The following is a 72,089-nucleotide window of genomic DNA, read 5'->3' as shown; positions in this document are numbered from 1 at the left end:
TGGATAATCGTTTTAATGTACTGTTGGATCCTATTAGCTAGGATCTTGTTGAGAATCTTGGCATCCATATTCATCAGAGATATTGGTCTGACATTCTCCTTTTTGATGGGGTCTTTGACTGGTTTGGGGATCAGGGTAGTGCTGGCTTCATGGACAGAGTCTGGGAGTTTTCCTTCTGTTCCTATTTTTTGAAACAGCTTCTGGAGAATAGGTATTATTTCTTCTTTGAATGTTTGGTAGAATTCCCCAGGGAGTCCGTCAGGTCCTGGGCTCTTGTTTTTTGGGAGGTTTTTGTTCACTGCTTCAATCTCGTTACTAGATATTGGTCTATTTGGGTTGCCAATTTCTTCCTGATTCAGTCTTGGAAGTTTATAGGTTTCCAGAAATGCAACTATTTCTTCTAGGTTGCTTAACTTATTGACATATAACTGTTGATAATAATTTCTGATGTTTGTTTCTATTTTCTTGGTGTTAGTCATGATCTCTCCGCTTTCATTCACAATTTCATTAATTTAGGTCCTCTCTTTCTTCTTTTGGATTAGTTTGGCCTGTGGTTTATCGATCTTATTGATTCTTTCAAAGAACCAGTTTCTAGTTTTGTTGATGTGTTCTACTGTATCTCTCGTTTTTATCTCATTGATCTCTGCTCTAATCTTGATTATTTCCCTTTGTGTGCATGGGTTAGGCTTAACTTTTTGTTCATTCTCCAGTTCTTTAAAGTGTAAAGATAGTTTTTGTACCCAGGATTTTTCTATTAAAAAAATAGAGTGAAGCTTGGATGGCTATGTATTTCTACCTTAGGACTGCCTTTGTCACCCCATAGGTTTTGGACAGATGTGTTTTCATTCTCATTCTTTTTCCTGAATTGTTTAAGTTCTTCTTTGATTTCCTGGTTGATCTAAACATTCTTGAACAGGATTATCTTAGATTTCAAGTGTTTCAATTCCTTCCAAACTTTTTCTGGTGGTTGAGTTCTAGTTTCAAAGCATTGTGGTCTGAGAATATGCAGATAATAATCTAAATCTTTTGGTCCTGGTGGAGACCTGATTTGTGACCCAGTATGGGATCTATTCTGGAGGAAGTTCCATGTGCACTCGAGAAAAATGAGTATTCTCTTGCTTTAGGGTGGAATATTCTTTTTTTTTTTAAGACTTTATTTATTCCCTTCACAGATGGAGATCACAAGCAGGCAGAGAGGCAGGCAGAGAGAGAGGAAGGGAAGCAGGCTCCCTGAGCAGAGAGCCTGATGCGGGGCTCAATCCCAGGACCCTGAGATCATGACCCTAGCTGAAGGCAGAGGCTTTAACCCACTAAGCCACCCAGGCACCCCTGGAATATTCTTTATATATATATGAGGTCCATCTGGCCCAATGTGACATTCAAAGCTCTTGTTTCTTTGTTGATTTTCTGCTTAATTGATCTCTCTATTGCTCAGAGTGGAGTGATATGGTCTCCTGCAATTAACATATTATCAATACGTCTCCTTATTTTGGTTAAAGGTTTGCTTATGTATTTGGCTGCTCTCATGTTAGTGATATAGATATTTACAGTTGTTAGATCTTCTTGTTGGATAGACCCTTTAAGAATGATATAGTGTCCTTCTATATCTATAACCACAGTCTTTAGCTTAAAGTCTAATTTGTCTGTTATGAGAATTGCTATCCCAGCTTTCTTTTGGGGTCTGTTGGTATGAAAGATGGTTCTCTATACCTTCACTTTCAGTCTGGGCGAATCTTTAGGTTCAAAATGAGTCTCCTGTAGACAGCATATGGATGAGTCCTGTCTTTTTATCCAGTCTGCAACCTTGTGCCATTTTATGGGAGCATTTAGGCTGTTCACATTGAGAGTGATTATTGAAGAATATGATTTTATTGGCATCATGTTGCCTGTGAAGACTTTTATCTATAGATTGTCTATGTAAATTTCTGTTCTATATCACTTTTGGGGTCTTTCTCCTTTTGTGGTCACATATTCTTTCAGTTTCTGCCAGTCATGGATGCTCTTTATCTTTCCATTTGTTCTGAATTATAGCCTTGCTGGGTAAAGTATTCTTGGCTACATGTTCTTCTCATTTAGTACCCTTAATATATCTTGCCAGCACTTTCTGGCTTGCCAGTTCTCTGTGGACAGGTCTGATGTTATTCTGATGTTCCTCCCTCTGTATATAAGGAATCTCTTCCCCCAACTGCCCTTAAGGTGGTTTCATTGGTTCTAAGATTTGCAAGTTTTACTATTACATGCTGGGGCATTGGTTTATTCTCTTTGATCTTGTAAATGGTCCTCTCTGCCTCTAGGACACAAATGCTTGTTTCATTCCCCAGATTAGGGAAGTTCTTAGCTATTATTTGCTCAAATATATCTTCTAGTCCTCTCTCTCTTTCCACCCCTTCAGGGATCTCAATAATTCTGACAGTAGAACATTTCATGGTGTCATTTATTTTTCTCTAATTCTGTTTTCATGGATTTTAAACTGTTTGTTCCAGGCCTCCTCCTTTTCCTTCTTTTCTATCAGTTTGTCTTCTAAATCACTAATTAGTTCTTCTGTCTCATTTACTCTAGCTGTTAGAGTATCTATATTAGATTGGATCTCATTGATAGCATTTTTAAGTTATGCTAGATTAGCTCTCACTTCTGACCTTAGAGAATCTATGTTGTCATTGATGGTTTTCTCCATTCTAGCTATTGTCTTCATAACTGTTACTCTGAAGTCTATTTCTAACATCTTGCTTATATCTATATCCATTAGTTCTGTGGCAGAGGTCACAGTCTCTGACTCTTTCCTGTGTTGGAGATTCCTCCTCTTAGTCATTGTGTTGATGGGTGGTTGAGGGAATGTACAGAGTCCAAACCATTGACCACAACCCAAGCAAGATGCACCTGTTTCATAGGGACCTTAGGGTTGTCGGCCTCTTTTCTTCCAGCCTGTCTTCTGTGGGAGCGATCTGCCATCCTGTTACTCAGGCAACTCTGGGCAGAGTAGCCCTGCCCGTGTGTGTGTGTGGGGGGGGGGGGCTCTGTGAAAACTAGTTTTGGGGGGCTTTTTTTTTCTGGTGTCTTTCCCTGGTGGCTTTCAGTGTCTCTTCTGAAAGTCAGAGCAGAAGTAACTGTATCCAAACCTCTGTCTCAGAACTGAGAGATAGCAGTCTGCTCTCCACTGAGCTCTCCAGGCCACATTATCTCTGTTTGTTTCTGTGCTGCTAAAAACTGCAGCAACCTGGGTTGTGTGCCCCATAGCAGCACTCCCAGCCCTCGCTTCCAGGTCCAGACACATCTCTGCCCTTTGTGTTTCTAAAACTGCCAGCCACCCTCAGTTTGCATGTGTACCCCTGCAGCTCCAGGTTTCAGTCTGGGGGCTGCCCTAAAGTCCTTTCCCTGCCACTACCGCTACAGGTCTGTGAGTCTGTGCCTGGTCAGGGCAGGAGGCTTTTGTGCTCTGGTGGCACAGGATCACAGAACCTTCCTCCCCCTTCCATGTATCTTCTGATATCTTCCTGACCACCCACCACAGACATTCTGTTTGTAGAGATCCAGATATATCTTCTTACATCTCAGCTGATTTCGTGGGTGTTCAGAATAGTCTTGTAGATATCCAGTTCAATTCAGGGGACTGGTTGAAATAGGGTTCCTTACTTCTCCACCATCTTTTCCTGTTTCCCAGAGGTAGAATTTTGTCATTCATCAATTGCATATAACACCCAGTGTTCATTACATCAAGTGTCCTCCTTAATACCATCATCCAATTACCCCATCCCCACACCCATCTCCCTCCTGCAACCCCCAGTTTGTTTTCTAGAGTTCAGCACCTCTTATGGTTTGCCACCCTCTCAATATTCATCTTGTTTTATTTCTCCTTCCCTTACATTCATTTGTCTTGTTTCTTAAATTCCACATATGAGTGAAATAATAGGGTATTTTTCTTTCTCTGACTGACTTATTTCACTTAGCATAATTCCTCCAGTTCCATTCAGGATGTTGCAAATGGCAAGATTTCATTCTTTTTGATGGCTGAGTAATATTCCATGGTGTGTATATATACCACATCTTTATCCATTCATCTGGATAATGAGACATCTTGGATATTGTGATCATTGCTGCTATAAACATTGAGATGCACGTGCCCCTTTGAATCACTATATTTGTAAACTTTGGATAAATATCTAGTAGTACAATCACTGGGTCATAAGATAGCTCTATTTTCAACTATTTAAGGAAACTCCATAATGTTTTCCAGAGCGGCTACACCAGTTTGCATTCCCACCAACAGTGTAAGAGGGTTCCTCGGAAAGCACATTTTTTATACATTGCTGGATTTGATTTGCTAGCATGGTGTTTAGGTTGTTTCTGTGTTCATGAGAGAGCTTAGGTTCTAATTTTGTTTCTTATATTGTACTTATTTGGATATACTTTCATGGTTATATTAGCCTTACCAAGGGAGTTGGAAATTAAAAAAAAAAAAACCTAAAAGAGTTTGTGTATGGTTTGAACTTTCTATTCCTTGCATATCTGAGAGAATATGCCTAATTTCTATGTGGGCTATTTTAAATTGCTGATTCCATTTGTAATCATTCAAGTGTTCTATTTCTTTTTCAGGCAATTTTGGTGTATTTCTAGTGAGAGCTTTGCCCATTTCACCTATGTTTTGAACTTAATTGGCATAACATTGTTCATATCTTATCACACTAGCATTTGTAGTTATAGTCTCTCTCTTACTTATAATATTACTTATTTGTGCCCTCTCTTTTTTTTTCTTGATCAAGATTCCTAGAAATTTAAAAATTTTGTTGCTTTTTCCCTACAAGAACTAACTTCTGGCTTCGTTAAATACCTCTGTTGTGTCTGTTTGATATTTTAAAATTTCTCCCATCTTCATTATTTCTTTTGTCCTACTTTTTTTTGAGTGTTTTCTCTTTTTCTTTTTCTAATTAATCATCTTATTAATATTCAACCTTCTTCCCTAATATATGCATTTAAAAGTTTAAATTTTCAAGTATCATACTAGCATGTCCTACAAATTTTGCATATTGTCTTTTTATAATTGTCATCTTGAAATTTTTTTCTGATTTCCACTATAATAACTCTCTGTCCTATGAGTTATTTAGAAACATGTTTTTAAATTTTTGAATTAATTTTTAAAATTAACCTTTTACTTAGTAAATTCTCACTTGATTGCATTGTAGTCTGAGAATGTAATCTCTGTAATACCTATTCTTTGAAATTTTTTGAGACTAGCTTTGCAGCTACTATTTGTAAATTGACCATGGGTATTTGAGAAGAATGTGTGTGTCTAAGTTTTTGAGTGAATAAAATACCCATTAGATCACCCTTGTGATATTAATAAGCTAAAGTGCTGAAAGGAGACCCCACCATAGGTCTAAAGCAAATAGAAGATGTTTGTTTGCAATTTCAGTGATGCAGAATGGGGAGCTCTGCTCCCCATGGTCCATTATCCTAAGACCCAGATTCACTGGGCTCTGTTAACTATCAAATATGCTGTCTAAGACCATCCTCTCAGTAGAGTCTACACTCTGGGAGGGCAGGAATGTGTCTGTTTTCTTTGCCTTTGCTCCTTCAGACAGTGCCCAGCACACAGTAAGCTTTCACTAAGTATTTGTTAAGTACATGAATCAATGAAGAAAAAATGGTCCCTTAATTAACATACCAACAAAATTTAATATATATTTTTTCTTTTTAAACTTTGCTTATTTTTTCAATTAACAATACATAATTGTGGCTTAAATTTTAAAAAGGTATAAAATTATATACAGTGATGGTTTTCCTAGCTACCCAATTCCCCTTCCTGGTAACAGCTTGTTTATATTCCCCAGAGGTATTTTATATATACACAAGCAACCATGCATATGTATAGTTTTTTTTTGAAAGACAGAGAAAGAGAGAGAAAGAAAGTGAGAGAGCATGCACAAACTCGTGTGTGTGTGTGTGTGAGGGGCAGAAGGAGAGAGAAAGAATCCCAAGCAGGCTCCACACCCAGCTTGGAGCCCTACATGGGGCACCATCTCAGGTCTCCGAGATCATGACATGAGCTGAAATTAAGAGTCAGTCGCTTAACAGACTGAGTCACCCAGGTGCCTCTGTATAGAATAGTTTCTGACATATTCTCAATCATAATAAAATGCCTTATTCTTTCTCTTAGGTATTCCATTATTTCTGAATTCACATTTCTGGGAAAGTGTTTGGTTGTCAGTCTGTTGAAGGGACACTAGGTGGCAGCATACAACCAGAAGCTGGAGGCCAGTTGGGGATGGGGGTAGGAGTGGGTTGTGTGTGTGGGGTTTAAACGGGGGTTTCACATGGTTGTCCTCTGCACAACAGGTCTCCTGAGCCCTCCTGGCCATGTTTGTCTGTGTTGGTGTGTGGGTAAATGTCTATCCAATTTTAATAAATGAGTTCTTGGTTGAGTTTTAAATCTATTACAAATTGAGCTATAGAATCTGACACGGAACTTATTTGTTGAAAATAACGGAATTTTAAAGCCACTCCCAATCCAAACTCCCCAATACACCCTCCAAGATTATACATATGCCTAGGCTCATCCCTCAGAATTGTTAGCCTAAAATGATTTAAACCCACACGACACACATAATCTGAGGTGTTAAAGTAACAGTGGAAGCCCCCTTACTTTCTCCATACTTTAAGTTTTCCCTTGCTTTAAGATTTTCCCTTTCCTTGACCATTTTTCTCACATGAATACTTTTCTCACCAAACCCACGGCCACCCCTTCTCTTCTGTCCTGGTGACAATGCCTCCCTCATTTCTCCTACTCCTTTCTAATGAAGTTTGAGGAAACATAAGGATCAAAGTGTGTGTATTTCCGTTATGGAACCCCCTCACCCATCACAGATTGCATTCTATATACATTGTTGTGTATAATTTTTTATTTAACATATACCCTGGATAATTACTCATCAATATATAAAGAGAATAATTTTTTAAAGCTTTAAAAAATTGTGCTGTAACTTACATACAGTAAAGCGCAATCTTATGTGGGGTGCTTGATGCTTTTTTTGCAGGGGTTCACACCTGAGTCACTACCAACCCCTCATGACATAGAACATGTCCCAGCTCCCAGCCTGCCCCTCCTGCCCCCTTCTAGTTGCAACTTCCTCCAAGTTACCACAATTGTGACTTACAGGGAGGAAATCAACTCTTTTTAATGGCTGCATGGTAATCTCATGTATGGATGTGACTTCAGCCACGAATTTCCAATCTTTTGCTATTATAAATGAGGATACTTGCACTATCCTTGAACACAGGCCACCTCTTCTCTTTTTACCTTTACAGGCAAGCCCAAACTCACTTTATAGAAAACACATATAAGGTAATTTTTAAACAGAGCCTGGTCTTGCTATGTCTTCCTTTCATTTCTATCTTTATTCTATACAGATTCCTTTCCCTGCTTTGAATTCCTATTGTTCTTCTTGTCTTCTCAATCAGTACCCTGCATCCTCTTGCTCTTTCTTTAAGGCAATCTTCAGCCTCTCTCACTAGAACAGACACACCCTAAGGGCCTGGACCTGGAACTCATCTCTTTGCATTCCTATACTTGGCCCAGTGGTTGGCAAAACCAGATCAAATTCAGTGTCAGCTTGGTAAACACATTTGTATGCCAATATATTAGATTTTAGGATTGTTAAAAATGTGTAACACTCTCAAGGGTCAAACGTCTGTCTGCTAAACAGATAAACAACAAAATCATATATAATAGACTGTAGAGCAGATTAATTGCTTAATTTAATAGCTATAATTAGTTCTTCTTACTAAGGCTTTTACTACAACACTCTCCTACATAGGCAGTGCACTCACCAAAGTTAGAAACTTAACACTAATGCAATACTACCAGGAATCCACACACCAAGTTTCACCAATTGCACCAATAGAGTCTTTTATAGCAAAAGAAAACAGAACAAAAGTTCTTTCCTTCGCCTTTCTTCCTTTCTGGTCCAGGGTACAATCCTGGATCATGTACTGAAATTAGTTGTCTCTGCCAGTCTTTTTCTTTTCTTTTTAAATTTAAATTCAATTAGCCAACATATAGTGCATCATTAGTTTTTGATGTAGTGTTTGATGATTCATTAGTTGCATATAACATCTATATAACATCTAGTTGCATATAACATCCATCATATCAAATGCCTTCCTTAATGCCCATCACCCAGTTACCCCATCCCCCATCCACCTCCTTTTCCACAACCCTCAGTTTGTTTCCTGGAGTCAAGAGTCTCTCATGGTTTGTCTCCCTCTCTGATTTCTTCCCATTCAGTTTTTCCTCCCTTCCCTTATGATCCTCTGTGCTATTTCTTATATTCCACATATGAGTGATACTATATGATAATTGTCTTTCTCTGATCGGCTTACTTGACTTGGGATAATACCCTCCAGTTCCATCCATGTCAATGAAAATGGTATATATTCATCCCTTCTTGATGGCTGAGTAATATTCCATTGTATATATGAACCACATCTTCTTTATCCATTCGTCTGTTGAAGGGCATCTTGGCTCCTTCCACAGTTTGGCTATTGTGGACATTGGTGCTGTGAACATTGGGGTGCATGTGGCCCTTTTTTCATTGCATCTGTATCTTTGGGATAAATACCCAGTAGTGCAATTGCTGGGTAGTAGGATAGCTCTATTTTTAACTGCCTGAGGAACCTCTCTACTGTTTTCCAGAGTGGCTGTACCAGCTTGCATTCCCACCAACAGTGTAAGAAGGTTCCCCTTTCTCCACATCCTTGCCAATATTTGTTTTTCCTTGTCTTGTTAATTTTAGCCCAACTGGTGTATCTTATTGTGGTTTTGATTTATATTTCCCTGATGACAAGTGATGTGGGGCATTTTCTCATGTGTCTGTTCTGCCACTCTTTTTCAATCTATAATAGTCCCTCAGACTTTCTTTATATTTCATAACATTGCCATTTTTAAAATCCTATTCCATTTTAGTTTATTGATTTTTGTTATGTTCACTTAGCCAACATATTGTACATCATTAGTTTTTTATGTAGTTTTCAGTGATTCAGTAGTGTGTATAAGACACAATGAGATGGAAAACATTCCATGCTCATGGATTGGAAGAATAAACATTGTTAAAATGTCTATGCTGCCCAGAGGAATCTACGTTTTCAATGCCATTCTTTTTAAAATACCATTGGCATTTTTTTTTTTACAGAGCTGGAACACATAATCCTAAAATTTGTTTGGAACCAGAAAAGACCCCAAATCACCAGAGGAATGCTGAAAAATGAAAACAAAGCTGAAGCTGGGGGCATTGCATCACCCAATGTCAAGCTATATTACAAAACTGTGATCATCAAAACAGTATGGTATTGGCACAAAAAGGACACATAGATTAGTGAAAACAGAATGGAGACTCCAGAAATGGACCCTATGGTCAACTAAACTTTGAAAAAGCAGGAAAAAGTATCCAATGGAAAAAAGACAGTTTCTTCAATAAATGGTGCTGGGAAAATTGGACAGCCACATGCAGAAGAATGAAACTGGACTATTCTCTTATACAACACACAAAGATAAGTGTCATTTTTGAAGAGTATGTGCCAGTTACTTTGTAGAGTATCTCTCAATGTGGGTTTGTCCAATGTGTCTTCATGACTCAATTCAGGTTGTATATTTTGGGCAATACCACAGAAGTGATGTTGTGCACTTCTCAGTGCATCGTGTTAGGAGCCTGTGATGGTTCATTATTGGTGATGTTAACTTTAATGACTTGGTTGAGATAGTATCTGCTAGGTTTCTTCACTTTGTTACACACACTGTTTAATTCCTCAGAAAATTATTATAATCTTCGTTCTATGAATGAGCACACTGAGGCACAAAGATGTAGATAACTTGCCCAAAGTCATACTCATAAGCCAGAATCTCAACCCAGCCCTTTTGGCTCCAAAGCAAACACTCTTATCTGCCACACTAAAGGGAGACTTTGGGGGCTGGAAGACTTGAGGTTCTTGGCCTGTGGAGAACTGTTGGAGGGCAGGGAATATGTGGATGGACAGAAACATGAAGTGTAATGGGCTAAGCCTCTTTATTAGTATGTCTGGCTTGGGGCTTGGTGTATTACTCTCTGGATAATTTTGTTAAGGATGCCCTGGGGTATGATTTGTGCTGGCCTGGGCTTTCTCTGGAATGGCAGGGCTGGACTGCTTGAGAATGCCACTACTCCAAATCCCCATTCTGGGGGTAAGTTCCTTGCAGTTGTTCAGAGGTCATGATGTGCCCCCAATCTTGGTTTCTTGGCTACATCCATGATTTGTATTGTAGAAGTATAGTGAAAAAGTTGTCATAATTGAGTCATGAACAAAAAGAGTTGATCTATATTTTGGAATTCTGTGTGGACAAGAGATACAGACCTGTTTCACAGATAACTCCCTGTCTGTTAGTGTCCAAGCTTAGTGAGGGCTAGACTCTCCCAAGCACCAAGGCTTTGAGCATACCTGTGCCTGATCCTTTGTTCTTTTCCTCCAGTTCTTTTGACCTGGCTTCCCCTAAGCCCTTCCTGACCCTTGAAAAGCTCTTGGTCATCTGCTCACTCCCTTGCTTCCCCAACTGCTGACTCACTATGTGCTCACAAGATACACTTTACCATGCACTCCTTCTCCACACCTGGCACAGCTCCAGCTTTCACTCAGTCAAGTTTCTTCTGCTTCACAGCAGTATTTCCAGATTCTCAGTCTTAGTTTGGACCCCCTGGAAGAAAAGTCTGGGGAAGGAGGGAACTCGAGTAGTTATACATCAGCTCCTGTCAGTCATTTGTTAAGCTTTAATTTTTCTGCATATCTGCATATCTTTCATGCATGCTCTGAAAGAGCCCTTAGGCACAGAGTTCAGATAAGGCAGATGGGACTGACTATAGTTGATACTGGAAAAGTAAGGGTCTGAAGGCTACTGATGAGAGCAGTGGCAACCTGGTTCATAAGCTCTTAGGATTTTAGATGGGATAAATTTTAGATTTTTAGATGGGATTTTAGATAGTCAGATGGGACTGACTATAGTTGATACTGGAAAAGTAAGGGTCTGAAGTCTACTGATGAGAGCAGTGGCAACCTGGTTCATAAGCTCTTAGGATTTTAGAGCAGCAAAGGAGTTTAGAGACCATCTAGTCCACTTTCTCCATCTCCCCCAATGGAGTCAGAGATAAACCTTGCATGTATAAAGAGGAAACTCAGATGGGAAAATTTCCTGAATTTTCCGGATTTCTCTAAACTTCACTGTTTTTTTAAAATTTTATTTTAAATTTTGTTTTCATTTTTTTAAAAAATTTAATTCCCGTGTAGATAACACAGTGTTTTATTAGTTTCAGGTATACAATATAGTGATTTGACAGTTCCATATATTACTCAGTGCTCATCAAGATAAGTGTACTCTTGGGATGCCTGGGTGGCTCAGTTGGTTAAGCCGCTGCCTTCGGCTCGGGTCATGATCCCAGGATCTTGGGATCGAGTTCCGCATCAGGCTCCTTGCTTAGCAGGGAGCCTGCTTCTCTCGCTGCCTCTGCCTGCCTCTCTGCCTGCTTGTGTGTACTCTCTCTCTGACAAATAAATAAATAAAATCTTAAAAAAAAAAAAAGATAAGTGTACTCTTAATCCCATTCACCTATTTCACCTGTCCCTCCACCCACCTCCCCATGGTAACCATCTGTTTTTTCTTTGTAGTTAAGAATCTGTTTTTTGGTTGTTTTCTCTTTTTTTCTTTTGTTCATTTGTTTTGTTTCTTAAAGTCCACATATGAATGAAATCATATGGTATTTATCTTTCTGCCTGGCTTATTTCACTTAGCATTATACTCTCTAGATCCATCCATGTTGTTGAAAATGGCAAGATTTCATTCTTTTTTTATGGCCAAATAATATTTCATTGTGTGTGTGTGTGTGTGTGTGTGTGTGTGTGTGTGTGTGATGGGTACTTGGGCTACTTCCATAATTTAGGTTGTAATTAATGCTGCTATAAACATCAGGGTGTATGTATCCCTTTGAATTAGTGTTTTTGTGCTTTTTGGGGGGTTAAATATCCAGTAGTGTATTTACTGGGTCATAGGGTAGCTCTATTTTTAACTTTTTGAGGAAACTTCATACTGGTTTCCTGAGTGGCTGCATCAGTTTACATTCCTGCCAGTGCTCCATGCAATACATGCCCTCCACAATACCCACCACCAGGCTCACCCAACCTCCCACCCCCCTCCCCTTCAAAACACTCAGTTAGTTCCTCAGAGTCCACAGTCTCTTATGGTTCGGATGCTAACTTTTTATTGAATATGTCATTTGCAAATATCTTCTCCCATTCAGTGTGTTGTCTTTTAGTTTTGTTAGTTGTTTCCTTTGCTGTGCAAAAGCTTTTTATTAATTTTAATTTTAATTTTTATATTTATATATATATTTGTTTATTTTTGCAGTTTTTTTATTGTGTTATGTTAGTCACCATAAAATACATCATTAGTTTTTGGTACAATGTTCCAAGATTAATTGTTTAGGTATAACACCCAGTGCTCCATGTAATATGTGCCCTCCTTAATACCCACCACCAGGCTTACCCATCTCCACATTCCCCTTCCCTCAAAAACCCTCAGTTTGTTTCTCAGAGTCCACAGTCTCTCATGGTTCATCTCCCAATCCAATTTCCCCAATTCATTTTCCTTTTCTTCTTCTAATGTCCCCCATGTTATTCCTTATGTTCCACAAGTAAGTGAAACCATATGATAATCGGCTTTCTCTGCTTGACTTATTTCATTCAGCATAATCTCCTCCAGTCCCATCCTTGATGCAAAAGTTGGGTATTCATCCTTTCTGATGGCTGAGTAATATTCCTTTGTATATATGAACCACATCTTCTTTATTTATTCATCTGTTAAAGGGCATCTCAGCTCTTCCCACAATTTGACTGTTGTGGCCATTGCTGCTATGAACATTGGGGTACATATGGCCCTTCTTTTCACTACATCTATATCTTTGGGGTAAATATCCTGTAGTGCAATTGCCAGGTCATGGGGTAGCTCTATTTTTAATTTTTTGAGGAATCTCCATGCTGTTTTCCAAAGTGGTGCACCAACTCGCATTCCTACCAACAATGGTGCTGGGAAAATTGGACAACTATGTAGAGAATGAAATGACCATTCTCTTACACCATACACAAAGATAAACTCAAAATGGATGAAAGACCTCAGTGTGAGACAGGAGTCCATCAAAATCCTGGAAGAGAACATAGGCAGTAACCTCTTCAACATCAGCCACAGCAACTTCTTTCAAGAGACATCTCCGAAGGCAAAGGAAACAAAAGTGAAAATGAACTTTTGGGACTTTATCAAGATTAAAAGCTTCTAGAGTGCCTGGGTGGCTCAGTGGGTTAAGCCTCAGCCTTCAGCTCAGGTCATGATCCCCGAGTCCTGGGATCAAGCCCCACATCGAGCCCCACATCAGGCTCTCTGTTCAGCAGGGAACCTGCTTCCCCCTCTCTCTCTGCCTGCCTCTCTGCCTACTTGTGATATATATCTCTGTCAAACAAACAAAAAAAGATTTAAAAAAAGATAAAAAGCTCCTGCAAAGCAAAGGAAACAATCAACAAAACAAAGAGGCAACCCATGGAATGGGAGAAAATATTCACAAATGACACTATATATTAAAAAAAAAGATTTTATTTATCCATTTGAGGGAAAAAGAGAGAGCGAGCCCGAGGGGGAAGGGACAGAGGGAGAGATTCTCAAGCTGGTGTGGGGCTCAGTCTCACAACCCTGGGATCATGACCTGAGCTGAAATCAAGAGTCAGATGCTCAACTGACTAAGCCAGTCAGGCATCTCAAAGCTTTTTATTTTGATATAGTCCCAATAGTTTGTTTTTGCTTTTTCCCCCCTTTTCTTAGGAGACCTATCTAGAAAAAAGTTGCTATGTCTAATGTCAGAGAAATCACTGCTTGTTGAGCTTCACTTTTATCGTATGTAAAGTGAAGATTAAAAATAGTATCTAACCTGTGGGTAGTGCAGAGTAAACCATAAATGTTAGGTGTCATTTTAGGAGAAAGAGACTTGGATTAGTTAGCTGTTGCCACAAATCATCCCAAAACTTAGTGCCCGCAGTAGGATCATTTCTGAAATGATGTGTGATGAGCTCTGCAGACCTTTTCCCAAGCAAAACAGCCAAAACAGGCAAAGATTATTTAAAAGAAATAGCCACGTAATGTCTGAAAATGCTAAGGGCATACAGCACATGGAAAAATGCTTATTCAAGCAATTCTAGAACTCTTGGTAAGAACAGTGAGAGTCAGTGGCACTGAGATATGATCTCCCCCCTTTCCCTCCCTGAAGCTCTATTCCAGGTGGATACCATCAATGAGATGGACTCTTCCCCTCAACTCTCAATTTTGGTCTATAGATTGACCCTAGAAGGGAAAATCTGCTCACATCTCTCATCTCCCTCCAGCTCCATGTTCACAAGAGCTCTATTTAAGACAAGAGTGGTTAAGAAGCCTGTTGCTATCTTTCTCCACCTATGAGCACCCACACATATGGCAAAAGCAATACTCCAGTTATGACAGGCCAAGAATACGGGGTCCTGATTGCCTGTACCCCAGCTCATTCATAAGATAGACATTCCCATACCAGAAAAGGTAAGTTGAGAAAACCTCTGAAAGCTGAGGGGCTATGTCCCTGCTTAGTGCCATGCTAGTAAAGCAAGGATATCATTCTAGGAGCAGGGGACCCCTGTCCCTTTCCCCAGAATCAAAGCAGTGGTGCAGTTTTTCTGTGAGGGAAAGAGACAGGTCATAAGAATGACATAGGGCTTTGTAGTTCTCCTCAAGGGGACTGACTTACATGAGACAGAGTATGCGAAAGTTGAAGTCTAATCACACTTTCCAAAAGCAATAGAGACTTTGGTGCTCAACAATTAAGAGGAGATGGATAACAATGAGGGAATTGATGGGCCAGCATACTTTCCACAGAACCAGGGAAATAGGTAGCTAGGAAGAGCCCTACTGGAGTCAGAGCAAGTCTCAAAGACTGATTCAAAGACTACTCCTTTAAAGGGACCCCAAGTTTAATTGGATCATCCAGAGCAATTTATGCCCCAGCATATTGTCAAAAACAATAGACAATAAGCTAACAAGCAGTGGAGGTTAAATCTGACTACAGTATCAGTAGAGGTAAGTGATATAGAAACATAAAAGGAAATAGTCCTTTCCACAGAGAAAGAGAAGTCAAAGCAAGTCCAGCTAGGACAATTGTCCTCCCTGGATGGGGAGGGTCAAAGTGATGGTGAAAGAGCTGAACATTGTGCCTTCTAAAGAATGAATAACAGTTTAGGACAGGAAATATATATCAATAAAAAGGTCTAGACAAGTCAGTAAACAAATAAGCAACTATAATGTTGGAATAAGTGTTCAGAGTTGCTACATTATATTACTTAAAATGCACAGTTTTCAATGAAAAAGAATGAGACATGCAAAGAAACAGGAAAGTGTGACCCATTCACAAGGGGAAAAAACTAGTAGTAGTAGAAGTTATTCTTCAGGAAGCCAAGATGTTGGACTTATAAGACAAGTACTTTAAGCTGGCTATTCAAAGAACTAAATGAAAATATATCTAAAGAATTAAAGGAAAGTATGAGAACAATGCCTTGCCAAATAGAGACTGTCAACAAAGAAATAGAAATTATTTTAAAAGAACCAAATAGTAATTCTATAATTGGAAAAGGGCAATATTTAAAGTGAAAAATTACTAGAATGGCTCAATAGCTCTTTGAACTGATGGAATCAAGAATCAGCAATTTGAAGGTAGAGCAATTGAAATTATGCAGTCTGAGGATCAGAAGGAAAAAAATTAGACAAATGAAGAGTATAAGAGACCTCTGAGACATCATTAGGCATACGAACATACACATAGGGGAATTCTTAGACGGAAAGGAGGTAAAAGAGCACAAAGGATATTTGAAGGAACAATAGTAAAAAATTCTCCAAATTTTATGAAAAACATTAATCTGCATATTTCAGAAGCCAAACTATTTCAAGTAGAATCAGCCAAAGAGATCTACACCAACACACATCACAAACAGCTGAAAGCCAAAACAAAGAGAGAATCTTGAAAGCAGTGAAAGAGAAGTGATTCATCACCTAGAATGGATCCTCATTCAGAAACCATGGAGGATCAAAGGACACTGCCTTCCAAGTGTGAAAGAAAAAAACCCATAAAATTTATATTCAACAAAAATGCCCTTCAAAATGCAGAAGAAATTAAGACATTTCCAAATAAAACCCAAGGGCGTTTGTCACTAGTTGACCTAACATACAAGAAGTGCTAAAGTGTCTTCCAGGTTGAATATAAGGACACTAGACAAAAACTTGAATCCACATGAAAAAGCAAATAATACTGAAAAGATTATATATATATGTATATGTATATGTATATACATATACATATACATATATATATATCTCTGTATTTTTGTTTTAAGCATTTTCCTTTCATATATGATTTAAAAGACCACTCTATAAAGCAATCATTATAAAATTGTGTTGATGAACTCCTAATGTATAAAGATGTAATTTGTTTGACAATAATAGGACAAAAGCAGGAGCAGGGAACAGAGCTACATTGTAGCAAAGTTTTTGTGTACTATTGAAATCAATTAGCCTTAGTCAAAACTAGATTATTTTAAATTAGTATGTTCACTGTAATCTCTGGGGCAACCACTAAAAAAGTATCCAAAAGTATAATAAAATAAACAGAGAGAGAATTAAAATGATATATTAGAAAATATTTAAATAGAAAAGGCAGTCATGGAATAATGGAAAAACAAAAAAGATGTAAGAAGTGATTACTGATAAGGTAGGATTTATGGAAGACACGAATCCTACCTTATCAGTAATCACTTGCAGTGTAAATGGACTAAATATTCCAATAAAAAGACAAAGATTGTTGGAATGGGCTAAAAATGATCCAACTATTCTATTAGCCAACCAGGAAGAGTTCTTTTATAAGCTGATTTATTAATACTCTCTCAAGATAGGGCAATGTTATATAATTAAATAATGAGAAGGAAAGGTCTTTCTGAGTCACAGACGCATAAACACTAAGATGGCTTTAATTATACAATTTTAACTGCAGGCAAAAGATACAAGATTTAAAATTCATAGGTCTTGATATCATAGAGTGTTTTCCAGTGGGCTGATGTGTGCTCAGACAAATATGCAAAAAAAAAAATCAATAATGATAAGTCAAATTTTCTGTCATCTCTAATCCCAACAGAGAATATAACTCTATAAATCCATTGACCCATGTATAGATCACCATGTGATCAGACCAAAACACAATCAGACCAAAACATAATCATTGCTGTCACTACTGGGGAATCACTTGTCAGATATAAGTAAGGCAGAAACAAAAACACAAGTCAAAGGAGAAGGGGGAAAGTGTGAGAGAAACAATAAGTCAACAAAATTAAAGTTCCATTTGTGCTTGAAACACACCTGTGGAAGTCAGCAAAAGTGGTTCCTGAGCTTAAGCTGCCCATGTAGTGTGTTTCTTCAGCAACATAGTTTACCTGGCTTTGGGTAAATCCATTGGGCATCTCAGTTAATAACACCCCAAACTGTTAAAGGATTTTTTAAAAATATTTTATTTATTTATTTGACAGAGAGAGATCACAAGTAGGCAGAGAGACAGGCTGGGGGTGGGGGAAGCAGGCTCTCTGCTGAGCAGAGAGCCCAATGTGGTGCTCGATCCCAGGACCCTGAGATCATGACCTGAGCTGAAGCCAGAGGCTTAACCTTCTGAGCCACCCAGGTGCCCCTAAAGGATTTTTAAAGAAGGTAATATTATGACTTCCAAAGCCATATAAGTTGCTCACATGCCAAAGATTATTTGGCTCATTAATTAATGAGGGAAACTGTAAGTAAAATCTTAAAACCAGTTTAAAGGCAAATTTTGAGGAGAATTATGTAGTCAAATATGAAATGCTGAAATAAGTTTTAAAAGAGAGGGAAAAACTTACAGCTTTAAAAAAAAAATCCACAATATCCAAGTTCATTCCAACACACAATTTATATTGTAAAATATCTCAAAGTCAAGGAAATGTGAAAAACCCCTGTAGAAACAGATACACAAAATGGGAAGATCCTCAGTAATCTCTCAGTCCATTTCAGGTCTTCAAAAAAGATCCAATGGTGTGTGTGTGGGGAGGGAGTCTGAGTGGTTCATTTGGTTAAGCATCTGCCTTTGGCTTAGATCATGATAGCAGGGTCCTGGGATCTAGCCCCAGGTGGAGCTTTTATTCTCAGTGGGGAGTCTGCCTCTGCCTCTCTTCCTCTGCCCCTCCCCATGACTTGTTTTCTCTCTTTCAGACAAATAAATAAATAAAATCTTAAAAAAAATCCAATGTGTATAAGAGACACATTAGATTTAAGTCCACAAATAAGTGGAAAGTAAAAGAGTAGAAATAAAATACAGTAACCAAAGGAAAGCTGGAATGGCTATGCTGACATCAGGGAAAATAGACTTTAAGACAAAATTTTACTAGAAACAAAGAAGACATTTTATAATGATAACAGGGACAGTCCACCAAGTAGAGATAACAATTATAAATATGTATGTACCTAACAAGAGTTAAAAATAAGTGAAGCAGGGGTGTCTGTGTGGCTCAGTCAGTTAAATGACTGCCTTAACCTCAGGTCATGATCCTGGAGTCCCTGGATGGAGTCCCACATCGGCCTCTCCACTCTCCAGGGAGTCTGTTCCTCCCACTGACCTCTCTCTCTCTCATTCTCCTCTCTCTCAAATAAATAAATAAATAAAATCTTAAAAAAAAACAAGTGAGGCAAAACTGAATAATTTAATTAAAAGTACATGAAGCAAACGTAAATAATTGAAAGGAGAAACAGACAATTCAACAATAATAGTTGGAGACTTTAATATTCAACTTTCAATAATGAATAGAGACCATGTATGCAAATGGCTGAAAAGGAAATAAAAAATTTGGACATTACAAACCAGCTAGATCCATTAGATATTTATGGAGTATTTCGCTGAAGAGCACACAGAACATATTCATCTCAGGCACAGGATAGACCATTGGTAGGCCATAAAGCAAGCCTCAATGAATTTAAAAGAATTGAAATCATACAAAGTACATTATCTGACTTCGATGGAATGAAATTAGAATCAGTAAACATATGGAAATTGAACAACATACTCAAACAACTCATGAGTCAAAGAAGGACTCCAAAGGGAAATTAGAAATTGTGATGAATGAAAATCAAAATACAACATACCCAAACTTACAGAATGTAGCTAAAGCAGTGTTTAGGAGAAAATTTATGGTTATAAATGCTTATATTAAAAAATAAGATCTCAAATAAATAACTATCCATCTCGAGCAACTCGAGAGAGAAAGAAAATCAAATTCAAAGCAAGCAAAAGGGAAAAATTAGTAAACATTAAATTAGAACTTAATGAAATAGAGATTAGAAAAACAGAAGAGAAAATCAAGAAAACAAAAAGTTGATTTTTTGAAAGCCACAAAATTAATAAACCTTTCACTAGATTAGCCAAGAAAAGAGAGAGAGAGAGAGAGAGAATACTCACATTACTAAAATAAGAAGTTAAATATGTTTATCATGGGGGCACTTGGGTGGTTCAGTAGGTTGAGCATCCAACTCTTGATTTTAACTCAGATCGTGATCTCATGGTTGTGAGATCAAGCCCCACATCAGCACCACGCCCAGCAGGGAGTCCGCTTGATATCCTCCCTCTCCCTGTGCCCCTAGCCCTGTGGGTACATTCTGTCTCTCTCTTTCCGAAATAAATAATAGAAAAAAAGATGTTTATCATGACCAAATTTCAGAAATAGTAAGGATTATAAGAATACAATGAACAACTGTATGCAAACATATTAGATACTCAATGAAATGGTCAAATTCCTAGAAAGACATAATTCACATAAAATTACAAAGACTGACTTAAGAAGAAATAGAGAGGGGCACCTGGGTGGTTCAATCTGTTAAGCAGCTGCCTTTGGCTCAGCTCACGATTCCAGTGTCCTAGGATCAATCCCTATATTGGGCTCCTTGCCCAGTGGGGAGTCTGCTTATCCTTCCCCCTGCACTTGTGCTCTTGCTCTCACTCTCTCTCCCTCTCAAACAGATAAAATCTTTTAAAAAAGAGAGAAGAAATAGAGAATCTGAACATACTATTATAAACCAGAGATTGAATTAATAATCAGAAGTTAAAAACAACAACAAAAACTCCACCCCAAACCAAAAAACAAAACAAACAAAACTTCCTATAAAGAAAAGCTCAGGCCCAGATAATTAAACCTATATATCTATAAGATATATATAGATATCTATATCTATATAAAATTTAGGATATAGATATCTAGATACCTATAAAATATATATATAGATATCAATATATATCAATATATATATCAATATCTATCTATCTATATTTATATATATATTGATATCTATATATATATTTGGGTGTGATTAGAAAGGATATATAGTTATATGTGTAATATAGATAGATAGATCTATCTATATATCTAAATAAATTCAAAAAATATATATATCCAAATAAATCAAAAATTGATCAAAGATCTAAATGTCAGAGCTATCTATCGATCTATCTATCTACATATATCTATATATATACATACATGATATCTATATATCCATCCTTTCTAATCTCACCCCAAAAATAGAAGGGAACATTCCATAACTCATTCTATGAAGCATGTTTTACTCTGATAACAAAATAAAAGACATCACAAGAAGAGAACACTACAGACCAGTATTTCTTATGAATATAAATGCAAACCTCTCAGCAAAATAGTAGCAAGCCAAAACCACCAACATATTAAAAAAAGATTGTGTAGCATGACCAAGTGTAATTTATCCTAGAAATGCAAGATTGGTTGTATGAATACCGAAGTTAAATATCATATTAATAAAATAAAGGACAAAAATCACATTATCATCTCACACTTGACCAAATCCAACACACTTCCTGATGTAAACTAGGAATGAAGGGAACATTCTCAAAGTATTAAATGATATATATAAAATCCACAGCTATACTAGCATAAGGACAGACATGAAGACCAGTGGAAGAGAACAAAGAGCCCAGAAATAAGCCTGTACCTTTACATCAAACGATTTTCAACAAAAGCGCCTGATCATTCAGTGAAGGAAAGAACAGTCTTTTCAACAAATATTGTTAAGAATACTGGATATCCACATGCAGAAAAATGAAGTTGGATCCTTACTTTACAATGTGTACAAAATGTAATTCAAAATAGATCAAAGAGGGGGGCCTGGGTGGCTCAGTGGGTTAAAGCCTCTGCCTTCGGCTTGGTCTTGATCTCAGGGTCCTGGGATGGAGCCCCACATTGGGCTCTCTGCTCAGCAGGGAGCCTGCTTCCCCTCCTCTCTCTCTCTGCCTGCCTCTCTGCCTACCTGTGATCTCCATCTGTAAAACAACAACAACAACAACAATAACAAAATCCAAAATAGATCAAAGATCTAAATGTAAGAGCTAAAATAAAATCCTTGGAAGAAAACAGAAAACAGGAAAAAAACGTCATGACATTAGATATGATGGTGATATCTTGGATATGACACCACAGGTACAGAAACAGATAATAAATAGATAAATACATAGGACTACATAAAAATTAAAAACTCTCATGTGCATCAAAGATAGAGTGAAAAGAATCCACAGAATGGAAGAACATATTCACAAATCATATGTCTGCTAAGGGATTACTATATAGAATATATAAAGAACACCTATAAGTCTACAACAAAAACAACCTGATTTTGAAAGGGGAAAAGACTTGACTAGACATTTCTTTAAAGATATAGAAATTAACAATAAACACACAAAAAGATGCTCAACATCACTAATTATTAGGGAAATGCAAATCAAAACCACAATGAGATACCTCTTCACATCCATTAGAATGGCTATTATTAGCAAACAAAACAAAACAGAAAATTACAACTGTTAACAAATATGTGGAGAAACTAAAACACTTGTGCATTTCTGGTGAGAATGTGAAATGATGCAACTGCTATGGGGAAGAATATGACAGTTCTTCAAAAAATTATGGAATTACCATATAGTCCGGCAATTCCAATTCTGGGTATATAACTGTAAGAATTGAAAGTAAAATATTTGTGAAGCCATGTTTATAGCCGCATTATTCACAATAGCCAAAAGGTGGAAGCAACTCAACTTTCTGTCAATGGATAAATGGATAAACATAATTTAGTACATCCACACAGTGGAATATTATTCAACTTAAAAAAGGAATAAAATACTGACACATGCTGCAACATGAATGAACCTTGAAGACATTATGCTAAGTGAAATGAGTTATGCACAAAAGGTTATGATGCCATTTCCTTTAATATGAAATACCTAGAGTAGTCACACTCACAGAGAAAAGAGTAAAATGGTTATCAGGGAGTAAACGGTTATCAGTAGGAAAGAATGGGAGTTAGAGATTAATGGGGACAGAGCTTCTTCAGTGTAGGGACATATCTCATTCTATGAAGCCAGCGTTGCCTTGATCCCAAAACCAGGCAAAAATCCCATCAAAAGAATTACAGACCCATATCTTTGATGAACATGGGTGCCAAAATACTCAACAAAATGCTAGCCAATAGGATCCAACAGTACATTAAAAGGACTATTTACCATGACCAAGTGGGATTTATTCCTGGGCTACAAGTGTGGTTCAACATTTGCAAATCAATCAACACGATAGATCACATTAATAGAAAAACCAAGAATGATATTATGCTTTTAATTGATGCAGAAAAAGCATTTGACAAAATGCAACATCCTTTCCTGATTAAAACTTTTCAGTATGTAGGGATAGGGGGAACATACCTAGGTCTCATAAAAGCCATGTATGAAAAGCCCACAACAAATAGAATTCTCAATGGGGAAAAACTTGAGAGCTTTTCCCCCAAGGTCAGGAATATTACAGGGATGTCCACTCTCACCACTGTTCAAATAATACTAGAAGTCCTAGCCTCAGCAATCAGACAACAAAAATAAATAAAAAGCATTCACATTGTCAGAGAAGAAGTCAAATTCTCACTCTTTGCCAATACATGATTCTTTATGTGAAAAACCCAAAAGATTCCACCCCTAAATTGCTAGAACTCATATAGCAATTGAGCAATGTGGCAGAATATAAAATCAATACACAGGAATGTTACATTTCCATACATGAGCAATGATACAGAAGAAAGAGAAATTAAGGAGTTGATCCCATTTATAATTGCACCAAAAACCATACTTTACCTAGGAATAAACCTAACCAAAGAGGTAAAAATCTGTACTCTAAAAACTACAGAACACTCATGAAAGAAATTGAAGAACACACAAAGAGATAGAAAAACATCCCATGTTCATGAATTGGAAGAATAAATATTGTTTAATGTCCATGCTACCCAGAGCAATCTACATTCAATGTAATCCCTATAAAAATACCGTTGACATTTTTCAGAGCTGAAACAAACAATCCTAAAATTTGTATGGAACCAGAAAAGACTTCAAACAGCCAGAGGAATGTTGAAAAAGAAAACCAAAGCTGGTACATCACAATACTGGCCTTCAGACTCTACTACAAAGCTGTGATCATCAAGACGTATGGTAATGGCACAAACACAGATACATATTGATCGATGGAAGAGAACAGAGAACCCAGAAATGGATCCTCAACTCTGTGGTCAACTAATCTTCCACAAAACAAAAAAAAAAGAATATCCAAATGAAAAAAGACACTCTCTTCAATAAATAGTGCTTCTGCCACATGCAGAAGAATGAAACTGGGCCATGCACAAAGATAAACTCAAAATGGATGAAAGACCTGAATGTGAGAAAATAATCCATTAAAATCCTAGGGGAGAATACAGGCAGGAACCTCTTTGAGCTCAGCTGCAGCATCTTCTTGCAAGACACATCTCTAAAGGCAAGGAAACAAAAGCAAAATTGAACTATCGGCATTTCATCATGATAAAAAGCTTTTCCACAGCAGAAGAAACTGTCAACAAGACAAAAAGGCAACCTAAAGAATGGGAGAAGATATTTGCAAATGACATATCAGATGAGGGGCTAGTATCCAAGATCTATAAAGAATTTCTCAAACTCAACACCCAGAAAAACAAAAAATCCAATCAGGAAGTGGGCAGAAGATATGAACAGACATTTCTTCAAAGAAGACAGGCAAATGACCAACAGAGTCATGAAAAAATACTCCATGTCACTTGCCATCAGGGAAATACAAATCAAAACCACAATGAGATACCACCTCACACTGGTCAGAATGGGTAAAATTAACAAGTCTCTGGAAACAACAGATGTTGGCAAGGATGTGGAGAAAGGGGAACCCTCTTACACTGTTGGTGAGAATGCAAACTGGTGCAGACATTCTGGAAAACAGTATGGAGGTTCCTCAGGAAGTTAAAAATAGAACTATCCTATGACCCAGGAATTATACTACTAGGTATTAACTTCAAAGATTCAAATGCAGTGACCCAAAGGGGCACCTGATCCTCAGTGTTCACAAGAATGAAACTCGGGAAAGAGCTGAGATGTCCATCAACAGATGAATCGATAAAGAAGATGAGGCACACACACACACACACACACACACACACACGCACACAAACACTGGGATATTACTCAGCCATCAGAAAGGATGAATACTTCACATTTACATTGATGTGGATAGAACTGGAGGGTATTATGCTGAATGAAATAAGTCAATCAGAGGAAGACAATTATCATAACGTTTCACTTATATGTGGAATATAAGAAACAGTGCAGAGGATCATAGGGGAAGGGAGGGAAAACTGAATGTAAGTCATCAGAGATGGAGAAAAACCATGAGAGTCTATTAATGATAGGAAACAAACTGAGGGCTACTGGAAGGGAGGTTGGTGGTGGGATGGGGTAACTGGGTGATGGTTATTAAAGAGGGCACGTGATGTGATGAACACTGGGTGTTATATGCAACTGATGAATTATTGAACTCTACATCTGAAACTAGTGATGTACTCTATGTTGGATTATTGAATTTAAATAAAAAGAAAAAGAAGAAAAAACCCGTATGAGGTATTGCTTCACTTCCACTAGGATGGCAACAATAAAAAAGAGAAAAAGAAATATTGATGAGGATATGGAGAAATAGAACCCTTGAACATTGTTGTTTTGAATGTAAAATGATGTAGCTGCTGTGGAAGACAAACTGGTAGCTCCTCTAAAATTTAAAAATATATCTTCAATATGATCTAAGAATTCCACTTCTGGGTAGGAATCCCAAAGAACTGAAAACACATGCTTAAAACAATTATTTGTGAATGTTCATAGCAACAGTATTCACAGTAGCCAAAATGTGAATGTCCACCAATTGATAAATGTATCCATTTATAATGTGACATATTACCCAGCCCTAAAGAAGAATGAAGTTCTAGTACATGATGTGACATGGAACCTTGAACACATTGTGATAAGTGAAAGAAGACACAAAAGGCTACATATTGTATCAGAAGTTTCCAATTTTATGGAATGTGCAGAATAGGCAAAGTCACGTAGACACAAGTAGATTTAATGATTGCAGAGGCTGGTGTGAGGGAGGAATGGGGTGTGATTGCTAATGCCTTTCTTTTTGGAGTAAGGTAAATGTTCTAAAACTGGATAACAATAATGGTTTCAAGGCTCTCTGAATATACTAGAAATCACAGAACTGTACACTTCAATAGGGAGAATTGTATGGTTTGTGAATTACCGCTCAATAAACCTTTTATAGAATAACAAGTATCTTCTCTGTTATAACCACGGTGCAATAATTAAAATTACAAAGTTAACACACTAATGTAATACTGTAATATAATTCATATATCTTAATTTGAATTTGTCATTTGTTCTATTAATGCCCCTTATAGCAAAAGAAAGTCTTTGATCTTGTGTTGTAATTAGTTTTCATGTCTCATCTCATTTAATCTGGAGCAGTTTCTCAGTTTCCCTGCCCTTCCCATCCCCTGACCACTTAAAAAAAAGATTTTATTTATTTTTGTCAGAGAGAAAGAAAGCACAAGCAGGGAGAGCAGCAGTCTCCCTGCTGAGCAAGGAGCCTGATGTGGGACTCAATCCCAGGACCCTGGGATCACGACCTGAGCCGAAGGCAGGAGTTTAACCCACTGAGCCATCTAGGCATCCCTTGTCCATTTTTAAGAGTAAATTATTTTGTACAATGCTTCTCACTTTGCTTCTTCTGATATTTTCTTATGATTAGTTTCAGATTATGCATTTTTTTGTCAGGAGTACCACAGAAGTGGTAATGTGTCTTCTCTTTGCTGTGTATCCTAGCAAAGGGCAGGTGGAGGTTCGTTGTTCAGTCACTGATGATGTAAGGTGGTGTCTGCTTGGTTTTTCCATTGTCAAGGTGTTATATTTTCTTATGAAATTAATATGTACCTTGTGGAGAAATACATGTATGACTATGTCAATGTCCTCAAATTTCCATCCCTTTGAGTGGAATTGAAGATTTTTGCCTGAAAAATTCAGACTCATATCAGTTCCTATTTTTGTTTTGGTGGGTTTTATTTTGATTTAAAAGACTCAAAGAGCTTTGAGTTTTCTAAAAGATGTAGAGTCAAGCATTGGCCTGCCTATTTTTTAAAAAAGATTTTATTTATTTTTTTGACAGACAGAGATCACAGGTAGGCAGAGAGGCAGGCAGAGAGAGAGAGGAAGGGAAGCAGGCTCTCTGCTGAGCAGAGACCCCGATGCAGGGCTTGATCCCACGACCCTGGGACCATGACCCAAGCCGAAGGCAGAGAATTTAACCCACTGAGCCACCCAGGTGCCCCTGACTTGCCTATTTTGAAGGGAACATAGAAATAGTCAAATTACCCAGGTTTAATCATCCCTATTTGCAGAGAAGATGACGACATCTTGACTCAGGGGCTTAACACCAGCTAATTTTTGGGAGTTTGCCCTCTGTTTTCTTAGACTTGGAGTGGTGTTTTGGTGATTTGGTAATTATTGTAAATAACACTAAGGTAGTTCTTTATACTTCACAGAGGTTGAGAGGGTCCTGGACAACTTTTATTTGTTGAGATTTCAGGAATAGTAAAATATAAGTAACAAAAGTGGGTTGTGACTCTGGTAGAAAAAAATACCGATACTTACTGTCTGTGGGGGTGAGGGTGAGCTGGGGTTGCCTGGAAAAGGCCAGATAACTTTTTAAAGTAATGGAATTTTGTGTATCTTAATTGGAATGAAATACCATGGTGTCAAGTGTTACATTATAATATGTTTTACCTAAAAATCCCCACCAACACATACTGAGCTCTGGTTAATGATGCACATGCTGAGACATTTAGGGAAGGACACTGATGTCAGCTTAACTTAGATGCTGACATCATTGGATGGATAGGTAAACAGAGGGATAAATTTGTGATAAGACAGGTTTCCAAAACTTTAACAATTGTAGAATGTAAGTGGGGGATAAATGAGTTTTCACTTTCAACTTTTCTGTATATTTGAAAATATTCATAATAAAATATTGAAGGAAGGAGGAGGAGCAAGATGGCAGAGGAGCAGGAGACCTAAATTTCCTCTGGTTCAGGAATCCATCTAGATAGTTTTCAAACCATTCTGAACACCTACAAACTCAACAGGAGATTGAAGAAAAGAATAGCAGTAATTCTATGAACAGAAACGTAACCACTTTCTGAAAGGTAGGATGTATGAAGGAGTGAATCCAAGGTGACATTTGGTATTAGGCAGCAGAAGGGTTGGGGGAAGGAGCCTCTGTCAGCCAGTACCAGCAAGTGATAGAACAGAGGAGCACAAAATCAGAACTTTTAGAGGTCTGCTCTGCTGAGGGATGTTGCTCCACTGGCTAAGCAGGGGGTGGAACACTTGCTGGCACAGTATGGTCTTGGGACCCTCAGGGTCACAGAAAGACCAGGGGTACCTGAGTGTGGCAAAACTCCCAGGTATCAGAGAGAGGAATCCGGCTGCAAAGACAGAGCTGACAGAGCTCTCAGCTTGGAGTTTACATAAACCATGATCCATGGCACAGTGGGGCCACTACTCTTCTAGCAGGGACCCCACAAGTGGCAGATCCAGGGATACTCCCCTTCCTCCTGCCAGCAGGAGCAGCACAGGAGCACACCACAGGAATCTGCTGGGTTTGGAAACTCCAAACGGGGTCATGTGCTAGAGATAGAAACACTTGGTCACAGGCTGGGTGAGAATGGAGCATGGCTAGAGAGCAGGGGGACAAGAGAGATTGACTTCTTTTCTCTGAGAGTGCACTGAAGAGTGGGGCCCTGAGCTCTTGGCTCCTCTGGGTCTGAGATTGGGAGGCCACCATTTTCATTATTGTTCTTCAAACCTGTACAGAAAGCTTTCAGGGAACAAAAGCTACTGAGACCAAACCCAAGCAGATTACTTAGCCTGGTCCCTGGCAATGGTGGTGTAATTCCACCTCAGGCAAAGGCATTTGAGAATCACTACAGCAGGCCCTTCCCCCAGAAGATCAGCAAGAACATCCAGCCAAGACCAAGTCTACCGATCAATGAGAACTGCAAAACTCCAGTGCTAGGGGAATACAGCACCTAGAATTCATGGGTTTTCCCCCACAATTCTTTAGTCTTTCAAAGTTAATTTTTAAAACTTAAAAATTTAAAAATTTAAAAATTTTCTTTTTCTATTTTTTTGAAATTTTCTTCTTTCCTTTTTCAACCATCTTATCAATTCTTTTAAAAATTTTTTTTTCATTTTTATACTCATATTCTGTCCCTTCATTGTATTTTTTGTATATATATATCATATATATATATACATATATTATATATATATTATAGATGTATTTTTTAGTATATATATATGGATATATCCATATATATATACATACATATATATGTATATTCTATCCACCAGCCTGATCATATTCTGTTTTCTCCCCTCCCCCCTTCTTTCCCCCCTGGTTTCAGGTCTCTCCTGATTTGTTTAGTGTATATTTTTTCTGAGGTCATTGTTACACTTTTAGTATTTTGTTCTATATATATTCTTTCTTTCTTTCTTTAAAATTTTGGGATACAGTTTCTTCTAGCAGCCCAAAATACCTAAATTTAGGGTATGGCTTTGTTCTAGTGTCCTGCCTGATCACATTCTCTCCTTTTTTCTTTTTTTAAATTTTTTTTTCTTTCTTCTTTTCAACCAACTTCTTATCAATTCCTTTTTAAAAATGTTTTTAAACTTTCATCTTTATAGTCATAGTCCATCCCTTCAACATATTTACCCTTATTTTTGTGTATATATATAGATTTTTCTTTCTTTAAAATGTTGGGAGGCAGTTTCTTCTAAAAGACCAAAATACATGCAAAATCTAGTATGTGCCTCTGTTCTATCCACCAGCCTGATCATATTCTGGTTTCTTCCCCCACCCCTTCTTTCCCCCTGCTTTCAGGTCTCTCATGATTTGTTTAGTGTATATTTTTCTGATGTCATTGTTACACTTTTAGTATTTTTTTTCTCTCATTCATCTATTCTTCTCTGGACAAAATGACAAAACAGAAAAACTCACCTCAAAAAAAAGAACAAGAGGCAGTTCTGATTGTCGGGGGCCTAATCAATAAGGACATTAGTAAGATGTCAGAACTAGAGTTCAGAATGATGATTATAAAGATACTAACTGGGCTTGAAAGCAAGCATAGAAGATACTAGAGAATCCCCTTCTGGAGAAGTAAAAGAACTAAAATCTAATCAAGTTGAAATAAAAAAGGCTATTAATGAAGTGCAATGAAAAATGGAGGCTCTTACTGCTGGCATAAATGAGACAGAAGAGAGAATTAGTGATATGGAAGACCAAATTATGGAGAATAAGGAAGCTGGGAAAAAGAGATAAACAACTACTGGATCATGAGGGGAGAATTCAAGACATAGGTGATACCATAAGATGAAACAATATTAGAATAATTGGGATCCCAGGAGAGGAAGAAAGAGAGAGAGGGGCAGAAGGAATATTGGAGCAAATTATAGCAGACAACTTCCCTAATTTGGGAAGGAAATTGGCATCAAAATCCAGGAGGCACAGCGAACCCTCTGCAAAATCAATAAAAAATAGGTCAATACCCCATCATCTAATAATAAAACTTACAAGTCTCAGTGACAAAGAAAAAATCCTGAAAGCAGCTTGTGACAAGAGGTTTGTAGCCTAATGGTAGAAATATTCTATTGGCAGCAGGCCTATCCACAGAGACCTGACAGGCCAGAAAGGACTGGCATGATATATTCAGAGCACTAAATGAGAAAAATATGCAGCCAAGAATACTATATCCAAACAAAGATGGCCGAGAAGTAGGAGACATTATTTCAACTGGTCTCCTAAGTGAGCTAGATATCTACCAGAACACTCTGAACACTCATGAAATCAGCCTGAGATGTAAGATTATACACTTCTGGATCTCTACAGGAGCAGAAGACATCAGTGGAGAGGTAAAGCAGAGTGGGGACGCTCAGACTGATATCAGAGGATAAGCAGAAGGGGGGAGGGAGTTATCCAAAGTGACCCATTGGAAAGTAATACCCCAATATGTAAGTGCCCTGTGGTTGGGGAACAGCATTAACTTGGAGTCTGGTTGATTGCACTCAAAAAGAGCAAAAGAACTTAAGGGGCAAATGGAGGAGTCAGGCTGTCATGGGCACCAGTCTAAGCCCACGGACCCAGGACAGCCACAACCAGTGACCACCTGTGCCAGAGAGAGTGTGGCGGAGCCTCCAGTCTGTGGTCCCTGAGCCCCTGCCTTTGCACTGCTTGCACCACTGCTTGGCTGGGCACACTCCTGCCCACATGTGAGAGAATCTGGTGTGGGCGCCAGCCGGTGCTTTCTAGGTCCACAGCCTTCTGTGCTCTGTGTGCCCTGTGCAACCATGGAGTGTGAGTACTCTCCTGCCCATGCCTGAGAGAGCTTGGTGTGGGTACCAGCCAGCACTCTTTAGGACCCTGGCCTTCTGGCACCGGTGGAGGGTCTGGATGCTCCCAGCCTGCACCTGGAAGAACCTGGCATGATCTATCATCAGGATACCTCGGTGGCAGCCTTCTGCGACTTGTGCAACCAGGGGGTCTGAGCACACCCTGCATGGGCCTGGATCCCAGACAGCAGACCCAGCAAAGGCAGCCACCAGAAGGGGGCTCCTTGGACGAATATTGCTTGTCGTTTTAGTAGCAGAGGGTGCAGAGACAAGTGGGCACCTCAGGTGACCACTAAGAAAATGGCTAGGGATGCACACCACCTGTAGAAGGTTGTGCTGTTTAGCGGAGTTTGCAGAGGGGGAGTCTGTATGTTCTGGACCATCCAGAGGGGAGAAGACTGAAGCTTCTCTCTGAGGTGGAGGTCTGGGTGCAGTTTACTTTTCACTAAACCTCCAAAAAGCTGCAAAAAGCCTCCAAAGGAAAAAAACCTCCAGAGAAAAAAAGCCTGAAAAACCGGTTTCCGCAGAGCCCAGCCCCTTGAAAGAGGGCAGGATGACTCAACCCAAGCCAGACTGACTGAAAAACAACATGGCAGGCCCCTTCCCCAGAAGGCAAGCCAAAAAAACGAGGGGACAACAACCACAGGGTCCACATAAAATGTAAAACCTCAACATCAAGGGAAAAGAATATATTAAGTTCCTGGTATTGCCCTAAAACCTGTATATTTCATAGACACGACTTTAAAAAAAAAATTCATTCTCATGATTCTTGTTCTTTTAATTTTTTTAACCTATTTACCATTACAACTAGAGTTTTAATACAACATATTCCATAATAACCTTTTAACTTGAACTTTTTTCATACATACACCTGTGTTTTTCTTTTTCTTTTCTTCTTTCTAAAAATATACATATAGGGTGCCTGGGTGGCTCAGTGGGTTAAACCTCTGCCTTCGGCTCAGATCATGATCCTGGGGTCCTGGGATCGAGCCCTGCATCAGGCTCTCTGCTCAGCAGGGAGCCTGCTTCCCCCCTCCCCCTCTCTCTGTCTGCCTCTCTGCCTACTTGTGATCTCTGTCTGTCAAATAAATAAATAAAATCTTTAAAAAATAAAAAAATAAAAATAAAAATATACATATAGATATAAGCTTCAAGGTAATCCTTTTTCCCTAATCAATACTACCCCTATATGTAAACCAGTTTTAATCTCCCTTTATCTCTGGAAAGTTGAGTCCTTTAACAAAGTTACCAAGATACACCCAGAAAGAATAAAATAACCTTCTTTGTCCACATCAAGGATTTATAACCACCCTCCCATCTTCTGTCAGCATTTCTGTGTACCTGTTTTTGTTCTGGTATTATATAAATCTTATTCATGGGGTTTATTTTGGCTGGGTTCATTGTTATTTTTTTTTGTCATTTACTTTTGTTGGTCTTTTTGTTTGTCCATTTTTGTTTATATACCTTATAAATCTTATTTTTGGGGCTCATTCTGGCTGGGTTTTCTCTTTTTCTTTCTTTCTCTCTTCCTTTTCTTAACTTCTTCTTTTCTCTTAACTCTCTTCCTTTTCTTAACTCTCTTCCTTTTCTTAACTTCTTTCTTTCTCTCTTCCTTTTCTTAACTTCCGATTGCTCCAAAACATTCCAGGGTGCACCTTGCGTGGATAGTGGTTGATATATTCAGCTATATATACCCTCAACCACCTCTCACCAAAATGACTAGGAGGAAGAACACCCAACAGAGGAAAAATTCAGAGGCTGTGCCCTCTCCATCAGAACTATTGGATATGGACATAAACAGTATGTTGGAAAGGGATCAGAGTAAAAATTATCCAGGCAATGGCTAGGTTAGAGAAAACCATTAGTGACAACATAGAATCTCTAAGGACAGAAGTGAAAGACCACCTGGCAGAAGTTAAAAATGCTATCAATGATATCAATCTATCTAAATACTCTGACAGCTAGGGTAACTAAGGCAGAAGATAGAATTAGTGATCTCAAGGACAAACTGATATGAAAAAGGATCAGGAGGAGGTCTGGAGCAAACAGCTTAGAAGCCATGAAAACAGAATTAGGGAAATAAATGATGCCAGGAAATGTTCCAACGTCAGAATTATTGGGATCCTTGAGGGTGTGGAGAAAGAGAGAAGACTAGAAGATAGAGTTGAACAAATTCTCCATGAAAATTTTCCCAATCTGGGGAATGGAACAAGCATTCCTATCCTAGAGGCAGAAAGAACACCCACCAAGATCAACGAATCTAGAAAGACCTCAAGGCACTTGACTGTGCAACTTACAAATCATAATTTTTTTAAAAAAGATTTTATTTATTTATTTGACAGAGATCACAAGTAGGCAGAGAGAGAGAGAGGAAGGGAAGCAGGCTCCCTGCTGAGCAGAGAGCCCGACGTGGGGCTTGATCCCAGGACCCTGGGATCATAACCTGAGCCGAAGGCAGAGGCTTTAACCCACTGAGCCACCCAGGCGCCCCTACAAATCATAATTTTAGACAAGTGCTTCTAAAGGCAGCTAGGGGGAAGAGATTCCTTATGTACAGAGGAAGGCCTATCAGAATAATGTCAGACCTGTCCACAGAAACCTGGCAAGCCAGAAAGGGCTGGCAAGACATATTCAGGGACTAAATGAGAATAACATGCAGCCAAGAATACTTTATCTAGCAAGTTTGACATTCAAAATGGGTGGAGAGATAAAGAGCTTCCAAGACTGGCAAGGTTTAAAAGAGTATGTGACCACCAACCCGGCAGTACAAAAAAAATTAAGGAAAGCTCTATAAAAGAAGAAAGAACCCAAGAGTGACATAGAACAGAAATTTACAGAGACAATCTATAGAAGCAAGGACTTCACAGGCAACATGATGTCAATAAAAACGTATCTTTCAATAATCACTCTCAACATGAACAGCCTAAATGCTCCCATAAAATGGCACAGGGTTGAAGACTGGTTAAAATGACAGAACCCGTCCATATGCTGTCTACGAGACACATTTGGAACCTAATGATATATCCAGACTGAAAGTGATGGGTTGGAGAAGCATGTTTCATGCTAACAGGCCTCAAAAGAAAGTTGGGATAATGATTCTCATAAGAGATAAATTAGATTTTAAGCTAAAGACTATAGTCAGAGACACAGAAGGACACTACATGATTCTTAAAGGGTCTATCCACCAAGAAGGTCTAACAATTGAAAATATTTATGTCCCCAATGTGATGCAGGCAATTACATAATCCAACTGTTAATCAAAACAGTCATACTGATATGAATACATTAATAGTAGGGGATCTTAACATGCCATTCTCAGTAATAGACAGATCATCTAAGCAGAAAATCAATAAAGAAACAAGAGCTTCGAATGACCCATTGGACCAGAAGGACCTCATAGATATATACAGAACATTCCACCTTAAAACAACAGAATACTCATTCTTCTCGAGTGCACATGGAACTTTCTCCAGAATAGTTGACATACTGGGTCACAAATCAGGGCTCGAAGAATACCAAAAGATTTAGATTATTCCCTGCATACTCTCAGACCACAATACTTTGAAACTGGAACTCAACCACAAGAAAAAGTTTGGAAGGAATTGAAACACTTGGAAGCTAAAGACGACCTTGCTTAAGAATGTTTGGATCAACCAGGAAATCAAAGAACTTAAACATTTCATGGAAATCAGTGAGAGTGAAGACACATCGGTCCAAAACCTATGGGATACCGAAAGGGCAGTCCTAAGGGGGAAATATATAGCCATCCAAGCCTCACTCAAAAACAAAAACAAAAAACCAGAATACACAAGCACTCTTTGCCACCTTAAGGAACTGGAAAATGAACAACAAATGAAGCCAACCCCACGCACAAGAAGGGAAATAATCAGGATTAGAGCAGAGATCAATGAGATAAAAACGAGAGATACAGTAGAACACATCAATGAAACTAGAAGCTGGTTCTTGGAAAGAATCAATAAGATTGATTGGCCAAACCAATCCAAAGAAACCAATCCAATCCAAAGAAAAGAGAGAGAACCCAAATTAATAAAATTATGAATGAAAGGGGAGAGGTCATGACTAACACCAAGGAAATAGAAACAAACATCAGAAATTATTATCAACAGTTATATGTCAATAAGTTAAGCAACCTAGAAGAAATAGTTGCATTTCTGGAAACCTATAAACTTCCAAGACTGAATCAGGAAGAAATTGGCAACCCAAATAGACCAATATCTAGTAACGAGATTGAAGCAGTGAACAAAAACCTCCCAAAAAACAAGAGCCCAGGACCTGACGGACTCCCTGGGGAATTCTACCAAACATTCAAAGAAGAAATAATACCTATTCTCCAGAAGCTGTTTCAAAAAATAGGAACAGAAGGAAAACTCCCAGACTCTGTCCATGAAGCCAGCACTACCCTGATCCCCAAACCAGTCAAAGACCCCATCAAAAAGGAGAATGTCAGACCAATATCTCTGATGAATATGGATGCCAAGATTCTCAACAAGATCCTAGCTAATAGGATCCAACAGTACATTAAAACGATTATCCATCATGACCAGGTGAGATTTATCCCTGGGATGCAAGAGTGGTTCAACATTTGCCAGTCAATCAATGTGATAGAGCAAATCAATAAGACAAGAGAGAAGAACCATAAGGTCCTCTCAGTTGATGCAGAAAAGGCATTTGACAAGATACAGCATCCATTCCTGATTAAAACTCCTCAAAGTATAGGGATAGAGGGAACATTCCTCAACTTCATAAAATCTATCTATGAAAAACCCACAGCGAATATCATCCTCAATGGGGAAAAGCTGACAGCCTTCCCTTTGAGATCAGGAACACGACAAGGATGCCCACTCTTGCCACTGTTGTTCAACATAGTACTAGAAGTCCTAGCAACGGCAATCAGACAACAAAAAGAAATAAAAGGTATTCAAATGGGCAATGAAGAAGTCAAACTCTCTCTCTTCGCAGATGACACGATACTTTATATGGAAGACCCAAAAGACTCCACCCCCAAACTACTAGAACTCATATAGCAATTCAGTAATGTGGCAGGATACAAAATCAATGCACAGAAATCAGTTGCTTTCTTACACGCTAACAATGAAAATATAGAAAGGGAAATGAGAGAATTGATTCCATTTACTCTAGCACCAAGAACCATAAGATACCTGGGAATAAACCTAACCAAAGAGGTAAGGGATCTGTACTCGAGGAACTACAGAACACTCATGAAAGAAATTGAAGAAGACACAAAAAGATGGAAAAGCATTCCATGCTCATGGATCGGAAGAATAAACATTGTTAAAATGTCTATACTGCCTAGAGCAATCTATACTTTCCATGCCATCCTGATCAAAATTTCACCAGAATTTTTCATAGGTCTAGAACAAACAATCCTAAAATTTGTATGGAACCAGAAGGGACCCCGAATTGCTAAGGAAATGCTGAAAAAGAGAAACAAAACTGGGGGCATCACGTTGCCTGATTTCAAGCTTTACTACAAAGCCGTGATCACCAAGACAGCATGGTACTGGCACAAAAACAGACACATAGACCAGTGGCACAGAGTAGAGAGCCCAGATATGGACCCGCAACTTTATGGTCAAATAATCTTCAGCAAAGCAGGAAAAAATATCCAATGGATAAAAGACAGTCTCTTCAATAAATGGTGTTGGGAAAATTGGACAGCTATGCATAGAACAATGGAACTTGACCATTCTCTTACACCATACACAAAGATAAACTCGAAATGGATAAAAGACCTCAACATGAGGCAGGAATCTATCAAAATCCTACAGGAAAACATAGGGAGTAACGTCTTCCATATCACCCATAGCAACTTCTTTCAAGACATGTCTACAAAGGCAAAGGAAACAAAAGTGAAAATGAACTTTTGGGATTTCGTCAAGATCAAAAGCTTCTGCACAGCAAAGGAAGAGTCAACAAAACAAAGAGGCAACCCATGGAAAAGAAGATATGAGAAAATGGCATTACAGACAAAGGGCTAATATCCAAGATCTATAAAGAACTCCTCAAATTTAACACTCAAAAAACAGATAATCACATCAAAAAAATGGGCAGAAGACATGAACAAATACTTCGCCAAAGAGGACATACAACTGGCTAACAGACACATGAAAAAATGTTCATCATTATTAGCCATCAGGGAGATTCAAATCAAAACCACATTGAGATACCAACTTACACCAGTTAGAATGGCCAAAATTAAGAAGACAGTAAGCAGCAAGTGTTGGAGAGGATGTGGAGAAAGGGGAACTCTCTTATACTGTTGGCGGGAATGCAAGCTAGTGCAGCCACTTTGGAAAATAGAGTGGAGATTCCTTAAGAAATTAAAAATAGAGCTACCCTATGACCCTGCTATTGCACTACTGGGTTTTTACCCCAAAGATACAGATGTAGTGAAAAGAAGGGCCATCTGTACCCCCCTGTTCATAGCAGCAATGGCCACAGTCACCAAATTGTGGAAAGAACCAAGATGCCCTTCAACAGATGAATGGATAAAGAAGATATGGTCCACATATACAACAGAGTATTATGCCTCCATCAGAAAGGATGAATATCCAATTTTTGTACCAACATAGATGGGACTGGAGGAGATTATGCTGAGTGAAATAAGTCAATCAGAGAGTCAATTATCATATGGTTTCACTTACTTGTGGAGCATAAGGAATAACACAGAGGACACTGGGAGAAGGAGGGGAAATGTGAGTTGGGGAAAATTGGAGGGGGATACAAAGCATGAGAGACTGTGGACTCTAAGAAACAAACTGAGGGTTTTAGAGGGGAGGAGGTGGGTGGTTGGGTGAGCCTGGTGGTGGGTAGTAAGGAGGGCATGCATTGCATGGAGCACTGGGTGTGGTGCATAAACAATGAAACTTTGAACTATATCTAGCTAGGCTGTCATTGAAAATAGAAGGAGAGATAAAAAGCTTTGAGGACAAACAAAAACTAAAGAATTTGCAAACACCAAACCAGCCCTGCAGGAAATATTGAAAAGGGTTCTCTAAGCAAAGCGAGATCCTAAAAGTAACAGACCAGAAAGGAACAGAGACAATATACAGTAGCAGTCACCTTATAGGCAATACAATGGCACTAAATTCATATCTTTCAATAGTTATCATGAGTGTAAATGGGTTTAAAGTGCCCCAATCAAAAGACACAGGGTATCAGATTGGATTAAAAAAAAAAAAAGACCCATCGATATGCTGTCTGCAAGAGACTCATTTTAGACTCAAAGACACCTCTGGATTTAAAGTGAGGAGGTGGAAAACTATTTACCATGTTAATGGACATCAGTAGAAAGGTGGGTGGTAATCCTTATATCAGACAAATTAGATTTTAAGCCAAAGACTGTATAAGAGATGAGGAAGAACACTATATCATATTTAAAGTGTCTATCCAACAAGAAGATCTAACAATTTTGAATATCTATGCCCCTAACATGGTAGCATCCAATTATATAAGCCAATTAATAACAAAACCAAAGAAACACACTGACAATAATCCAATAATAGTAGGGGACTTTAACACTCCCCTCTCCCAAAGTGGACAGGTCATCTAAGCAAAAGGTCAAGATCAACAAAGAAATAAAGGCTCTTAAGTGACACAATGGACGAGAGGGACTTTGCGGATATATTCCATCCCAAAGCAACAGAATGCACATTCTTCTCTAGTGCACATAGAACATTCTCCAAATTAATAAAATTATGAATGAAAGAGGAGAGATCAAAACCAATACCAAAGAAATACAAAAAAATATAAGAACATTTTGTGAGCAACTACATGCCAGAAAATTAGACTATCTGGAAGAAATGAATGCATTCCTAGAGAAGCATAAACTACTATAACTGAACCAGGAAAAAGTAGAAAACCTGAATAGACTCACAACCAGTAAGGAGATTGTAGCAGTCATCAAAAATCTCCTAACAAACAAGAGCCCAGGGCCAGATGGCTTTCCAAGTAAGTAGACTTCCCAAGGCAATTCTAGCAAATATTTAAAGAAAAATTAATGCCTATGCTCCTGAAACTGTTCCAAAAAAGAGAAATGGAGGGAAAACTTCCAAGCTCATTTTATGAAGCCAGCATTACCTTGATCTCAAGACAGTACTGGCACAAAGACTCCATAAAAAAGGAGACTATCCATGATGGACATGGATGCAAATATTCTCACCAAAATTCTAGCTAATACGATCCAACAGTACCTTAAGAGGATTATTCACCACGACCAAGTAGGATTTATTCCTAGGATGCAAGTTTGGTTCAACATCTGCAAATCAATCAGTGTGATACAGTGCATTAATAAAATAAAGAACAAGTACCATATGATACTCTCAATAGATGCTGGAAAAGCATTTGACAAAGTACAGCATCCTTTCATGATCAATACTCTTCACAGTGTAGGGATAGAGGATATATACCTCAATATCATCAAAGCCCTCAATGAAAAACCCATAGTGAATATTATTCTCAATGGGGAAAAACTGAGAGCTTTTCCCCTAAGGTCAGGGCCATGGCAGGGATGTCCACTATCACCACTGCTATTCACCATAGTAATAAAAGTCTTAGCCTCATCAATCAGACAATTAAAAGAAATTAAAGGCATCTGAATCAGCAAAGAAGAAGTCAAACTCTCACTCTTTGCAGATGATCTGATACTTCATGTGGAAAACACAAAAAACTTCACTCCAAAACTGCTAGTAAAGTGTCAGGATATAAAATCAATGAACAGAAATCAGTTGCATTTCTAAGCACCAACAACATGACAGAAGAAAGAGAAATTAAGGAGTCAATCTCATTTACAATTGCACCCCAAAGCTTAAGATATCTAGGAATAAATCTAATCAAAGAGACAAAGGATCTGTACTCAGAAAACTAGAGAATACTCATGAAAGAAATTGAGGAAGGCATGGAAATGGGAAAAAGTTCCATGCTCATGGCATGGAAGAACAAATGTTGTTACAATGTCTATGCTACTAGAGCAATCTACACATTCAATGCAATCTCTATCAAAATACCATCAACTTTTTTTCACAGTAATGGAACATATAATCCTAAAATTTATATAGAACCATAAAAAAACCCTGAATAGCCAGAGGAATGTTGAAAAAGGAAACAAAACCTGGGGGTATCACAATTCCAGACTTTAAGCTCTATTACAAAGCTGTAATCAAGACAGTATGGTACTTGGACAAATATAGACACATAGATCAATGGAACAGAATAGAGAGCCCAGAAATGGACCCCCAATTTTATGGTCAACTAATCTTTGACAAAACAGGAAATAATGTCCAATAGAAAAAAGAAAGTCCCTTCAACAAATTGTGTTGGGATAACTGGACAGTCACATGCAGAAGAATGAAACTGGACCATTTCTTTAAACCACACACAAAAATAGACTCAAAATGGATGAAAGACCTCAATGTGAGACAGGAATCCACCAAAATCCTTGAGGAGAACACAGCCAGCAACCTCTTTGAACTCAGCCACAGCAAATTCTTCCTAGAAATGTCTCCAAAGGCAAGGGAAGCAAGGGAAAAAGTGAACTATTGGGACTTCATCAAGATAAAAAGCTTTTGCTCAACTAAGTTAACAGTCAACAAAACCAAAAGACAACTTACAGAATGGGAGAAGATATTTGCAAATGTCTTATCAGATAAAGGGCTAGTACCCCAAATTTATAAAGAACTTATCAAATTCAACACCTCCCAAATAAATAATCCAATCAAGAAATGGGCAGAAGACATGAACAGACATTTCTCCAAGGACGACATCCAAGTGGCCAACAGATGTATGAAAAAGTGCTCAGCATCACTCGGCATCAGGGAAATACAAATCAAAACCTCAATGAGATACCACCTCACAAGAGTCAGAATGGCTAAAATTAGGAAAGGACAGATGTTGTTGAGGTTGTGGAGAAAGGGGAACCCTCCTACACTGTTGGTGGGAATGCAAGCCGGTGCAGCCACTCTGGAAAACAGTATGAAGGTTCCTCAAAAAGTTGAAAATAGAGCTACCCTATGACCCAGTAATTGCACTACTGGGTATTTACACCAAAGATACAAATGTACTGACCCAAAGGGGCACGTGCACCTGAATGTTTATAGCAGCAATGTCCACAATAACTAAACTATGGAAAGAACCTAGATGTCCATCAACAGATGAATGTATAAAGAAGATGTGGTATATATATACAATGGAATACTATGCAGCCATCAAAATAAATGAAATCTTGCCATTTGCAATGATGTAGATGGAACTAGAGGGTATTATGCTAAGCGAAATAAGTCAATCAGAGAAAGATAATTATCATATGATCTCTCTGATATGAGGAATTTGAGAAACAAGACAGAGGGTCAAAGTGGAAGGGAGGGAAAGTGAATCAAGACAGAACCAGAGAGGGAGACAAATCATCAGAGACTCTTAATCTCAGGAAACAAAATGAGGGTTGCTGAGGGATGGTGGTGGGGGGGATAGGGTGGCTGGATGATGGACACTGGGGAGGGTATGTGTTATGGTGAGTGCTGTGAATTGTGTAAGACTGATGAATCACAGAGCTGTACCCTGGAAACAAATAATACATTATATGTTAATCATAAAAAAAAGTTGGAGAAAAATGGGTTACCAAAAAAGCTATGTATATTTCAGGCTATGTATATGTATATTTCAGATTGCATTTAACAAGTTAATGCTTTTAATGCACCAAAATACAGTGCAAGGAAGTTGTGCTATTTATAAGATAATTGTTAGATTTATTAAAAATATTAATTTATTAAAAATATTATTTATAATGTCAAAGCTTCTTGTAATGGGATGCAAGTTGAAAATTGTGTGAACAGATTTTTAATTTTTAAATTCTGAAATATCAGTCAGAATTACACTCTGTTTTAAACAAACAGACTTCTCTGCAAACTTTGGTGATCTCTCCAAAGTCTGAAATTGTTGAGATGACATGGCCCTTGTTATTCCCCTCTGCTTTCCACACTTTGTCTGATGTAGACAGTTCATCACCAACAGCCTTGCCACCACATTTTACAGAGAAAAAGCATCAACATGACACACTTTGAACACACTGGATCCCTGACTTGTGTGCACCCTCACCCCTATCCCACAGGCCCTTCTACTGTGCCTGCAGATAACAAAGCTTTAACATTTACTAAGCGGGAGGTGACAGGTCCTCCCCATACTTTCTATTCATGGCTTCAATTAATAATTAATCGCCTGAAAAATGAGCCAATCTGTTTCATGGAGGGTAAGAACCTTGAGCCAAGCCAATTAGCATCTTGGTTCTGGCTGCCTTGGGAATTTAAGTTAGTCACACAGCCCATTTAACGTCTCCAAATATTGTTGTCTCCCGAAAAGGGAAGTCATGATTGTCAAATGAGGGGAGGCCTTGGGAACGCATATGCTGAGGATGCCCTGCGAGGCGGGTTGGCCAGGGCACGGGGCCTTGGGCTTTTGTCTGGCCCACATGCCCGCTCTATTCTTCTCCTCGGGCTCAGCAGCTGGCTCCAGGCAGCGCAGACCCTAACCACCCGCCGGGGGAGTGGCGGCTGTTCCCAAATACTTGCACACTTGAGCGGCTCTTTTGTCTGCTGAGAAGACATTCCAACTGCCCGTTCCCAGTTGGCCTTTGCACAAAGGGGGTGGCCGTGGAGCAAAGCAGTCTGTCTGCCCAGCATATTGTCGAGGGGCAGCGAATGGCAATCAGGCAGCTGTGAGTTGTCCCTCACTCTGATGTGTGCGTGGGATGGCTGCAATGCAGGGGAAGGACTGAGGCCACGGGGAGGGCTTGAGGAGCGGGACTAACCAGACAATTTAATTAGGGAGATGTGAGGAATCTTACAATTAAGATATTGAGGCTCCAGGGAGAATGTGAGCAATAATCTAGCCCTTTCCCCCTTCTTTCTCAGAAACCCCAAATCACGTGATATGGAATCATCTTTTAAAAGAAACTTCAAGGCTTCCTGTGTTTAAAAACTGTTGCTGGAAGAAAATTCTTTGAATCATGCTGATTCAAAAGTCTGCTCTCCTTTCTCAAATATCTATCAATAACAGCTGGCTTTCTGTCCAGGAGGCTTCAGAGACATGAAAAATGGTTGCTAGTCATGATAATAGCATCATTACAGATGCCTGTCACAGGCCTGGCCTTATGCTGAGTGCTTACACTTCTCTCATTGCATCCCCAGAGCAACCCTGTGAGGTGGGATTATCACCCACATTTCAGAGATGAGGGAACTGGGGCTTTGAAAGGACTCCAGATCCAGCACACTGACCCAGGGACTCAAACCCAGGGTGGCCCCCACCCAGGCCTGTGCTGCACATCCTCCTCACCGCCTCCCCAGTGGCAGCTCTTTTTTCACTGCTGGCTTTGGCTTTTCACCTGTCTGTTGCCCTGGGCAGGTCCCAGAGCAGTGGTCCAAGCACTGCCTGCAAGCCTCCTCTGGGAGGCAGCACCCAAGCCACAGGAGGGCTGGGCAGCGAGCTGCTGACTGCAAGCATTTCTCAGTCCACCCATGCTCCCACATCTGATGCACAGCAAGCAGAGCGCTATGAATCAAGGGTGGTGGGTGCCAGGGAGAGCTCTCCAAAAGTCCACATGCCCTTGCTGGGGATGAGATCACAGAACAATTTTGAGAGCCAGGCTGAGGTGGTGGAGGGAACTGTTCCACTAGATTTGGCCTTGGGAGTGTGTTGTCAAAAAGGGTGGGATGAAGTAAGAGAAAGTAGGATAGGGGAGCTGGGAAGAAATGGTGTGGGTCAGAGCTCATGAGACAAGGCAGAGGTAGGGACAGACACCCAAGAGAGCAGGTCTTCAGGGGGTTCTGGTTCGGCAGACAGATGGGATTGTAGGACAGACATGAGGATGGGTGGAAGTGCTGGGGAGCTGTGCTCCCATAGGAGGGCTGACTCCTTGCTCAGTGTCCAGGGCCTTCCAGTGTACCACCCACGACATTGAAAAATTCCTGCCCCAGTCAGTTGTGAGGGGAACTTGGATATGGTGCTTAGGGCTCAAGGCCCACTCTGGTGGACTTTGGCATCCATGGTGAAGACTCCCTGGGGAAACACTCAGGCTAGGATGCCTGGTGGCCATTCTCAAGGACAGGGATCACAGAATGGCCTCTGTTAGCACTTATTGAACAATGACAGCATCCTTTTGTCTTTCACAAATAAACAATTTGCTGAGGCCACTTGGCAAAATATGAAATTACCCAGCACTGCAGTAGCTGTGCCACCTCTTTCCGAGGGTGTGCAAGCCCATTCGCTGTCTTGCACTGAGATACTCTCAGTCCCTGGAAGGGGGCTAAACAGAGACCCCGCTGGAGGAAGAGGCCCAGAGGCCAACTCCCATGAAGAGGGTTACATTAGCTGCCTACAGGACACACTCATGGGACAGGATAAAGACCCCAGCTTCCCACAAGGCAAACTGGTCTTCCCAGGCTCCCAGAGGTATGCAGCAGCCTTGAACCCACGTGTCCCCAAAAGTAAGCTGCTCACTAATGTGCTTTGCCTTGGCTCCCTTGTATTTCCTGTTTCACTTCCCCCATCCCTCACAGTGCTTCCCAGAGTCACCTCCCAAATAAACACCTTGCACCAAATCCTTGTCTCAAATCTGCAGTGACTGAGCTGGAGTTGGAACACAGCATCGTCAGATTCAGGGTTCAAATGCCTCACTATTGTGCCACCATCAGCAGCTGGGTGGGTCCCATTGGCATATCACGTCCTGTCACAGGACATTAGCATGCTGCCCCCAGCCACTGAGGACCATCTTTCCACCCCTGCTCCAGCTGATATCTAGCTACAGAGGGCAAAACAGACATGGAGATCCTGGGGACCCACCCTGATTCTTCAGACCCGGTAGCCATGCAGAAGGGAAATGTCACATCTCCATCCTGTATTTCTCAGTTAACCAGGTCTCCTGCTCAGTTCCTGTTTACAGGCCAGGGTGGGGACTTGACTGTGCTTTGTGAGTATGTCAGAAAACTCCATGGGAGGACCACGCAGTTTTACATCAACACTGGGCTATAAGGCAAGCAAGTACTGATGAGATGGGAAATACTTCAAACGTATCATCTATATCTCCATGTTTAGAAGTAGGCAGAGAGAACAGTGTTCAGTATGGTTGCTGAGGTCATTTCTTTCCTGGTATAGAGAAAGTTCCAGAAAGTGTCACCTTTATTTTTCCTCATTGTCCTGGAATTCAGGGCCACAACATGAAATGGTGCTGTAGCCACTGTCCATTACTGGCAGCAACTGTTGGAGGGACCCATGGGATAAGTCCAGGGAGCACTTATGTAACTATGTTACATTTAGCAAAACTAAGAGCTTACGCTAGTGCTAGAATATTTACTAAGCTACAAACTTCATTTGGAATTCACCAGTTTTCCCACTAATGTCATTTTTTCTGTTTCAGAGCCTGATCGAGGATACTACCACTATGTCGCCTTCATCGTCTATTTGTGTCTGTTTCTCAGTCTTTCCTTGTTTTTCAGAACTTTGAACTTTTGAAAAGTATGTTTACCAACTTAGAAAAAGCTAAGCCGGCTGACAACCGGTTGGTTGTTTTGTTTCTGTGACTGTGCAGATACAGTGATGGTTTTGGGCTTTATGGTACATGAGGCCTGACTTTACAAGAGCTAAGGACATCAGCATTCTCTCCAGGGCAGTGAAATTGTCAAAGACCTCAAAAAATGAATTGAATGTTGTTGATTTCCTATGCATTTGCGCTTTGATGCACTGTTTTGTTGTTGGAAGGGTGCTCCTGTGAAAATAGGCAGCAATAGGAAGCATTTAGAGATGGTTGCCCTGGATGCTAGCGTTTCTGTAGAAAGGGCACATTTTAGTCCCCACAGACTGTTTAGTTTCAGTGTATTGATGTGGCTCTCTCCTTCTAGCACCTGCCTGGCTCGGCTCATCATCTCCTCAGGGAATTCCCTCTTGGCTCATATTTTTCCCAGCAGATGTCAGACTCTGTGGTGGTGGCTCCAGGCCAGTCTGGACTGGGTGTGAAGATTCTTTTTGACCCTTCTTAACCCCCTTACCCCAAACAAGGTCTTTCTATGTTCCTGTGCAGAGGCAGCCTCATGGAATTTACTGAGATGAGCTCTTTGGATTGCAAGTACTAAGTGCTCTGAACTCGGTACCTTGGGACTTACCTCTGCATTTTATAGTTCCCTAAACAGGCTTGGGGGCTACGAGGGACAGAGATAAGGAAGAAGGTGGCCCATTAACCAGGATCCTCAGCAGCTAGTTGAGTGAATTTCAGACTCACTGTCCTCATCAGGGAGGGTGCCCCTGGCACTTCCTGGCTTTCTCTGGGTGTGGGCTGAGAAGGTTCCTGAGATACCCAGAAAAGCCCGTGGCATTGTACTTTTTTATTTAAAAGCAATTTGGTGGGGCACCTGGGTGGCTCAGTGGGTAAAGCCTCTGCCTTTGGTTCAGGTCATGATCCCAGGGTCCTGGGATCGAGCCCTGCATCGGGCTCTGCTCAGCAGGGGGCCTGCTTCCCCCTCTCTCTCTACCTGTCCCTTGGCCTACTTGTGATTTCTCTTTCTCTCTCTCTCTCTCTGTCAAACAGATAAATAAAATCTCAAAAAAAAAAAAAAAGCAATTTGGTTGTTTTAAAATCCTGGAGTCACATTTTCTTGCTTACCATCTTTTTTGTTTTAAATAGATGTATTTATTTTATTTGAAAGATAGAGAAAGAGAGCAGGAGGAGGGGCAGAGAGAGAGGGAGAGAGAGAATCCTCAAGCAGACTCCCTGCTAAGCACAGGGCTTGACTTGGAGCTCAATGTGGGGCTTGATCCTAGGACTCTAAGATCAAGACATGAGCCAAAATCAAGAGCTGGCTGTCTAAATGACGGAGCCACCGAGGCACCACTTCTTGCTCTGCATCTTAATTAGATTTCTTCAGTTCTTTCTGGAGTATGCGTAATTGTTAACACTGATGGTGTTCTGATTTTCAGTCGCTTTTATATTGGGTCCTGTCATGCTCTTTTTGCCCAACTGTCCAAAGGAATTGTTTATTTGGCTTTAAAGCTCAGTACTTTTACTAGGATATGTCTTGGTATTGGTCATTCCGGATTGATAGTCTCAGGTGTACACTGTGCTCTTTCAATATGTATCTCCAAATCTCTTTTAAGCCCTATGTTTCAGGAAAGTTTTTTTCAGTTACAGATTTCAAAATTCATTCTGTTTCTTTATTCCTGTTTTTTAAATTCAAGTATTCCTGTTACCCATATGCTGACTTTTTTCATCCTTGTCCCTTCTAGAAAAATTCTTTCTGCCTCTTCTTAAATTTCCTTATGACTGAAAAAAAAATCCTCCTATTTCTTCCAAAACATTAACTGTTCTGTTATATGCACTTATGTTCCTTGAAGTTTGCCTTCATTTCTCAACTGATTTTCTTTCATTTTTAATTCTTTCCTGAGTCTTCTGTTTCCTTAATTTCCTTATTTCCTTTTCCTTCCTCCACACAGTGGTGAGACCAAGCAGGACTCTGGACACACGGTGATTATCCTATTTGCTGGTAGTTGGTGGCTTTGGGGCAAATAATTTATCATCTAGTTTTGTTGTAAGTTTGTCCATGTGTTTTCAGTTTTGCTTTCTAATTACGATATTATTTTCGTGTAGGATTCAAAGAGATTCAAAACTTTTGTCACTGCTGCTGCCATCCCAGAAGCCCCTTACTTAAGTCCTTGTGTATTTGACGACATTAGGTATGTAACTGAAAGCCATCCCCATGCTAAAATGGTTGCAGTAACTTAGCTACAACTAGAGGGTGGTGAGTCACAAAAATGCATCCCCAACTCAACTTCACCCAAATGCCTCTGACCACCCAGTACCACTCAACATGAGAGGATGTGAGGGAGGCAGTTTGAGTGGTATCAAGTGCCTGCAGTTATGGTAGTTCATTGTGGCAGATTTTATGAAAACATATGACCATGTGAACCTGTTGCTGGGAAACCTCCCAAGACTTTGGAATGGGCAGGTGTCTGTCATTTTGTAAAGATTAAATAAACCAAAGTGTTTCTGTAAGAATATGCATAGCCAAGGAAAGCAATCTTTTTGCTCTTAAAAATAACCTCTTTGTAATAATAAATGTGCATGCCAGAAAAATTAGAAAATTTGTATAAAAATGCATAAAATAAGAAAATAAAAACATAGTCTTCTCACCAAGAAGTGACCACTGTTAATACCTTAGCATGTATCTTTGCAGATTTTGAAATTTTTTTTTTTTAAATTTTTTATTTATTTTCAGCGTAACAGTATTCATTGTTTTTTCACCACACCCAGTGCTCCATGCAATCTGTGCCCTCCCTAATACCCACCACCTGGTTCCCCCACCCTCCCACCCCGCCCCTTCAAAACCCTCAGGTTGTTTTTCAGAGTCCATAGTCTCTCATGGTTCACCTCCCCTTCCAATTTCCCTCAACTCCCTTCTCCTCTCCATCCACCCTTGTCCTCTATATTATTTGTTATGCTCCACCAATAAGTGAAACCATATGATACTTGACTTTCTCTGTTTGACTTATTTCACTCAGCATAATCTCTTCCAGTCCTGTCCATGTTGCTACAAAATAATGACAGTTATAACTGTACATAGATGATGTGAAGTGAAAAAATTAGTTCAAGTTGTGTCAAAAATTATATTGAGTTGTGAGGTTATGTATATTGACAAGTATTGATTAATATACCAAAAAATAATAACAGGGTTATTTGTGGATCATCAGCTTGGAGTGTTTGATATTTTCTCATTTCCTGTATTTCCTACAACAGGCATGCAGGCTTTTTTTTTTTTAAATTAAATTTTTTATTTATTTTCAGCATAACAGTATTCATTGTTTTTTCACCACACCCAGTGCTCCATGCAATCTGTGCCCTCCCCATCACCCACCACCTGGTTCCCCCACCCTCCCACCCCCCGCCCCTTCAAAGCCCTCAGGTTGTTTTGCATGCAGGCTTTTATAATCAGAAAAAAATGAATCATTTAAAAAAGAAATTTTAGTTTTTCGAAAGTGAGATGCAATTGTGAGCATATGTAAAATCAGATAAACAGCTTATTTTGTGTCCAATGATTATGTGGCTGCATTATGTTGTTTCAAGTTCTCCTTCTTAAAAAAAAAAAAAAAGAGAGAGAGAGAAAGAAAGAAAGAAAGAAACAAACAAACAAAAACAAAACCCAAATCAGATCAGATTGTGATTTTGTTCCTGGACATTAACACATGGACATTACAGGAGCATGTATGTCACATGGTCAACTCATTGGCAGGAGGATTATGTCGTCAGGGGAATAAATTTGAAATTCTCAAGGTACTTTGCTCTAGTAATCAGGACTTTATTTATCTCTAAGCTAAAAGAGGGGATTTAATTCTTTAACAATGATCGGAAAATGCTTTTAGGAAGATTTCTTTCCTATCAAAACATTTCTTAAAGTTGCAGTAAACACTGTGTGACCAGCGATGCAGGGAAAGCCTACAGAAGGCTTGAAAGTATAGTTTCCTTTGCCTTGAAAGACACAGAAAGAATGTCACAGGATCCATGGAGGAAAAATAATTTGTAAAAGGAAGAAATTGAATAAAGGCCTGTCAGTGCTAGCGATGACATATTAGCAAGGTTTCCTGGCACAGTCACTTTTAGGGACTTTGATTTTCCAAATAAATGTCAGTTGGTGACAAAACTCCCATCATAGTACACAGAGTGCTCCCTAACTATTTGAGAAAACTAGGCCTTAAATTAAAATTGGACTTATGCAACTTAATTGTATTTTAGCAGTTTGATTTAAGTGCAAGTTCTGTATTTGAAAGGTGAGAGTGTCTTTAATTTTTTAGTAATGTAATTGGAAGGGCTGGTTCTTAACAGGTCACCCAGCTCCTGAAGGCCTGAATCCTTCCAGTGAGAAGACTCTAGACCACAACCACTTAACCCTACCATTTCTTTGTGGCTGCTGGAAATATCAGGATATTTCCCATGGTTCATACTATTGCACTTACACTGTTGGAACACAATGGTGAAATTGCCATCCCCATGCCACTGCCCAGAGGGCAGGACCCCACCTCCCAGGAACAATGGCTGCCCTTCTCTTAGACAAGAAAGTCAGTGGGAGCCCTTGTCCATCAGCAGGAGATTAGAAAGGAGTCCTCAATGTTCCTCTCTCCAGCTTCTGGGAAAGCTGAGTGGATGAGGGGGCATTCCTGTTTGCTTCTAGGTGACTCTTCTAGATCTAGGGATCCACACCCACTCAGAAGAGAAAGAATCTACTCCCCAGTTCCATGTTTGGAACTGAAAGGTGCATGTTTATTCAGACCAGATAGTAGGTAATTACAATTTTGACCGGGAGAAAGCCACAGATTGGACAGTAATAAATACTATAAATCATATGACAGAAGTTAAATTGTGAGCTGTGTACCTTCACAAACAAACTATTGTTAAACAGTTTTCTGGACACTGGTACGTATAATCTACCCTTTCAGTTTATTCGAGAAAGCCTCATGGGTACGAATTTGGTGTTCACTCATTATGAGCACTGAAATATCAGAATTTCTATGCAGATCTCGCAAAAATCTTTCAGTGGTTCAAGGGATTTGTTCACATATATGAGACTTACTAGTAGTAAGAGTCTTTTTATATGTCATATATAGGCATACTTTTAAAAAAATTTATCTTTTAAACTTTCTTTTTAAAAAGATTTATTTATTTGAGAGAGAGCAGGAGTGAGAGCAAGTGAGTGAAAGAGAGAGAGAGAGCACAAGCAAGGGGAAGGGGGAGAGGGAGAAGCAGACGTTTCCCTGAGCAGGGATCCTGATGCAGGACTCAATCCCAAGACCTTGGGATCATGACCTGAGCCGAAGTCAGATGCTTAACTGACAGCCACCAGGCACCCTGGCATACTTTGTTTTATTTCATTTTTCAGATGGTGTGTTTTTCACAAATTGAAGGTCTGTGGCAACCTTATGTGGAACAAGTCTATAGGCACAATTTTTCCAACAGCATTTGCTCACCTTATGTCTCTGTGTCACATTTTGGTAATTTTTGTGATATTTTAAACTTTTTAAATTGTTGTTATATTTGCTGTGATGATCTGTGATCAATGATTTTTGATGTTACTGTTTTAATTGTTTTGGCTATGAACCGTGTCCGTATGATGGTGAAATTGATAAATGTTGTCTGTGTTCTGACTACTTTACCAACTAGCCATTCTACACCCCCCCCACCTTGGGTATCCTTGTTCTCTGAGACACAACAATATTGAAACCAGGTAGTTAATAACCCTATAATGGCCTCTAAGTGTTCAAGTGAAAGGAAGAGTTGTATATCTCTCACTTTAAATCAAAGCTAGAAATGATTAAACTTAGTGAAGAAAGTATGTCTAGTGATGCCTGGGTGGCTCAGTCATTAAGCATCTGCCTTTGACTCAGGTCCTGATCCCAGTGTCCTGGGATTGAGCCCTGCATTGGGCTGCTGCCTAGCAGGAAGCCTGCTTCTCCCTCTCCCACTCCCTCTGCTTGTGTTCCCTCTCTTGGTGTGTCTCTCTCTGTATAAATAAATAAAATCTTCTTAAAAAAAAGAGAAAGTATGTCTAAGGTTGAGATAAGCCAAATGGTTGGCCTTACATCAAATGCTTAGCCAAGTTGTGAATACAAAGATAAAGTTCTCTTTTTTAAAAGATTTTATTTATTTATTTGACACACAGAGAGAGAGAGAGATATCACAAGTAGACAGGCAGGCAGAGAGAGGGGGGGAAGCAGGCTCCCTGATGAGCAGAGAGCCTGATGCAGGGCTCAATCTCAGGACCCCGAGATCATGAGCTGAGCCGAAGACAGAGGCTTAACGCATTGAGCCACCCAGGTGCCCCAGAAAAAGTTCTTGAAGGGAATTAGAAGTTATACTCCAGTTAATACATGAATGATAAGAAAGTGAAACAGCTTTATTGCTGATATGGAGAAGGTTTCAGTGGTTTGCATAGAAGGTCAAACCAGCCACAACATTCCCTTGAGCCTAATCCAGAGCAAGGTCTTAACTCTCTTCAATTCTGAGAAGGTTGAGAGAGGTGAGGAAGCTGCAGAAGACAAGTTTTAAGCTAATAGAGGTTGATTCATGAGGTTTAAGGAAGAAACCTGGTCTGTAACATAATAGTACAAGATGAAGCAGCAAGTGTAGAAGCTGCAGCAAGTTTTACAGAAGATCTAGTGAATATAATTAAGACAGATGGCTATACTCAACAACAGTTTTCCAGTGTAAACGAAAATCGCCTTTTATTGGAAGAAGACGTCATTTAAGACTCTCATAGCTAGAGAGGAGAAATCAATGCCTGGCTTCAGAACTTCTAAGGACAGGCTAACTCTCTTGTTAGGGGCTAATGTAGCTGGTGAGTTAAGCCAATCCTCAATTATTATCATGAAAACCCTAGTGTTCTTTAAGAATTATGCTAAATCCTCTTCCTCTGCTCTATAATGGAACAACAAGGCTTGGATGACTGCACCTCTCTTTATAAAAATGATTTACTGTGGGGGTGCCTGGGTGGCTCAGAGGGTTGAGACTCTGCCTTTGGCTCAGGTCATGGTCTCAGGGTCCTGGGATCGAGCCCTACATCGGGCTCTCTGCTCAGCAGGGAGCCTGCTCCCCCTCCCCGCCTGCCTCTCTGCCTACTTGTGCTCTCTCTCTCTGTGTCAAATAAATAAATAAAATCTTTTAAAAAACAATTTACTGAATATCTTCAGCCCACTGTTGAGAACTACTGCTTAGAAAAATAGATTTCTCTCAAAATATTACTGTGCATTACCAACGAACCTGACCACTCAAGTGTCCAGTGAGATTAATGGTGTGTGTGTGTGTGTGTGTGTGTGTGTGTGTGTTTAAGTGTGTGCAGTGTGTGTGTGTTTAGAGATGCGGGGGGCAGAGGCAGAGGGAGAGGAAGAGAATCTTAAGCAGGGTCCATGCCCAGCCTCATGCGGGGCTTGACCTCACAACCCTGAGTTCATGACCTGAGCCAAAACCAAGTTAGTTGCTTAACCTACTGAACTACCTAGGTGCCCAAAGATTAAAGTTGTTTTCATGCCTGCTAAAACAACAACCATTCTGCAGCCCAAGGATTAAGGAGTTATTTTGACTTTCATGTCTTATTATTTAAGAAACTCTTTGTAAGGCTATAAGTGCTATAAAATTGTGATTCCTCTGATGGATCTGGAAAAAATTCACCAGTCTAGATGCCATTAAGAACACAATTCATGGGAAGATATTGAAATACCAATGTGAACTAGAGTTTGGAACTAGTTAATTCTAGCCTTCATGGATGACTCTGAGGGGTTCAAGACTTGTCAAAACAGTAAGTGCAGATGTGATGGAAATAGGAAGAAAACTAGTATCAGAAGCGGAGCCTGAAGATGGGATTTGAGTTGCTGAAAACTCATGATAAAATTTTAATTGATGAGGAGTTGTTTCTCATGGATGAGCAAAGAAAGAGATTTCTTGAAGATTTCATCCATTTATTTGACAGAGAGAGAGATCACAAGTAGGCAGAGAGTCAGGCAGAGAGAGGGGGAAGCGGGCTCCCCACTGAGCAGAGAGCCCGATGTGGGGCTTGATCGCAGGACCCTGAGATCACGACCTGAGCCGAAGGCAGTGGCTCAATCCACTGAGCCACCCAGGCACCCTGAAAGAGGTTTCTTGAGATGGGATCTACTCCTGGTGAAGACACTGTGAAGATTATTGAAATGACAACAGAAGATTTAGAATAACATATAAATGTAGTTGATAAATTAGCAGTCAGTTTTGGGAGGATTGACTCTAATTGTGAAAGAAGTTTTACTGTGTGTAAAATGCTATCATACAGCATCCCCTGTGACAGCAAAATTGTTTGTGGAAGGAAGACTCAATTGATTCAGCAAACTTCACTGTTGTCTTTTAAGAAATTGCCACAGCCATCCTAGCTTTTAGCAACCACCATCTTGATCAGCCAGCAGCCACCAACACTGAGGCAAGAACCTCCACCAGCAAAAAGATTACAACTCACTGAAAACTCAGGTGATGGTTAGCAATATGTATTTTTAAATTAAGGTATATATATTGTTTTTTAAGATTTTATTTATTTATTTGACAGGCAGAGAGCACAAGTAGGCAGAGAGGCAGGCGGGGGTGGGGGGTGGGGTGGAGTGGGGAAGCAGGCTCCCTGACGAAGCAGAGAGCCTGAGGTGGGACTCAATCCCAGGATCCTGGGATTACGACCTGAGCTGAGGGCAGTGGCTTAACTCACTGAGCCACCCAGGCACCCTGTATATTGTTTTTTAAAGACAATACTATTGCACACTTAATAGACTACATTGTAGTGTAGCATAACTTTTGCATGCACTTGCAAATAAAAAAATTCTTTTGACTATATTGTGATATTTGCCTTATTGCAGTGCTCTGGAATCAAACCTGCAATATCTCTGAGATATGCCTGTTATATGATCCTAGCTGCTTTGTAAGGGAAGGTGTATGCCTGAAAGATCATGTCATGTGGGATTAAAGTGTCTTGTATTTGAATATTGTATGATCTCAGGCAAATTACTTAGTCTCTCTGAGCCTTAGATGTATATCAGCCTTAAGAAGAAGGTAAAATGGAGTCACGTTATATGACTTTTGTAAATACATTTACACAAGTTTTCAGAGAGAGAGAGAGAGAGAGAAGGACAGAGGGAGGGAGACAGAAATAATTAGAAACAACAATTTAAACAGTGGTGACCATTCAACGAGTACTATACCTAATGATCACATGCTCCAAAGAGACAGCATATTCTCTTTGGTTATTTTCAGCACTCGTGTTACTGCTGAGCATGACCCTAACATTCTTCGATACATGGAACATCCTGAGTGAATTCCAATATTCTTAGACATATGGTCTTCTTTGTGGTTAAGTTTGCTGAAACGTGGTATATGTCTTCCACATAATGGCTTCCTATGGAGTATTCAAAGTTACCCTTTCCAAAGGGGTTTTCTGACAATATGAATGTCTTTGCTCAAACCCTTTGGAAGTCCATCTTGTGGTGAGCCATGACTCCCAGCACTGCTTTGCCAAAGGCTTGTTGTGAGGAGGAAAGGAGGTACAGCCTGGGAACATGGCTGGATACATTAGGAACTCAATGGATGTGTATTTTATCAAATCCATTGGGGTAGAGTCCTTTAAATCCAAAGTCAAAGGATCATTTAATGGGACTAGGGGACAAGCACTTTGGGCAGTTATCCATGAAAGCTGACCATGTGTGTCCTCCATGACCCAGTTATTCTTCTGCTAGGGCACTATGCAAAGACTTGTATACCTATGTTAATTATGTGCTTCACAGAAGCACTATTTGTAAAGCTCCCAAACTGGGGAAATGCAAATGCTCATCACCAGGATATGGACAAATAGATTGTGAAATACACAGTGACAGCTTTAATGAACCAACCACAATTCTGACGTGAATATGGATGAAATGAAAAATGTAATTATGAGTGAAAGAAGCCAGAAAGGAAAAGAGTTCACATTGTAGGATTCCAATTATATAATGTTTAGAGATTGACAACACTAATCTGTGGTGGAAAAAGTCAGGAGAGTGGTATCCTTAGCAGGTGGGGGAGGGTGTTTCTATGGTTCTAATGCATTTCTGTTTCTTGATCTGGGTGTAAACATTTTGTGAAAATTTAAAGAGCTGTACTTTTATGATTTGTGCATTTGATTTCTTATGAATATTATACTTTACTTCAATAATATGGTTGTGATTCTGGCTTTTTAAAAAATGCTGTGCATGCATGTTTTTTAGTTTTGATGTTTTTGCATACTGTCCTTGAGACAGGGACCATTTTTCTCACTTCATTGTGAACCACCACAGAACCAGACTGGGACAGTGCATACTCAAACATTTGTGGACAGATCTTGGACATCTCTGTGATAATGGAGCCATTCTCCTCAGCAAAATCATTATGTTGGGCATTGGTGGGTGGGAAGAAATGAAACAACAAAGCAGTTGCTTCTCTGCAATTCATTCCCAGACTTGTTAATTTTGGACACACCCTCATCTAGTCATCTCTATTGTGGACAGACCAGGTGGCAGAAACTAGAGCAGACACAAGGAATTTCTAAGCTGGGAAATGATGAATACTTGAAGTACCCAACCATGAATCCTGTGTGGTCTTTGTTACTTGCAATCACTGAGAATAAACACTCCTTGTGCTCTGGAGAGGGATTGAGAGGCTAGCCATTGCAGTGTGGCTTTCAAATGACTTCAAATAGAAGGCTTGAGTACCATCAGTTTGGAAGCTCTGAAAACACACGCCCTGCTGCCAGTTCTTCCACTGGAAGAACCAGGATTCATGGACCTGCTTGATGAGTCCTAGTCATCCAGCCCATCACAGCATTGTGAGGCTCTCTCTCCATCAGGGACACATGGGCAGCAGGAATGTCTATAACAATCCAAGGGTGGCTAGGGCCCCTGTTCATGCCATATCTGTTTCTTGCCATTGTCTCCCAGACCATTCTATGCGCTGAGAACACAATGAAGAACCAAAACAGTGTGGCATCTGCCTTGACTTGCTGCAGGTAAGTCTTCCTTGGTGGCACTTCCTGGTCCTGGTAGTCTTGTGTAAACATTGTTACCCCTCCACAGTTCAAAGGCCATTCAAGGGCAACTTCCCATCTGGGCAGAACAACTTGTAGAGGTGAAGACACAGCAGCTCCAAGGTCTTGGATGAGGAACAATGAGTGTCTTCATCTTTCTGTCTGCTGAGGGCAGTAGTTCACGTTCATCACCCTTCACTATAATTGCTCCCTCACACAGCTGAAGAGTGAGAGCAAAACAAAGTATGTCTGTGATTTCTTTTTTTTTTTTTTTACTTTTTTTTTTAAATTTTTTATTTATTTTCAGCGTAACAGTATTCATTGTTTTTTTCACCACACCCAGTGCTCCATGCAATCTGTGCCCTCCCTAATACCCACCACCTGGTTCCCCCACCCTCCCACCCCGCCCCTTCAAAACCCTCAGGTTGTTTTTCAGAGTCCATAGTCTCTCATGGTTCACCTCCCCTTCCAATTTCCCTCAACTCCCTTCTCCTCTCCATCTACCCTTGTCCTCTATATTATTTGTTATGCTCCACCAATAAGTGAAACCATATGATACTTGACTTTCTCTGTTTGACTTATTTCACTCAGCATAATCTCTTCCAGTCCTGTCCATGTTGCTACAAAAGTTGGGTATTCGTCCTTTCTGATGGAGGCATAATACTCCATAGTGTATATGGACCACATCTTCCTTATCCATTCATCCGTTGAAGGGCATCTTGGTTCTTTCCACAGTTTGGCGACCGTGGCCATTGCTGCTATAAACATTGGGGTACAGATGGCCCTTCTTTTCACTACATCTGTATCTTTGGGGTAAATACCCAGCAGTGCAATTGCAGGGTCATAGGGAAGATCTATTTTTAATTTCCTGAGGAATCTCCACACTGTTCTCCAAAGTGGCTGCACCAGTTTGCATTCCCACCAACAGTGTAATTCACTCAGAAACTTAGTCATATTTGTTCTATGTCTGTGGCAATTGGCCAGGCACTTTCATTGGCTGATTTCCTATTCCATTGTTGGGTCCATGGTCAAAGGAGCAAGACTGATACAAAGCGAAGGTCAAGAAAAGCTTTATTTCATGCCAAACATCAAGAATCAAACTGACCAGCCAGGGACGTCTCTTGCAAAGAGGCGATATCTCTCTTCTTTACAGACTAGCTTTTAAGGGCAAAGGACACGTGGTTGGGCCTGGCCAAGCACAGGTGATCAATGAGATTGTAACACAGAGAAAGCTGCACAGTCCTGCTAGGTCACACATAAGTGACCAATTGAATTACAATTTATGCTATAGTAGATATTTGAACTAGTCTATCACCTTGGTCAGAATTGGCGCCCAAAGGGCACCCAAAAGGCGGGGCCCATATTCCTTGGTAGCTAGGGAGACAGTATGTGCCCCCACCGATTGGATACCTCCACCTGGCCTGACCCACCCTTGTATTTGGGCTTTGTTACCTGGGACTGGTTTCCGGGACTTGTTTTTAAGTAAGTTCCCTGAAGGGATGGGGCAGGGTCAGGATGGAGCTGCTTTGGCTAAATAGGCCCTTACACCATAAATATTTCTTCTGTCAGATTCACTATTCAGACTCAGACATGGTGCAGGATTAGCTGTGGGAGAGTCAGGAGAGCAGAAGGAGCACTTAAAGCATCGTGAATGTGCTTTGTGGACAAACTTATATAAGAGTTATCTGGTTAACTGCATGTCCACATTTCTGTTTACATGTGTCAAGTTTAGGTGCAGGCATCGGATTTAGGCTGAATACCAAAACAGAAACCAAACTTTAGTGAATTTCTTTTTTTTTTTTTTAAGATTTTATTTATTTGACAGAGATCACAAGTAGGCAGAGAGGCAGAGAGAGAGAGAGAGAGAGAGAGAGGAGGAAGCAGGCTCCCTGCTGAGCAGAGAGACCAATGCAGGGCTCGATTCCAGGACCCTGAGATCATGACCTGAGCCAAAGGCAGAGGCTTTAACCCACCGAGTCACCCAGGTGCCCCTAGTGCATTTCTAACATAATATTTTCCCCTTAGAGTTCCCCTGGAAGGCAGTGAAAGGCATATTTCAAAATGATAAATGCACAAGCTTCCCAGAGGCTATATCACAAACCTCATGTATCTAACTACATAGTTGAAATGTATGCCTGAAACACATGTCTTTTCATCTCTACCATCTCCAGAATGAGCATGTCTCCCAGGGGCTTTTGGCCAGGCAGCAGTCACTGCTTGTGAACACACAAGCTGGCCTGTTACTCACGATGACCAGATGGGTGACGGCAACCCTCACCTTGTCTGTCAGCAAACCAGGCAAGGGCCATTGGGGAGGGTCACCGTCTGAAGACCTTCCAGGAACACATTAATGAAGCAACAGCTTTGGTGTGAATGAATGCAAATGCCTAGGAAGGAAAACTCAGAGAACAGTGATGCACTTTTAAAGAAATCCTGAATTGTCAGTGCTCCTCAGGGAACAGAAGACGAGATGTGCAGAAACACATGGACAGCACTGGCCCTAACTCAAACAGTGGTTCAGAAGCATCAGGTTCTGAAGGAAAACAAATCTTAGGAACACATTAACCAATATATTTCACTTAGATCTGGCTTTTTAAAATATACTTAAGAGAAATATATGATAAAAATGATTTACAACTAAGTCTAGAAGAACTCTTTCAATAAATGTAAAAATTCTCCAGTGAGAAAGCAGTGCATCATAGAAATTGGTAGCTTTCCCCCACTCAGTGGCATATAAAAAACCAGCAAAGCTCAATGAATAACAGTAGCTGAAGTAGTAGGACTTGTATCTTGCAGTCTAAGTCTAAGCCTGCTGTTTTCTAGGTTTGTGATCTAGAGTCCTTCTTTGCCTTGGATGTCTTACTTAAAAACAAGGATAACAATAATGCCTCCCCCATAGGTGGCTGTGAAGATGGGATGAGATAATATGTATGGAAGGTCCTCGGCACAGGGTCTGATATGTACCACGTGGTGAATAAACTTGAGTGACTTTTATATCTAAAATAAAAACTGATAGAAATACAAAGAAAAATTTATTTGTTTTTAAATTTTTAAGTTTTTTAAGTTTTTGCTTTAATTCCAGTTAGTTAATATACAGTGTTATATTCATTTCAGGTGTTCAATATAGTGATTCAGCACTTCCATACACCACCCAATGCTCATCACAAGTGCACTCCTTAATCCCCATTGTTTATTTCACCAACCCTCCCCGCCCCCAATGGAACTATCAGTTTGTAAATTCGCCATCATGTGTGAGATTTGTATGGACATTTTTCAAAATTGACAGAGATCAAGAAGATAAAAATAATCAGACCATTTGAATAACACAGATGACATGCTTCATATAATAGATAGTAGGTTTGTTCACCCATCAGAGAATCTACATTATTTTCAGCCGTACCCAGCATGGTCACAGAAACTGGGTGTGTGTTAAGCCATAAAGAAATTGTCAACAAAATAAAAAAAAGAGAAACCATAATATAGGGCACATTGATCACAACACAATAAAATTAAGAAATGGCAAGTGAAGATTTTATATATAAATATGTATACATATATATATATACATGTATATATAAATATACACTGAAATGACAAACTACATAAAAGTAAATGTTGTACAAAGATGCATATACAAAGTTTATCATTGTTAGTAATAGGAAAAATGCAAACAACCAAATCGCCTTCATTAGGCAAATGATCACAACCATGGTACATCCACAGTATGGAATGCCACTCAGCAGTTAAAAACAATAAGGTAGGTTTATTATATACATATGCATGGAATGATGTCCAAGACATGTTGATAAGTAAAAAAGTAGTTTGATGCACTACATAGAGTTTATGGAAAAAAAACCCCACAAAATGAAATTACCTTTCTTGTGAAATTAAATCCATTTCATACCCCGCTTCCCCCTCCCCACACATGGTATGGAACACAAAGAGAACTGTAAAGGACAACTCTGGGATATTACATACATCATGAACTTGACATGGGGGCTCAGGATTTTCTGTTTCTGTAGGCGGCCACATCTCTGTCTGTGGTGGCCTGTTTCCAAGATGGCTGCCAGGGATCCTTGCCTCCTGCAAGCCACACTCTCCTGCAGTCCCTCCCACATGGAATCATGGCTGGCCTCCGAACTACCCAGGCAGAAAAAGCATTGCAACTTCTATCTTGTTCTCTTTGATGGCTTACGTTGAGGGAAGCCAGCCACTGTGCCCTAACGATGTTCAAGCAGCCCACTGGAGAGGCCTATCCCACAGCCAGCACTGTCTCAGCAGCCCAGTGGGAGGGAACCCTCCAGTTCCAGCCAAGCCTTCAGGTGATGGCAGTCCAGGCAGACATCGACTGTAACCTCGTGAGAGACCCAGAACCACCTAGTGAATTCCTGACCCACAGAAATGATGAGATAATAAATGATTACTGCTCTTTTATACCATTCAATTGTGTGGTAATCTGTTACACAATTTGCTGGAGCATTCTCCCTGTCACCCTCCCTTCACAGGCATCTGATGATTTCAACTGTCCTTGATCTCTGTATTTCCCCAGAATGAGGAAAGATCATCAGCATGCCTGTGCTGTGCTCAAGCCTCCCCCTTGCATACTGTGGCAGCCATTACAATACTGTGGGCCAACTCTTACATAACTTTGTAGCTGGATGAGGGGTTCCAAGGAGGACACAGACTCTTTTGTCTTCAGGAATCAGTTCTCATCTTTCTTTTTTCTAGGGGATGAACCAGACTGGTGGGAAATTATTCTGGCACAAGAGGCCAGACCAGCTTTGGGGAAAGAGAGAGGCTGTCCTTTGGGGTCAGGCATTTTCTGGAAAAGGGATTAAGTCACTGAGTTCCAATGTTTGGTAAGGGAAGCCTCCTCCTCTCATGTATTAGTTCACCTATAGAGATAAACCTTTTCAGGCCTGGTTTGCTGCCAACACATTACCTGGCCCCACAATAGTAGTCCTAGTTCTGAAGAGAGGACTGGGCTGGTGAAGAGGAGGGGTCCTTCCCAGAGCACCTTCTGTTCAGAGAAGTGAGCCTTCCTGGGTGGCAGACTTCCTGTTGCCCACTTAGGGCAGGCCGACAGGCAGGTTTGAATGGATGACTCGGATTTTCAGAGCTAGAAGGGAGCCTAAAAAGCTATTTAAAATTATAGTGCCTGACAGGAGGAGTCAAGATGGCAGAGAAGTAGCAGCCTGAGACGACATCGGGTAGCAGGAGATCAGCTAGATAGCTTATCTAACCATTGTGAACACCTACAAATCCAACGGGAAATCGAAGAGAAGAAGAGCAACAATTCTAGAGACAGAAAATCGACCACTTTCTGAAAGGTAGGACCTGCGGAGAAGTGAATCCAAAGCGACGGGAAGACAAACCGCGGGGGGAGGGGCCAGCTCCCGGCAAGTGGCGGAGCAACGGAGCACAAAATTGGGACTTTTAAAAGTCTGCTCCACGGAGGGACATCGCTCCAGAGGCTAAACTGGGGGGAAGCCCAGGAGGGGTCAGTGTAACCCCAGGTCCCGCGGGGTCACAGAAGGATAGGGGGTGTCTAGTGCCGCAGAGCTTGCAGGTATTAGAGGGGGAAGCCGGCTACAGCGACAAAACCGAGGAGTGAGCTCTCAGCCCGGGGTTACCTTGTGCTGGTCGCAGGCTGGGTGGGCTCGGAGCGCGGCCGGAGGCCACGGAGACAGAAGCGAGAGGGCGCATTTCTCCAAGTGCCAGCAATTGACTGCTTTCCTACCGGCGCAACTGCAGGTCAGGGAGGTGGGGCGGTTGGGCCCTTTTCTCTGAGGGCGCACTGAGGAGCGGAACCCCAAGCTCTCAGCTTCTCCGGGTGGAGAGATTGGGAGGCCGCCATCTTCATTCCCGTCCTCCGGAACCCTACGGAAAGCGCTCAGGGAACAAAAGCTCCCGAAAGCAAACCCAAGCGGATTACTTAGCCTGGCCCCTCGCAAGGGTGGTGCAATTCTGCCTGCGGCAAAGACACTTGAGAATCACTACAACAGGCCCCTCCCCCAGAAGATCAACAAGAAACCCAGCCAAGACCAACTTTACTCACCAAGAACAGCGGAATTCCACAGCAGGAGAAAGCAAATCTTATCTGGACAAAATGACAAGGCAGAAAAACTCACCACAAAAAAAAGAACAGGATGCAGTACCGAAGGCTGGGGGCCTAATCAATGCGGACATTGGTATTATGACAGATCTAGAGTTCAGAATGACGATTCTCAAGGTTCTAGCTGGGCTCGAAAAAGGCATAGAAGATATTAGAGAAACCCTCTCTGGAGAGATAAAAGCCCTTTCTGGAGAAATAAAAGAACTAAAATCTAACCAAGTTGAAATAAAAAAAGCTATTAATGAGGTGCAATAAAAAATGGAAGCTCTTACTGCTAGGATAAATGAGGCAGAAGAAAGAATTAGTGACATAGAAGACCAAATGACAGAGAATAAAGAAGCTGAGCAAAAGAGAGACAAACAAATACTGGACCATGAGGAGAGAATTCGAGAGATAAGCAACACCATAAGATGACACAACATTAGAATAATTGGGATTCCAGAAGAAGAAGAAAGAGAGAGGGGAGCAGAAGGTATATTGGAGACAATTATTGGAGAGAATTTCCCTAATATGGCAAAGGGAAAAAACAGCAAAATCCAGGAGATGCTAAGAACGTCCCTCAAAATCAATAAAAATAGGTCCACACCTTGTCACCTGATAGTAAAATTTACAAGTCTTAGCAACAAAGAGAAAATCCTGAAAGCAGCCCGGGAAAAGAAGTCTGTTACATACAAGGGTAAAAACATTAGATTGGCAGCGGACCTATCCACAGAGACCTGGCAGGCCAGAAAGACCTGGCATGATATATTCAGAGCACTAAATGAGAAAAACATGCAGCCAAGAATACTATATCTGGCCAGGCTATCATTGAAAATAGAAGGAGAGATAAAGAGCTTCCAGGACAAACAAAAGCTGAAAGAATTTGCAAACACCAAACCAGCTCTACAGGAAATATTGAAAGGGGTCCTCTAAGCAAAGAGAGACCCTAAATGTAGTAGATCAGAAAGAAACAGAGACAATATACAGTAACAGACACCTTACAGGCAATACAATGGCACTAAATTCATATCTCTCAATAGTTACCCTGAATGTTAATGGGCTAAATGCCACAATCAAAAGACACAGGGTATCAGAATGGATAAAAAAACAAAACCCATCAATATGTTGCCTACAAGAAACTCATTTTAGACCTGAAGACACCTCCAGATTTAAAGTGAGGGGATGGAAAACAATGCACCATGCTAATGGACATCAGAAGAAATCTGGGGTGGCAATCCTTATATCAGATCAATTAGATTTTAAGCCAAAGACTATAATAAGAGATGAGGAAGGACACTATATCATACTCAAAGGGTCTGTCCAACAAGAAGACCTAACAATCTTAAATATCTATGCCCCTAATATGGGAGCAGCCAACTATATAAACCAATTAATAACAAAATCAAAGAAATACATCGACAGTAATAAAATAATAGCAGGGGACTTTAACACTCCCCTCACTGAAATGGACAGATCATCTAAGCAAAAGATCAACAAGGAAATAAAGGCCTTAAATGACACACTGGACCAGATGGACATCACAGATATATTCAGAACATTCCATCCCAAAGCAACAGAATATACATTCTTCTCTAGTGCACATGGAACATTCTCCAGAATAGACCACATCCTGGGTCATAAATCAGGTCTCAACTGGTATCAAAAGATTGGGATCATTCCCTGCATATTTTCAGACCACAATGCTCTGAAGCTCGAACTCAATCACAAGAGGAAATTTGGAAAGAATGCAAATACATGGAGACTAAACAGCATCCTTCTAAAAAATGAATGGGTCAACCAGGAAATTCAAGAAGAATTGAAAAAATTCATGGAAACAAATGATAATGAAAACACAATGGTTCAAAATCTGTGGGACACAACAAAAGCAGTCCTGAGAGGAAAATATATAGTGGTGCAAGCCTTTCTCAAGAAACAAGAAAGGTCTCAAATACACAACCTAACCCTACACCTAAAGGAGCTGGAGAAAGAACAACAAAGAAAGCCTAAACCCAGCAGGAGAAGAGAAATCATAAAGATCAGAGCAGAAATCAATGAAATAGAAACTAAAAAAACAATAGAACAAATCAATGAAACTAGGAGCTGGTTGTTTGAAAGAATTAATAAGATTAACAAACCCCTGGCGAGACTTATCAAAAAGACCCAAATAAATAAAATCATGAATGAAAGAGGAGAGATCACAACCAACACCAAAGAAATACAAACAATTATAAGAACACACTATGAGCAACTCTACGCCAACAAATTTGACAATCTGGAAGAAAGGATACATTTCTAGAGACATATAAACTACCACAACTTAACCAGGAAGAAATAGAAAGCCTGAACAGACCCATAACCAGTAAGGAGATTGAAACAGTCATCAAAAATCTCCAAACAAAGAAAAGTCCAGGACCAGATGGCTTCCCAGGGGAATTCTACCAAACATTTAAAGAAGAATTAATTCTTATTCTCCTGAAACTGTTCCAAAAAATAGAAATGGAAGGAAAACTTCCAAACTCATTTTATGAGCCCAGCATCACCTTGATCCCAAAACCAGACAAGGATCCCACCAAAAAAGAGAATTACAGACCAATATCCTTGATGAACACAGATGCGAAACTTCTCACCAAAATATTGGCCAATAGGATCCAACAGTACATTAAAAGGATTATTCACCAAGACCAAGTGGGATTTATTCCAGGGCTGCAAGTTTGGTTCAACATCTGCAAATCCATCAATGTGATACAATACATTAATAAAAGAAAGAGTAAGAACCATATGATACTCTCAATAGATGCTGAAAAAGCGTTTGACAAAGTGCAGCATCCCTTCCTGATTAAAACTCTTCAAAGTGTAGGGATAGAGGGCACATACCTCAATATTATCAAAGCCATCTATGAAAAACCCACTGCAAATATCATTCTCAATGGAGAAAAACTGAAAGCTTTGCTGCTAAGGTCAGGAACACGGCAAGGTTGTTCGTTATCACCACTGCCGTTCAACATAGTACTAGAAGTCCTAGCCTCAGCAATCAGACAACAAAAAGAAATTAAAGGCATCCAAATTGGCAAAGAAGAAGTCAAACTATCACTCTTTGCAGATGATATGATACTATATGTGGAAAACCCAAAAGCCTCCACTCCAAAACTGCTGGAACTTGTATAGGAATTCAGTAAAGTGTCAGGATATAAAGTCAATGCACAGAAATCAGTCGCATTTCTTTACACTAACAACAAGACAGAAGAAAGAGAAATTGAGGAGTCAGTCCCATTTACAATTGCACCCAAAACCATAAGATACCTAGGAATAAATCTATCCAAAAAGGCAAAGAATCTATACTCAGGAAACTATAAAGTACTCATGAAAGAAATTGAGGAAGACACAAAGAAATGGAAAAATATTCCATGCTCATGGATTGGAAGAACAAATATTGTGAAGATGTCTATTCTACCTAAAGCAATCTAAACATTTAATGCAATCCCTATCAAAATCCCATCCATTTTTTTAAAGAAATAGAACAAATAATCCTAAAATTTATATGGAACCAGAAAAGACCTCGAGTAGCCAAAGGAATATTGAAAAAGAAAGCCAAAGTAGGTGGCATCACAATCTGGACTCCAAGCTCTATTACAAAGCTGCCATCATCGAGACAGTATGGTACTGGTACAAAAACAGACATATAGATCAATGGAACAGAATAGAGAGTCCAGAAATAGACCCTCAACTCTATGGTCACCTAATCTTCAACAAAGCAGGAAGGAATGTCCAATGGAAAAAAGGCAGCCTCTTCAACAAATGGTGTTGGGAAAATTGGACAGCCACATGCAGGAAAATAAAATTGGACTATTTCCTTACACCACACACGAAAATAGACTCAAAATGGATGAATGTGAGAAAGGAATCCATCAAATGTGAGAAATGAATCCATCAAAATCCTTGAGGAGAACGCAGGCAGCAACCTCTTTGACCTCAGCCGCAGCAACTTCTTCCTAGGAACATCGCCAAAGGCAACGGAAGCAAGGGCAAAAATGAACTATTGGGATTTCATCAAGAAAAAAAGCTTTTGCACAGCAAAGGAAACAGTTAACAAAACCAAAAGACAACTGACAGAATGGGAGAAGATATTTGCAAATGACATATCAGATAAAGGGCTCGTATCCAAAATCTATAAAGAGTTTAGCAAACTCAACACCCAAAGAACAAATAATCCAATCAAGAAATGGGCAGAGGATATGAACAGTCATTTCTGCAAAGAAGACATCCAGATGGCCAACAGACACATGAAAAAATGCTCCACATCACTCAGCATCAGGGAAATACAAATCAAAACCACAATGAGATACCACCTCACACCAGTCAGAATGGCTAAAATTAACAAGTCAAGAAGTGACAGATGCTGGCAAGGATGCGGAGAGAGGGGAACCCTCCTACACTGTTGGTGGGAATGCAAGCTGGTGCAACCACTCTGGAAAACAGTGCGAAGGTTCCTCAAAAAACTGAAAATAGAGCTACCCTATGACCCAGCGATTGCGCTACTGGGTATATATCCTAAAGATACAAATGTGGTGCTCCGAAGGGGCACGTGCACCCGAATGTTTATAGCGGCAATGTCCACAATAGCCAAACTGTGGAAAGAACCTAGATGTCCATCAACAGATGAATGGATAAAGAAGAACCGGTATATATCCACAATGGAATACTATGCAGCCATCAAAAGAAATGAAATCTTGCCATTTGCGATGATGTGGATGGATCTAGAGGGTATTATGCTTAGCGAAATAAGTCAATTGGAGAAAGATAACTATCATATGATCTCTTTGATATGAGGAAGTGGAGATGCAATGTAGGGGGTTGGGGGCAGGTAGGAAAAATAAAAAATGAAAGAAGATGGTATTGGGAGGGAGACAAACCATAAAAGACTCAATCTCAAAAAAACAGACTGAGGGTTGCTGGGGGGAGGGGGGATGGGAGAGGGTGGTGGGGATATGTACATTGGGGAGGGTATGGGCTATGATGAGTGCTGTGAAATGTGTAAACCTGGTGATTCACAGACCTGTGCCCCTGGGGATAAAAACACATTATATGTTTATTAAAATAAACAAATAAATTTAAAAAAAATTATAGTGCCTCCCTCTAGTGGGAGACTCTGCCACATAAAACAAAAATAAATGACAGTTTCCTTTGCTGTGCAGAAGCTTTTGATCTTGACGATGTCCCAAAAGTTCATTTTCACTTTTGTTTCCTTTGCCTTTAGAGACATGTCTTGAAAGAAGTTGCTGTGGGTGATATGGAAGAGGTTACTCCCAACGTTCTCCTGTAGGATTTTGATATATTCCTCACGTTGAGATCTTTTATCCATTTCAAGTTTATCTTTGTGTATGGTGTAAGAGAATGGTCAAGTTTCATTGTTCTATACATAGTTGTCCAAATTTCCCAATGCCATTTATTTAAGAGACTGTTTCTTTTCCACTATATATTTTTTTCCTGCTTTGTCAAAGATTATTTGACCGTAGAGCTGCAGGTCCATATTTTTGCTCTCTATTCTATTCCACCGTTCTATGTGTTTGTGTGTGTGTGTGTGTGTGTGTGCGCGCGCCAGTACCATATTGTCTTGTTGATCACAGCTTTGTAGTAAAGCTTGAAATCAGGCAACGTGATGCCCCCAGTTTTGTTTTTCTTTTTCAACATTTCCTTACCAATTTGGGGTCTCTTCTGTTTCCATACAAATTTTAGGATTGTTTTTTCCCACTCTTTGAAAAAAGTCAGTGGAATTTTGATTGGGATGGCGTTGAAAGTATAGATTGCTCTAGGCAGTATAGATATTTTAACTCGTGGGATGGGAGAAGGTATTTGCAAATGACACTTCAGAAAAAGAGCTGATATCCAAGATCTATAAAGAGCTCCTCAAACTCAACACACACATAACAGATAATCACATCAAAAAATGGGCAGAAGACATGAACAGACTTTCTCCAAAGAAGACATACAAATGGCTAACAGACATGTGAAAAAATGTTCATCATCATTAGCCATCAGGGAGATTCAAATCAAAACCACATTGAGATACCAACTTACACCAGTTAGAATGGCCAAAATTAAGAAGACAGTAAGCAGCAAGTGTTGGAGAGGATGTGGAGAAAGGGGAACTCTCTTATACTGTTGGCGGGAATGCAAGCTAGTGCAGCCACTTTGGAAAATAGAGTGGAGATTCCTTAAGAAATTAAAAATAGAGCTACCCTATGACCCTGCTATTGCACTACTGGGTTTTTACCCCAAAGATACAGATGTAGTGAAAAGAAGGGCCATCTGTACCCCCCTGTTCATAGCAGCAATGGCCACAGTCACCAAATTGTGGAAAGAACCAAGATGCCCTTCAACAGATGAATGGATAAAGAAGATATGGTCCACATATACAACAGAGTATTATGCCTCCATCAGAAAGGATGAATATCCAATTTTTGTACCAACATAGATGGGACTGGAGGAGATTATGCTGAGTGAAATAAGTCAATCAGAGAGTCAATTATCATATGGTTTCACTTACTTGTGGAGCATAAGGAATAACACAGAGGACACTGGGAGAAGGAGGGGAAATGTGAGTTGGGGAAAATTGGAGGGGGATACAAAGCATGAGAGACTGTGCACTTTGAGAAACAAACTGATGGTTTGGGGGTGGGTGGGTGGTTGGGTGAGCCTGGTGGTGGGTAGTAAGGAGGGCATGTATTGCATGGAGCACTGGGTGTGGTGCATAAACAATCAGTCTTAGAACACTGAAAAAAAAATTAAATTTATAAAAAGAAGAAATGTGAAAATATTTAATATAAAAAAATGAACAACATATATGTGTGAGCTGGCATGGCACAATCCATGGTGTATTGTGAGTGAAAAATGCATGGTGTGGGAAGTTTGTATGAATAAAATGACCCATGTATTTGTTAGTAAGTGCATGAACTACCTCTGGAAACATGCACAAGTGGTGTTGGGGTGGTAGGGAGATTATCAAAGAATATCCTTTTGTAATTTTAAGCTTGAACCATCTCATTTATTCCTTTTTCAAAAATAAAGTTAAAACACACAGTGTACAAATCTAATTTAACTTCCTTTTACTGATCAAAATGGAAGCCAGAGAAGGGCTGGACAGTGAACCATGAGACTATAATCTGGATTTTCTAATTTGTATTTCTCTTTGTCATCACTTGTTTGGACTTTCCAAGGTGTTTGCCAACTCTTTGCACTCCATTTTTATAGGAATGCCCCAGGTGATAAGATGTGGGTTGAACACAGGCTGAGCTGGAAAGAGGGCTCTCTGTGAAGCTTTCAAAGGCTTGAAGCCATTATCTACATGGCATGAAACACAGTAAATAATAGCAGGGTGGTGGTTGTGGTGCTGAGTAACTAAAGTCCAGGACATGATTACCTACCTGAGCTATAACACTTGCTAACTTATAAAACTTTTAACAACTTTCTTCTTCTCAGTTCTATATTTTAGCTTTTGCAAATGGAAGTCTTAGATACCTTTAGTGATTTTTATTTCATTCTATAATGTTTAACAGTCATTTACATAATCTAGACCATGCATTGAACATCCAGGCATTGTGCTAAACAGACTACCAACAGCAGTATAACCATATACAGGCATATGTTGGAGATATTACAGATATTCTGTTCCAGAACACTGCAATAAAAAAAGTGAAATGAATTTTTTGGCTTCTTAGTGCTTATAAAAATTGTGTTTACATTATACTGTAGTCTGTTCGGGGAGTATTTTGTCTAAAAAAAAAAACCCGTGTATTTACCTCAATTAAAAATGTTTTATTGTCAAAAAATGTTAACCACAATTAGAGCCTTCTGCAGGTATAATCACTGATCACAGACCACCATAACAAATACAGTAATAATTAAAAAGTTTGAAACATTGTGAGAATCACCAAAATGTGACACAGACACAAAGTGAGCAATACTATTGGAAAAATGGTACCAATATACTTGCTTGATTCAGGGTCAAGCCTTCAATTTGTAAAAAATGTATTTCTGTGAAGTGCAATAAAGTAATGTCCAATGGAATGAGGTGTGACTGCCTATCAAAAAAGGGTACATTTATTATCTCCATTTTATAGAGAAGGAAACTGGAGCTCAGTAAGGTTGAGTGATCTTCTCAAAGTGCACATAGCTTGTGCGGAGCATAAGCCTATGGTGGTCATTGTCTCCATCATCACACCAGCCTGCCCCCGCAGGGTGTTCATGCTTCCACAGCATCTGATTAGGAGAATCTCTGGGTAGAAGGGGTCTTAGAGCAAGGTGCCTAGCTCAGCTGGACTGGAGGAGGCTTTCTTAAGGAGGGGACTCTGGGCTGAGGCTGAAACCATGCAAGGGTGTTGGCCAGTGAGAAAGAGGAGGATATATCCAGTGGTGGGAACAGTGTGCACATGGTTCAAGGTGGGAGAAAGTATGGTTTCTCTGAGGTTTGTCTATGGGAAGGAGTGGTGGCCAATGATTGAAGGGAGGGAGCACCTGGGTTCAGCAGAGAGCTGCACTAGAAATCACCGATGTCCCAGCCCTCCAGACAGGTGCCCCTCTCATGAACATTTCCCGGGTTCTCCATGGAAGCCTCTTGCCACTCAGGTAGTCACAGCTGCTTGGAGTTTCCTGGAACAGTCCTACTTTCATGAAGTTTAACATTTTCGATAGGATTGGGTTCATTAACTGTATAACTAAATGTAATTTATTTGTATGTAATCCTTTGTAAGCAATATTTTCATATGAACAGAAAAGTTGAATTAAAAACTTTGATTTGAATTTGATTTGAATTGATTTGAATCAGAAACTTGATTTTGATATCTGATACTTTTGAATTTTCTGGAACCTTCCAGACCTTCAGCATCCCCAGACAAGTTCTCGCTTACTCTCTGAACATCTAAACCATTGTAATGGATATTTTTGGTATCCTGCCCAGAGACCTAGGGATCTCCTTTTATGGTCAGAAGATGTGTCTTTCCAGCTGCTCTGGGGGCTTGGGTCTCAGTCCTGCCACCTGCCTCTGGAAATTTCTGGGGTGCTGAAGCTGCCTGGCCTGGAGCTGCTGCCTCTTACCCCTGGGACCTGGTTGCTTATAGCCTCTGACTGCCTGGCTGGGGTGGGGGCCATGGGAGTACAAATAAATCCCCTGCTACCTATCTCAATAGCATGGTCCAGGCTCTAGTGCTCTTGTGGGATTTGGCTGGGGCCAGACTTCATCTGAGATCACGTTCTTGCTTTTCTCCTTTCCCTGCCCTGCTTCTTCACTACATTCCAAGTTTTATCCCTCAGTGAACAGCACACATGTGAATCCTGTCCGCATTCTGCTTCTGTGGACCCCAGCCCAGGACATCCATTCTGAGC

This window comes from Martes martes (genome assembly GCF_963455335.1).
Source record: "Martes martes genome assembly, chromosome: 9".
In the NCBI taxonomy this organism is placed as follows: Eukaryota; Metazoa; Chordata; class Mammalia; order Carnivora; family Mustelidae; genus Martes; species Martes martes.
Note: the sequence above shows the minus strand (reverse complement) of the source record.